Below are 68,695 nucleotides of genomic sequence, written 5' to 3' on the forward strand. Positions count from 1 at the left end.
GATCACCAAGCACCTCTTCCGCGGCCGCCTCGAGGCCGGGCACGCCCTTCTGCGGCGGCAGAAGGAGCTGTTCGTGCCGCTGATCGAGGCTCGCCGGGAGTATAAGAAGCTCGCCAGCCAGGGCCTCCCGCCGGCGAGGGAGACGACGTACGTTCCAGCACTCGTACGTGGACACGCTCCTCGACGTCAAGATCCCCGAGGAGGGCAACCGCTCGCTCACCGACGGCAAGATCGTCACGCTCTGCTCCGAGTTCCCCAACGCCGGCACCGACACCACCTCCACCGGGCTACAATGGATCATGGCCGAGCTGGTCAAGAACCCGGCCGTGCAGGAGAAGCTCTACGCCGAGATCAAAGCCACCTGCGGCGGCGACGGCGAGCTCCTGGAGCGGAGCGTGAGGGACAAGGACAACAAGATGCCGTACCTCAATGCCGTGGTCATGGAAGGCCTGCGCAAGCACCCACCGAGCCACACCCTGCTGCCGCACAAGGCGGCGGAGGACATGGACGTCGGCGGGTTCCTCATCCCCAAGGGCGCCACGGTGAACTTCATGGTGGCCGAGATCGGAAGAGACGAGAGAGAATGGGAGAAGCCAATGGAGTTCATCCCGGAGCGCCTCGCCGGCGGCGACGGCGAGGGGGTCGACGTGACGGGCAGCAGGGAGATCCGGATGATGCCGTTCGGCGCCGGGCGGAGGATCTGCGCCGGGCTCAACGTCGGCGTGATGCACCTCGAGTACTTCGTGGGATCCATGGTGATGGAGTTCGAGTGGAAGGAGGTGGCCGGCGACGAGGTGGAGTTCGCCGAGAAGCTCGAGTTCACCACCGCCATGGCGAAGCCGCTGCGTCCGCGCCTTGTGCCCAGGAGGAGTTAGGCCACTAATCAGAATTTTACTGCCCATTTAATCTGGAGTATCAGTGTCAGGTTTTTTACGTGTCATGAGGTGAATGCTGATATCATCAAATGGCATTTGGTTTGATGAATCGGTAAATCAATAGGGAACATTGAAGTGTGATTTGTTTGTGCAAATTTCTGATATCTCTGTTTTTAATATAGGGTACAGTTGTTTTTCTGAAACTTTGACAAACAGAAATGTATTCACAAGTGTAAAACAAATAATTGTAAAACAAAGAAATGACCGTTTGATTGAACTGCAGGAATCAGATGAAAGAGATAGACTCAAGGAAAGTTTTCCAAGAGATTAAAGTGGATGTTAAATTTTGGCAAAATTAGATATATAGCATCAAAAGTTCACTTTTTGGTTCTATAGCACCGAAAGATACCAGCTCACTTTAATAGCACCCAAAGTTCGTTCCGTTCCCATTTTTAACACTTCCGTTAATTCTCGATCGTTTTCCGTCCGCCTTGATCGCTATTGACCTAACCACACACACGATATGACGTTTCTACCCCTCACAAGTACAAGTATAATGCATGGCAATAAGGGGTAAAAACGTCATATCGTGTGAGTGGCTGAGTCAATAGCGATCAAGGCGGATGGAAAACGATCGAGAATTGACGAAAGTGTTAAAAATGGAAACATGGTGAACTTTAGATGCTATTAAAGTGAACCGGTATCTGTCAGAGCTATAAAAAAAGTGAACTTTCGATGCTATATAACTAATTTTGCCTTAAATTTTCTACGTTTTTCCTCTAGAATCGTAGGAATACGAAAGTTTCCTACGTTTTTCCTTTTTCTCATTCCTACGAATCAAAGGCATAAATAGTGTAGGATTTCAATTCCTTTGTTTTGCCTATATTTTTTCCTCCAATTCAAATGAGGCCTTAACAAGACGCATGGTACATTTATTGTTGATCCATTGCAATTCTCGCTGCATACAAAATGATTAACTTAAACATATGCCATAACTACAAGATTAAATCAAAATTAATAGGTGACAAGAATTTATCAAATCATATCACCACCACCAAATAATAAATTAAATTCATATACATATATCACTTACTTTCAAAATAACCTTGTATAATCTCTAACTACATTACTGTTTGGTGCAGGTCATGTCGAAAATTTATATTACTCTCATATTAATAGGAGACCCAGATTTATGAAAGCATATTGCCTTCCCAAAATTAAAAAAAAAACCAACAAAAACTATATCACATACTTATAAAACTTAGTGTATAATTTCTAAATTACTCTAAAATTAATAGGTAACCTAGATTTATCAAAAACATATGACAGCTGCACGTAGTGAATTGGTGTCCTATAGTAGTTTTGGACAGAAAGAATGGCAAAAACACAATCGAAGAAAAAAAGGGGTCCTTTTTTTATCTCCTATCAGTCATTCAAAATGCTTTCAAAGATGCAAAACAAGGTGCCTATTAGAAAAATGGATAATGGACGAACAACTTATAGTATGTGAAAACATGTTTAACAACTAAAATTAAATAATGGAAGAACATATTCCTGTATGGACCAGTCATTGAAAACTTATTTGTCAACTAGGAGAGTGACAAAGGGCTCTGTGAAGTAAGCGTAACTTAACTGGTTAAGTTTTTTATGGTGAAACCAGTTAATCTGGGTTTAAATTCTAGGCTTGACACAGGTGCTCATATTTACGGCTAATTGTTCTTTTAATGGTACACGACGTATCCCTCAACAACGAGGCACCCGTAGTGACTTCATCGACATCAAGATATGACAGCCTAGTCTTCCAGAGATGAGGATAGGTGTGCATGTGTCCGACGTATCCTTCAACAACGAGACGCCGGTAGTGACTTCGTCAACATCAAAATATGACAGCCTAGTCTTCCGGAGATGCTGATAAGGATAAGGTGTGTGTGTGTATATTTATAGGGTTGAGTGTGCGTGTGTTAGAATTGTTTGAGTTTGTATTGCGTCTATTTTTTTTTTAAAGAAAAAAGCTCGGTAGAAAACCGCAGAATCTGGTGCCACTGTTTTCTTTCTGTTTTGAATGGTAACCAGCAATAATGTAAGCCGTCCTTCTCTGCGTAAACGGCTATCGTCATTTCTAATTAATCTCACTTGATCGGTACAGATTCGGTGGGAATCTTTATGATTACATCCAACTACGTAGTATTTAGGTTTCTTTTCTTTCTTAAGAAGCCACCCCCACATGTTTGAACTTGGATTAAGGGCATCAGGAACTTAGGTGCACATATTTATTTTCCCTTTTGAGGCGAAAAGGTGGGAGCTCTCCCTAAAGATATATGTTAGTAAGAAGGAATGAGACTTTAGTTTTTATAAGTACCTTATTCGGTTTTGATAAGGAACTAGCACGTGACAGATTTTTCAAGCGTGTGTTCCTCTCTGGTGGTGTTTGAATATCCCGAAAATGAAGATGAAGATAAATATTAAGTGCTTCACATAAAACGAGGTGGTAATAACGTGTAATTATTACGATATTTTAGAGCAACTATTTTCGGTCAAAATGTACCGTTTAGCAATTTAAAAAATATGCCATGAGTATACAAAATTTCATCCAACTATTATTACCGGAGAAACGAACGCAGCCAAAGCTAGTTGTGCTAGACTGCTAGTATTCATATTGCACTTTTGTGGGCTAAACGGGCCTGAGATAACACGTTCGACTGGTTAAATGGGCCTAAGATGCAGTTCGTTGCTTTTGGGCTAACATGTTTTTTGCTGTTGGGCTTACTCTCTATTCATTTTGTTTAAATATAAATCAGAGCGATTAAATCTAGACCGTGTTCATCAAAATCTGACAAATTTGGCACCAGTTTTTATTCGAATTCCGTACAGTTTAACAAATAAACCAATCAAATCTCTACTACTGAATTGCAATATGTGTTGGTTGCTTGTGCTTGAATTTTGATAGAGGGTCAGAGATTAAGTTTGTTCATCGCAAATCGTTAATCTGTCACTCTCCTAAGGTCAATCTATTACGTACTGTCCAACTAGTGTAAATCTATTACTCTCCTAGTGATCTGATCTGTTATAGCGGGTATGAGAAAAGGAAGATTCAATCACATTGTGCCACTTTAGTTTTGTAACATGTTTGTAAACAAGTATTTTAGGTGCATCAATTTCTAGGAGGTAAACAAGTTAAAGTTTTTCACAGGCTCAAAGTTGTTCTTCCATTGTTGATAAAAGAAATTCATAGGCACCTATGTTGTTTTGGATATTCGAATTGGTGATATGAATTTGCTGGTAAGAGATAAAAGAAACACCCTTTCCTTCGAATTGCTGATAGTATATAGGAGAGATAAAAGATGAACCTTTCACCCTTCCTTTCTTGTGCGTAAGTCATGTTGTCTCTAGTCCAAACCTCTCTGCTTATTTTGATTGGGATTTGATAGGAGTTCATATATAAAACGAGTAAATTAGCACGATAAAAACGAGTACGCACTGATCAAAATTTGCTAAAACAAAACACACTTTTGGCACTTAATTCAAACCTAATTATATACTTCTAGTCACTATGGACATTTGGATCATAACTTAATCACAAGTAAATATACGCTAACACTAACTAATGAACACAAAACTAAACCAATTCTGGACTCTGTCTCACTGTCTAACTCCTCCTGGGCACGAGGCGTGGGCGCAGCGGCTTGGCCATGACGGTGGTGAACTCCCGCTTCTCGGCGAACTCCACCTCGAGCCCCTCCACCTCCTTCCACTCGAACTCCATCACCATGGATCCCACGAAGTATTCGAGGTGGAGCATGGCGATGTTGAGCCCGGCGCAGATCCTCCGCCCGACGCCGAACGGCATCATCTTGATGCCCTTGGTCCCGTGCATGTCGACGCCGGCGCCATGGCCGCCGTCCAAGAACCTCTCCGGCATGAACTGCATTGGGTTCTCCCATTCTCTCTCGTCCCTCCCGATCTCGGCCACCATGAAGTTCACCGTGGCGCCCTTGGGGATGAGGTACCCGCCGACGTCCATGTCCTCCGCCGCCTTGTGCGGCAGCACGAAGTGGCCCGGCGGGTGCTTGCGCAGGCCTTCCTTGACCACGGCGTTGAGGTACGGCATCTTGTTGTCCTTGTCCCTCACGTTCCGCTCCAGGAGCTCGTCGTCGCCGCCGCAGGTGGCGTTGATCTCGGCGTAGAGCTTCTCCTGCACGGCCGGGTTCTTGACCAGCTCGGCCATGATCCATTGTAGCCCGGTGGAGGTGGTGTCGGTGCCGGCGTTGAGGAACTCGGAGCAGAGCGTGACGATCTCGTCGTCGGTGAGGGCGCGGTTGCCCTCCTCGGGGATCTTGACGTCGAGGAGCGTGTCCACGTACGAGTGCTGGAACGTCGTCTCCCTCGCCGGCGGGAGGCCCTGGCTGGCGAGCCTCTTGTACTCCCGGCGAGCCTCGATCAGCGGCACGAAGAGCTCCTTCTGGCGCCGGCGCAGGGCGTGCGCGGCCTCGAGGCGGCCGCGGAAGAGGTGCTTGGTGATCCACGGGAAGAAGAAGAAGACGCTCATCCTCCTCGAGATGTAGAGCAGCCACGCGCGCTCGGCCACCTCGATGTCGCGCACGGCGGGCTCGTCGAGGCGCTCGCCGAAGCACATGAGCACGAGGAGGCAGAACATGGTGTACTGGAACGCCTCCATGACGTTGGGCGCCGCCTCGCCGGAGCCCCGCAGCTTCTCCATGAGCACGCGGCGCACCCAGACGCGCGCCGGCGCGAACTGGTCGACGCGCGACTGCTGCAGCGTCTGCGACACGAGGTTGCGGCGGAGCAGCCGCCACATGGCGCCGTAGTTGGCGCGGGTGATGATGTTGTCGCTGACGCCGAGGAGCGTGCTGGTGGCGGCCTGCGGCCGGTCGGCCAGCTTCGCGCCGGCGGCGATGAGCGCCGCGTGCGCCAGGTGCCGATCCGCCACGAAGATGGACAGCCGCGACCCGATCCGGAGCGTCACGACGGGGCCGTACTTCTTGAACAGCGTCAGCAGCAGAGGCTCGACGTCGGCCGCCGAGTGCCGCAGCCACAGCAGGTTGCCGAACAGCGGCACCGCCGGCGGGCCGGGCGGGAGGCGGCGCCGCCTGGACGATGCCGCATTGCGGAGCAGGAAGAGGAGCGGTAGGAGGAGGACGCCGGCGAGGATGACCAGGTTATCCATCTGCGTCGTCGGCGGCGGCGGCGGCGGCGGCGGAATTGTCGATTGGTGTCGTGGTTGTACGTCGGGTGAGACAAAACGGCTTTACATTTATAGGGAGTCGCATCAAGTCAACGCTGAATACGATTGAGTTTGGATAATTTTACGAGTTAGAGTCTGAACAAACTACGGGTTGTTCGGATGTAATTTTCTAGAGAGAAATTCTAGAAAATATTCTAGAATTTTTTTTCTTCGTATTTATTCCTGTTCATCATCATCCCTGACGTCAGCGCAGGTGGACCCTTCCGTTCACTTCCTCCGCAAGTCGAATCGAGATCGCGACGGTGGCATCAAGCATAATTAACCGATAAATATAACCGAATTTACTTAAGCACAAGCAGTTAAAAACCTCCTAATAACGTGCTAATTACGACACGTGTTAACCATATAAAATGAGTCCCGCTGAAGTAGCCACACGGTACGCGGTGCTCGCGCTCACTCGAAGATGGACACGTGGCACGTCACCGTCGCTGCAATCCTTGTCCTCATCCCCTTCCTCCGGCTCATCCTCTCCCGCCGCGGCGGCCGCGGCGGCGGGAAGCGCGGCCGCCTCCCGCCGGGTCCTCCGGCCGTGCCGTTGCTCGGGAGCACGGTGTGGCTGACCAATTCGCTGGCCGACGCCGAGCCCCTCCTCCGGCGCCTCATCGCGCGGCACGGCCCCGTCGTCTCCCTCCGCGTCGCGTCCAGGCTGCTCGTCTTCGTCGCCGACCGCCGCCTCGCGCACGCGGCGCTCGTCGAGAAGGGGGCGTCCCTGGCCGATCGCCCCGCCATGGCGTCGACGAGGCTGCTCGGCGAGAGCGACAACCTCATCTCGCGGGCCGGATACGGGCCCGTGTGGCGCCTCCTGCGGCGCAACCTCGTCGCCGAGACGCTGCACCCGTCGCGCGTGCGGCTGTTCGCGCCGGCGCGCGCGTGGGTGCGGCGCGTGCTCGTCGAGAAGCTGCGGGACGAGAACGGCGACGCGGCGGCGCCACGCGCCGTCGTGGAGACGTTCCAGTACGCCATGTTCTGCCTCCTGGTGCTCATGTGCTTCGGCGAGCGGCTCGACGAGGACGCGGTGCGCGCGATCGCCGTCGCGCAGCGGGACGCGCTCCTCTACCTGTCGAGCAAGATGCCCGTCTTCGCCTTCTTCCCAGCGGTCACCAAGCACCTCTTCCGCGGGCGCCTCCAGAAGGCGCACGCACTCCGCCGGCGGCAGATGGAGCTGTTCGTGCCGCTGATCAACGCGCGGCGAGAGTACAAGAAACGGCAGGGCGGCGCCGACGGCGAGCCGAAGAAGGAGACCACGTTCGAGCACTCGTACGTCGACACCCTCCTCGACATCAAGCTCCCCGACGACGGCAACCGCCCGCTCACCGACGACGAGATGGTCAACCTCTGCTCCGAGTTCCTCAACGCCGGCACGGACACGACGTCCACCGCGCTGCAGTGGATCATGGCCGAGCTGGTCAAGAACCCATCCATCCAAGCAAAGCTCCACGACGAGATCAAATCCAAGACCGGCGGCGGCGGCGGCCAGCGCGAGGTCTCCGAGGAGGACATTCACGACATGCCGTACCTGAAGGCGGTGGTGCTCGAGGGCCTCCGGAAGCACCCACCGGGGCACATGGTGCTCCCTCACAGGGCGACGGAGGACATGGAGATCGGCGGGTACCTCATCCCCAAGGGCGCCACGGTGAACTTCATGGTGGCCGAGATGGGAAGGGACGAGAAAGAATGGGAGAAGCCAATGGAGTTCATGCCGGAGAGGTTCCTCGCCGGCGGCGACGGCGAGGGGGTCGACGTCACAGGCAGCAGGGAGATCCGGATGATGCCGTTCGGCGTTGGGCGGAGGATTTGCGCCGGGCTCGGCGTCGCCATGCTACATGTCGAGTACTTCGTGGCGAACATGGTGAGCGAGTTCGAGTGGAAGGAGGTCGCCGGCGACGAGGTGGACTTCGCCGAGAAGATCGAGTTCACAACCGTCATGGCGAAGCCGCTGCGCGCTCGCCTCGTGCCCAGAAGGGCCTAGATCACCATGCATGTATGGCTTAGGGTCACCGTTTCAGTAGCTTAGCTCAATCCAAATGCATGCTTCTTACTAGCCTAGTCGAGTTCTTAATTAAACACTACCTAGTACAATACCATAACCTGTGTTCTGAATGATCAGTGCCGATATAGTGATATGGATGCTTCTTAATTAATTAGTTTCTCTACTCAGTACAGTACCTTTTACTTCCATGCTCTGAAATTCTGAATAGAGATGCATGATTAGTGGCAAAATGTAAAAAAAAAAGGAGGTGTAATTAAGGTGTTCCTATTGACCGAATCTTGCGAAAATTGAGATGAAACAATATATCTAACTCATTCATGTTTGGGCACGTAGTACGTTGTAAGGCGATCGATCGATTGCTTAACCCGGATGATGAGACATATCTTCTTTGTGATGAAAAGAAGCTGTTTGATACGGATGCGCAAGCAGTTCAGAAAGCATGAGCATGATGTCCGCGGGTCGGAGATCACCATCAGACGTCCGCACCGTGAGGAAGACGACGTCGGCTGTTTGGTTTACAGGGACTTATTACAAGTCTCCGTCACATCGGATGTTTAGACACTAATTTAAAGTATTAAATATACACTAATTATAAAACCTATTTTATAACATTGGACTAATTCGCGAGACGAATCTTTTGTGATGCTACAGTAAACTTTTGATAATTATGGATTAATTAGGCTTTAAAAATCCGTGTCGCTGATTAGCTCTCATTTATAAAATTAGTTTTTTTATTAGTCTATGTTTAATACTCTAAATTAGCGTCCAAACATCCGATGTGACATGGGCTAAAAAATTTTAGCCCCATCTAAACACCCCAACGCGTTGCTTTCAGCTAGCCTTTCATGGCATCAATGCTACATGGCTAGTTGTCTAGACTCCAGTGGCAGGCAAGAGAGACGGACCGGAGAAAGCAACAGTAGTTCACACCGTAGTACCGTACCATGCTGTAGGACACGGCGTAATGTGTAAACATAGAAAATGTCGTGGGATCAACAAACTTTACAGTCGTATATGTGAAGAAAATTTAAGCGAAAAAAGTATATACTAGACCCTTCATCTTATCGCTGAGTTACAAGATCGTCCCGGAAAAAAAAATAGAAATATGACATCCTTCAACTCACGAAACCAAGTCACTCTAAATCCTTAAACAGTTTTGTCCGACGTGACAGCTGTGTCACAGTGGTAACCATATGTCAGTCACTACTTTCTCTCCTCTCTCCTCCGGTCCTCTCCTTCTTGGGCACGGGCCACGTGGAGAAGGGCATACACGAGGGCATGGCCGGTGGCCGGTGAGGCAGGAGCATGGCCGACGACCGGCGGGAAGAACCGGAGGCGCGCGGCGACGTCCAGCTCCTGTCAGTACTTTCCCCTTTCTCCTTGTGGTCTTCTTCCTCCTCCCGTCTCACGTTCTCTTGAATCCTTTCGCCCCCTCTCATCATCTCCCCAGTAAAAAGGCAAGTCACCCATATCTTTGTGTCTCCTTCAACATGAGCTCGGATCAACCCCACAGGAAACCCTCCCATTCCTCTTTCCCGGCGGCTCGGCATGAAACATGTTCCACCACTCGCATCATCCTAAGCTCGGGAAAAATTTCTCCCGGCGACCTTCGTGGGCCTTCATCGTCTCGTCATATCACCGTTGCCCCTCACCTCTCAACATCTACTAATAACGCTAGCCACAGCACTGTACCAGCATCGCCTCCCGTCGGAATAGCCGAGCCATGCCCGCCATGTCCTCCCCACATCATCCTCCCTAGACACAACCATTAGTGACACCTACACAGCCATCTCCGTTTGGTTGTGAGGACATGAGGGCAGTGGCGGCACAAATTGATATGTCCCTGGTTCTCCCTACCCTTCGCCAGCTGTGCTTTTCCCCACCGACCATCGGTCGCGCTCGCCGCGTCGGCCCTTCTGCCCATCAACTATCGCCAAGAAAGGGATGACTAGGGGAGAGAGAAGGGGAAGTAGCCACTGACATGTGGGGCCCATGTGGGTCCCACATTGACTCAATTGTCATATCGGACAAAACCGCCTATGAACCTAGAGTGATTTAGTTTTATAAGTTGAGTGATGTCATATATCTGGTTTTTGGGTTCATGGATGATTTTATAAATAAATCGTCCACAAGATAAGGGGTCTTAGGTATACTTTTTCCAATTAAAGCAGCAGGCCGAGACCTCACGCTGGGCCGGATTGTCTCGGCTAAGGCTTGGGCTGCGCAAACTACCCGAGATTCGCGAGAAACGGCCCAATTAATTACGGCTAAGGCGCGCACGGGCCGATCGTATGCGTAGCAAGAGACACGGCGGCGCCGTGCAGATGGCGGTCGGATGAGGCAGCCAAGGCCGCCGATTACAGCTAAACTGCAAACTGTCGCCGGCAATGCCAGAGGAGTTACTTTCCAGTTTCCACCATTCATTATTTTACACACCAACGCTGCAGAGTAGACGATGCCAGGATCAGCAGGTAATCTGACTCAGCGAAAAACTCACAACACAGACACCTAGGATATTCTCTTGGTATCTCTCAAGAATTGTAAAATTTCTCATAGTGAAGGAAGGAAGCTGCCATGTTACGTGCGATGATTTTGGCATTCGTTTGTTCCCTTACATTCGTATATATTCGGCACAATCAAGGAATGGATTATTCGAGTGTACCTTTGAATAATTATCCCAAATTATTCAAATACTCATCCATTTCTACTGGTCTAGGTACTCCGGGGCACAAGGCGCACGCGCAGCGGCTTGGCCATGACGGTGTTGAACTCCCGCTTCTCGGCGAAGTCCACCTCGTCGCCGGCCACCTCCTTCCACTCGAACTCCCTCACCATGTTGGCCACGAAGTACTCCAGGTGAAGCATGGCGATGCCGAGCCCGGGACAAATCCGCCGCCCGACGCCGAACGGCATCATGCGGATCCCCTTGTTGCCGGTAATGTCCACTCGCTCGCCGTCGCCACACGGACGAAGGAACCGCTCCGGCATGAACTCCATTGGCTTCTCCCATTCTTTCTCGTCCCTGCCCATCTCGGCCACCATGAAGTTCACTATGGTGCCCTTGGGGATGAGGTACCCGCCGACGTCCATGTCCTCCGCCGCCTTGTGAGGTAGCAACATGTGCGCCGGTGGGTGCTTCCGGAGGCCTTCGAGCACCACCGCCTTCAGGTACGGCATGTCGTGGACGTCCTCCTCGGAGACCTCGTGCCGGCCGCCGCCGCCGGTCTTGAACTTGATCTCCTCGTAGAGCTTTGATTGGATGGATGGGTTCTTGACCAGCTCGGCCATGATCCATTGCAGCGCGGCGGACGTGCTGTCCGTGCCGGCTACGAGGAACTCGGAGCAGAGCATAACCAGCTCGTCGTCGGTGAGCGCGCGACGGGTGCAGCGTATCGGCGACGAGGTTGCGCCGCAGGAGGCACCACACGGGCCCGTAGCTCGCGCGCGAGATCATGGTGTCGCCCTCGCCGACGAGCCTGGCCGAGGCGGCCTGGCTGGGGCGATCGGCCAGGGAGGCCCCGCTCTCGACGAGCGCCGCGTGCGCGAGGCGGCGGTCGGCGACGAAGACGAGCAGCTGGGAGCCGAAGCGAAGGGAGACGACGGGGCCGTGGCGCGACATCAGGCGCTGGACGACGGGCTCGGCGTCGTACAACGAGTTGGTCAGCCACACCGTGCTCCCGAGCAACGGCACGGCCGGAGGACCCGGCGGGAGGCGGCCGCGTCTCCCGTCGTCGCCGCGGCGGAAGAGGATGAGCCCGGAGCAAGGGGAGGAGGATGACGATCGCGGGGACGAACCGCTGCCAGGCATCCATGGCGCGAGCGATCGAGGTGCTCGACGACGGCCACCTCGTACTGTGCTTCGGGGCGCCTGTTTTATAGGGGCGTTTAACTGTTAGTTTACGCTTGAAAAATCGTCGAATGTATCGTTTTATACTATTTTACTTGATCGTATCATAGTCACGATGATCTCGATTGACTTGGCGAGGAAGCTTGAAAGGATCAATCAAAATACTGATATGATGAAATGAAAATTGGTATAGAATGGTAATACGTGCTTAGCACATCTGGTTTAAAGAGCTCATAAGTATAAAACGTCTGGTAACAGAGTTAAGGAAGGTAAATCTTACTTATACAAGAGTGTAGATCAATAGATCGAGCTTAAAAAAAATGTGCGAACAGATTCAAATAAGTATTTCTGAAGTTGGATACGGATAGTTATAACATATGTGAAAATAATGAAGAAAAAACATAATTGGTTGAAAAGTAGAAGTAGGTGAAGAAACGAACGAAGAATAGTTATAATTGATTGAGATAAAAAGATAGATGAAAAAATAGTTTTATTTTAAAACAGAGGTGAAGCGGTAGGAATAGTTTCACTTCAGGAGGCATGCACTGGTAAGTGGCAACTAAGTATATCTTGCTCCATGCTGATAGTAGCAATTTTTTTTAACATGATCATTTTTTATGCCCAGTCAATACGATATGTTGATAACAAAGCTATCAATGGAGAATACGAACGATATGGCATAGTATCTTTTGGTTCTGTATGTGTCCTATTCATTAGGATATTATCTTTGTTTAATATTTATTTGAGCTAAAATATTGTTCCCACTAGTTGATACATCGTGCTTTGCTAGTGTGGATTTATGCATGTTATACATTATAGAGATGGTATAACATGTATTTATCCACATATCTTGCTACAAAGTGCGGGGGTATCAACTAATTACTAGCTTATTACTTGGTACTTTTTACTGTAATCTTTTCTGAAATTCTGAATAGATATGCATGATTAGTTGTGAAATGTAAAATAACCAGGGTTTGGAATTTCCAAATCATGATTAAGGGTTCATTCGGATTATAGGATAGAAAAAATATAAGATTGGGAAAGTATAGAAACAGGAAAGGAATCTAGGTGTGAAACATAAGAATGAAAAACAAAGGAATACAAAAAAAATGAGGACATTCGGATAACATGAAATTAGTTGCCTGGGATTTGCATGTAGGAATAAAAAAAAAAAGCTTAAGGTGGACGGATTTTTCCTATACTTTTCATGTGAAATCAGCGTCAAAGGAAACTTTTCTTTGGATTTCCTACAACCACAGTTTTCATGATCTGAATGACAAGAAAGGAAAAAAAATTCCTATGCACAGTATTCCTCCAAAAATCACGTGAAGATCCTCTAATCCGAATAAGCCCTAATAGTGGGAACTGAACAGGCCTTCATCGACGGCGACCAGCCTGCCAGCTTGCCAGTTGAGCTTGCCAGTTGGGCTAGATTGCTGGAAAGAATAAGTTCACTTAGGTCCTTTAAGTTGTTGTAGAGTCTAAAATTCTTCCCTATACCGAAACAAAAGGTATAACTCATCCTCAAATTCACCATACCGTGTTAACTTTAGTCCTCGACAATATAGTAGCCCGTTTAACGCGATGAGCGCGACCCATGTGGGCGGTGGGCCCCACATGTCTGTGGCTAAATCTTCTCCCTCTCCCTCCTCTCCCTCTCCCATGCGCGCCGGGAATGGCGTGTCATCAGTGCCCGTTGTTGGGACGTAGCCACGCCTCCGCAATGACTTCGCGCGCCTCCAGGACTAGAGCGGAATCAAGTAGCTGGCAGAAGCAGCGACGAGGTCTCCGGCGCATTGTTGAGCTAGGTCTTCCTCGACGGCTACGACGGCTGCCTGCTACCGCGTTTTCTAAGTGTCTAACGCGGTATTCCCAGCTATTGGGTGTTGTTTTCTCCCAAATCCCACCTACGGCTCCACACTGCCACAACCTTTTCCTCCACAGCTCGTAGACTGCGACGCGCTTGCGCTTGCTCGCCTCCTCGATCTCCGACCGTGTCAGTCCACCGCACGTCGTTGATGTGGCGATGGGGGCAGGCCGGTCGACACCGTCATCGTCGACAGCCGCCGCCGACGGGTGCTCTATGTCGAGACGATCGCATTCCACACATGATACTCGTCAACTTAGTCCCAGAACTAGCTTGTGCACCATCCGGGCGTAGCGCTCGATCACGGACCACCGCTAGGAAATGAGCCGTGCGCGCGACCATCGTGGCGTAGTCCAAGTCGCCGTCATCGCCTTGGACGGCCGCTGCCAAGGTCGTCGTCGCCACCGCCGCCGCCAGCCTCTGCCTTTCTCTTCTCGACGTGGTGAAATTGAGAATCGCTCTCCTCGTCGTACACATACTTCCAAATCGCTGCGCTGCGTACTATCCATCTTTTCTTTTGGGGGCTGCTATATAATGGAATCCCATTTTCGAATGGGATGATCCCAAGTAGGTATCAGGTGTGATACCTATCAGGTATCAGATGATTTTACACACGTTCCAGGTGCTACTTGCAAAGTATCATATGATACTTATCAAGTATCATACGATTTCTACCATGTATCGTGTGATACTCGCGAGGAATCATGTGATACCTATCAGGTATCAGACGATTTCTACCACGTATCGTGTGATACTCGTGAGGTATCATGTGATACATGTAAGGTATCAGACGATTTCTACCACGTATCGCGTGATACTCGCAAGGTATCATGTCAGGTATCGACGATTTCTACTATACATCACGTGATACTTACTAGGTATCGGATGATACCTACCAGGTATCAGGTGATTCCTACTAGATATAACTGGACATCCCGTTGGGGAGAGGAGCATCCCAACGCGCAGCCGGCCACCTGCAGTCGTCCCTTGTAGACGGCGACGACGACAGCGGCGGCGGCGGTGGACGGGTGCGGCGGCGGCGGCGAGGGACGGCGACGGCGGCGGTGGGGGCGGGCGCGGTGGCGACGACGGGGGACGGGCGTGGCGGCGGCGGCGAGGGACGGTGACGACAGCGGTGGGGGCGGGCGCGGCGGCGACGGCGGTGGCGGTGGGGGACGGGCGCGGCGGCGAGGGCGGTGGCGGTGGGGGGACGGGGACGGCGGCGGCGGCAGCGGGGGACGGGCGCGTGTTGATGCCTTCAACCACGTCGCATGGATGAGAATCGCATCTGTGGAGGAGGAGTATCCTGTTGGGGGACGGTATCCCGTCCCCTAGCATTCCCGTTTCTTTTAGATAATGGATCAAACCGGCCTCTACGTACCATCCATCTTGAGATTAGAGTTAGTTATTAGCTGCCATTTGATTTGAAGCGTGCACGTATATAAATAGCTGCATCTTTGTTGATGGAGTTTGTTTAATTAGAGGCGCGGCTGCATCCCGACGACGGGCACACGACGGGCGCCGGTGACATGCCGTTTCCGGCGCGTGTGGGAGAGGGAGAGGGAGAGGAATTAACCGCTCACATGTAGAGCTCACGTGGGTTCCACTCACCATGTAAGTCAAAATCGGTAACTATACTATCGAAGGATCAAAGTTAAATTAACACGATACTATCAAAGTTAAATTTCGGTTCAGAGATGAATTTCAGACTCAACGACAAATTGAAGGACCTAAAATGAACTTATTTCTATTTGTCTTGGCTTTGGTTTGGGTTGGACAAACTACAGAGTCGTGAGAAACAGCCCAATCCTCAAGTCCATAACAAGAGAGAGTGGATTTTAAACTTATTTCTATTTGTCTTGGCTATGGTTTGATGTTTGTTTGCAAACATGAACAAAATTAAAAAATAATAATAATAATTACTAACATGTGATATATCACTCTACAAACATGCAAGTTAAAACTTAACTTCTATAAGTTGCAAAAAAATTAATTAAACTACCATTACTTAATGTATATTCACATTCAAATTTATTTTTTTACAACATGTAGAACTTAAATTTTATATTGTATGTTTGTGAGATGATCTATCCCATATTAATCTATCTTATTAAACTTTTTAAAATCTTTTTATAACTATTTAAGTGACATGTAAATAATGATAGTACATCTCCTCGAGAATTTAGAATTGTTTTCCCATAACGACGATTCAGCCATGCAAACTTTGCACCGTGTGTGTAGCAGCGTAGGGGTGATAATGTGCTTAACTTTTTACCGTAGAAAATTCCAGTGCTGAATCTATAGCAGGTTAAATTTTGATATCTTGTTACCAAAAAATAAGGAAAAAGTACAAATTACATCCCTGAACAATTATGACGGTATGAATTACCCCCCTTAACTATAAAACCAAGCATTTGTCACCTCAAACTATAGAAACCGGACAAATTACCCCCTTGGCTCAATCTGAAGGGGTTTTGCTCCTATGTGACAGACATGTGACGCCAACGTGGCAATATAATCAGAAAAAAATAATAAAAAACTATGGGCCCACTACCCATCTCTCTCTTTTCTCTCTCTGACCCTGGAGACGCGGCGGGCGTGGCTGGGAGGGCGGGCGGCGGCCGGAGGGCACTGCGACGGTGTTGCCGGGAGAGATGGAGCTGCGCCTCCGCCGGCGAACGGCAACGCGGAAGGCCGCCACCGCCGTTTCTCCCTTTCCCCTCTACTTTCCTGCAATGCAGCGACGGTGGTGGTCTGGGCGGGGAAGGCCGTGGCGGGGAGGGCCACCACCTTCGCGCGAAGCACTTTCTGCTACTGGGAGCAGTAGCCGTCGCGGCGGGGAGGAAGAATGGATGAGGAGGCAGCCGCGCGAACGTCTCAGTCGTTGCCTAGTCGGCCGCTCGCTCCCCCTCCTCTTCCGCCATCGGACGCACACTCCGCCTCCGCCTCCGTCATCGGCCGCCCGAGCGAGCTCCGCCTCCGCAACCGGCCGCCTGGGCGCCTCCGCCGCCGCCCGCCAGGTCCACCTTCTCCTCCGCCACCGGCCAACAGGTCTGCCTTCGCCTCCGTCACCAGCCGCCCGGGCGCCTCCGCCGCCGGCCGCCGGTCGCCTGGAGCGCCTCCACGCCTCCCCCACGAGCACTCGTCCACCTCCCTTGTTCTTCGGCCACCGCGAAATCGCTGCCCTGCACGCACTCGTGCCACCGTCGCTGGCCTTCCGAAGCTCGCGGTTCGATCTTGTCGCCGCCTTCGCCTTCGCCGTTGCAGTCGCCAGCAACGCATTCGCCTTCGCCGTCGCAGAGTCGCCGACGGGGGAGCTGCGGCGGCGCCCGTTCGCGCACGCACTCCGCTCCTCGCCCGCCCGCCGCCCGCAGCCATCCCCGCCGCCGACCGCCAGTTGGCGTCTGCTCCTCGACCGCCCGCCGCCCGCAGCCATCCCCGGCGGTGGCCTCCCGTCGGCGCCGGCTCCTCACCCGCCCGCCGCCCGCCGCCCGCCAGCCGCAGCCTCTGTTGGCCGAGAGAGAGAGAAGGGGGGAGAGAGAGGGGGGAGGAGAGAAAAAAAAAATCGCTGACAGGTAGGCCCACCTATTTTTATTTGTATTTTCGCTGACTGTGTCACGAGTGTGCCACGTAGACTGAAAACCACTACGAATCGAGTTAGGGAGGGTAATTTATCCGGTTTTAATTGTTTGGGGTGTCAAATGTTCGGTATTGTAGTTTAGGGGGTAAATCGTACTACCACAATAGTTCGGGAGGTAATTCGTACTTTTTTTAAAAATAAAAATATATGAAGCCTAGATAGTGTTGTGAAAAAATTTTGATATCTTGTTACCTCTACCCGTTTGTGCAGCCAGTGCACGTGTCTTGTCCATCCTCTCTACAATGTGGGAAAATAGTACTAGTTTTTTCTAGGAAAAATTCTTTCGTTCACCTACCCAAATGAGGCCATGTTTAGTGCGTGGAAGGAAAATTTTTGGGTGTCACGTTATACGTTTGACCGGATGTCGGAATGGGTTTTCGGACACTAATGAAAAAAATAATTTCATAACTCGCCTGAAAACCACGAGACGAATTTTTTGAGTCTAATTAAGCCGTCATTAGCACATGTGGTTACTGTAGCACTTATAGCTAATCATGGACCAATTAGGCTCAAAAGATTCGTCTCGCGATTTCCTCCCTAACTGTGCAATTAGTTTTTGTTTTTATCTATATTTAATACCCTATATATGTATCAAAAGATTCGATGTGATGTTTTTAAAAAAAAGATTTTGGAAACTAAACGGAGCCTGAGTATCCCTGTCTTGAAATGGAGAGAGTGCATCGTAGAAATATGTGCATCATTTGGTTTGGCAAGGGAATTTTGAGGAGAATATTTAGCCTCGGTAGTACAGTACGATTTAGAGAAGAAAAATCAGGCTTCCTGACACTCCACAGCATGCGAGATTGTATCAAGCTAGTTTGTTTCTTTTTTATTTCTCCTAACTTTAAATATTTTTTTTCAGACTACTTATCCGATCTACGATACAGTATCATTGTATTGATTGTAATTAAATCTTTATAGCAAGATATCACGTGATTATATTCTGATATAAGAAAAACATGTGTTCCATACCTGATAATGATACGTTTCAAGGTGTGTCTTCTGTATGTTTTACAAAATTCATGTAAACTCTCTCTCCTCTCTCTCCACTCCATTCATGCATGCATTTAACTATCTTTAAAATAATTTTTCTCCTAAACTACTTATCTACGATCCGATCACACCATTATATTCGTTGCAATTAAATATTACAACAAGACATTACATGACTATATTCTGATGAAAAACATATGTTTCAATCCGTTAACACTTGATGCCTCATATGCGATAATGACATGTTTCAGTGTGTATTTTCATTGTGTTTCGCAAAATTTTTAAAATGTTTCAATGCCCTAAAAATACTTATATCTGCAGAGAAATGCTAAACTTTAGAAATTTTTATATTCGTAGACGGAGAGAACATGAAATTTCTATCTTCAAAGGGTCTCTTTGGATTTCCATCAGGCTCCAGGAGCACAGCTACACATCGATACGACCGAGGTAAACTAAATTCCGTCAGTCCGTCTCCCCCCACCAAACGCCAGTCAACCCCACGAACGCAAATCAACGACAAACTGCCGAAGCCAGCCAAGCGCCCAAGACAATCTCGATTGATTCGTCAAAAGAATCACAATGTACCACAACACCTAGGTGTGACACACACCTCCAGGTGGAGCCAAGCAGTTGGCCAGGTAATAATGTTTTATACGAAATACTTACTACTCCCGTACGTAGAACAAAATGGACTGTACTACCGTTCAGGAGTCTGCATCGCATGCATGTCACGTGTTGTAGTACTTGTACATGGCACACTACAGTTGCACCCGTAGAACAAAATGGACTGTTCCCAGATGGAAGCTTCCCGGCCTTGACCATTGTTCCATCGTTCAAAAACCCATGACATCATTACGCCGACGTATGCAAGATCAACCAACCGGGACAAGGATTTTCTACTTTTCCACACCTAGTGTCATAGCATAGCACCATGTGACTCAATAATTATATAAAAAAGAAGTATAGGAACATTAATTATATAAGTCTATACACAAACGTGCAAGACTATATTTTATCTAGAGTAAAGTGTACGGATGGTCCTTAAATTTATAGTGGTGTGTTATCTAGATCCATAAACTCTCAAAATGCATATCCAAGTCTCAGAATTTGTCATAGTGTGTTATCTAGATCCCAAATCACCACAACCCCTTCAGGATCCTACGTGACGTTGATGTGGCATGCCACACCGAATGACGTGGTATCATTTTGACTAACAAATGGGTCTCGTTTAAGATTTTTCCTTTTTCTTTTTTTCTTATCTTTTTTTCCCTTTCTTCTCGTTTCTCTGTGACCCGAGCAAAAGAAAGGAAAAAAAAGAAGAATGAGAAGAAAACGAAGAAGAAAAAAAATGGCACGTCACATCCATGTGGCATGCCACATCATCGCCACGTAGGATACTAGAGATGATGTGTCAATTTGGGATCTAGATGATACATTTTGACAAGTTCTGGGACCTGTATATACATTTTGAGAGTTTAGGGACCTATATGACACAACCCTACAAGTTTAACCGCCAATGCACTTTACTCTTTTATCTATAATATAAAAAATTATAAATCAAATAATAAATAGTACCCGTACAATGCAGATAAAATTTATTATTATTGTTTTTTCATGTGTAGATCGAATTTAGACTTGCATATTTGTATAGCGTCTTATATTATTATATCTATATTATCAAATTTTATGATTTTTTTTATATAACTGTCTAAAGTAGGTGTCATATATGGCAGTATGGCAGGTAAGTGTAGAAAATAATTTCTAACCGTCCGTCCGTTCTCTTCGTCTCCGATCGATCGGCCAGAGCCCAGAGATCTCTATAAATTGACGCCGAGAGTGAGAGCTAGCCATCACACACAAACACACACTCAGTAGATCGTAGTGTTCGTACGTGGTGAGCTACTAGGCCACTAGATAAGCTCCGGTTCGCCATGGACAACTTGTACTTGATCCTCGGAGCAATCCTCGCCGCCGCCGTCGTCGTCCCGTTCATTCTGTTCCGCGGCAATGGCGGCAAGCGCGGCCGCCGCCTCCCGCCCGGCCCGCCGGCGGTGCCGTTGCTCGGCAGCGTCGTGCTGCTGACCAAGGCGCTGACCGACGTCGAGCCGGAGCTGCTCCTCCAGAGGCTGATCGCTCGGTACGGCCCCATCGTGTCGCTGCGCATGGGGACGCGGGTGTCCGTCTTCGTCGCCGACCGCCGCCTCGCGCACGCGGCGCTCGTCGAGGGCGGCGCCGCGCTGGCCGACCGCCCCGGCGTGCCGGCGAGCAGGCTCCTCGGCGAGAACGACAACATCATCACGCGCGCCGGGTACGGGCCCGTGTGGCGCCTCCTCCGCCGCAACCTCGTCTCCGAGACGCTGCACCCGTCGCGCGCCCGCCTGTTCGCGCCGGCGCGCTACTGGGTGCACCGCGTCATCGTCGACAAGCTGGCGGCGTCCGGCCAGGCCCCGCACGACGTCGTGGACACGCTCCAGTACGCCATGTTCTGCCTCCTCGTGAACATGTGCTTCGGCGAGCGCCTCGACGAGGCCACGGTGCGCGCCGTCGAGGACGCCCAGCGCGACCTGCTCATCTACATCACGAGCCAGATGGCCGTCTTCGCCTACTTCCCGGCCATCACCAAGCACCTCTTCCGCGGCCGCCTCGAGAAGATCTACGCCCTCCGCCGCCGGCAGAGGGAGCTCTTCATGCCACTGATCAACGCGCGCCGGGAGTACAAGAAACACGGCGGCGGCGAGAAGACGACGAACAAAGAGACCACGCTCGAGCACTCGTACGTCGACACGCTGCTCGACATCAAGCTCCCCGAGGACGGCAACCGCGCGCTCACCGACGATGAGATCATCAAGCTCTGCTCCGAGTTCCTCAACGCCGGCACGGACACGACGTCCACCGCGCTGCAGTGGATCATGGCCGAGCTGGTCAAGAACCCATCCATCCAATCCAAGCTCCACGACGAGATCACGGCGAAGACCGGCGACGACCAGCCGGAGGTCACCGAGGAGGACGTCCACGGCATGCCGTACCTGAGGGCGGTGGTCCTGGAGGGACTCCGGAAGCACCCGCCGGGGCACTTCGTGCTGCCGCATAGGGCGGCGGAGGACGTGGAGGTCGGCGGCTACCTCATCCCCAAGGGCGCGACGGTGAACTTCATGGTGGCCGAGATCGGGAGGGACGAGCGGGAGTGGGCGAAGCCAATGGAGTTCATCCCGGAGCGGTTCCTCCCCGGCGGCGACGGCGAGGGGGTGGACGTGACGGGCAGCAAGGGGATCCGCATGATGCCGTTCGGCGTCGGGCGGAGGATCTGCGCGGGGCTCAGCTTCGCCATGCACCACCTGGAGTACTTCGTGGCAAACATGGTGAGGGAGTTCGAGTGGAAGGAGGTCGCCGGCGACGAGGTGGAGTTCGCCGAGAAGCGGGAGTTCACCACCGTCATGGCCAAGCCGCTCCGCGCGCGCCTCGTGCCCAGGAGGACGACGTAGAATAATAATGCTACGTATACGCCGTTACGTACGGATGCATGCACGTACGTCGCTGGACACTATCTTAATCGTGTCGAACAGTCGAAGCGCTCATACTTTTTTTTTTTTTTTGCTTCTTAGCCATGCTGATGCTGGCATCGTGAATTCCGCTACGTTCGTATGTACTACTCATGCATAAACCCCTTTGTTTTGGTTATCGAATAAAATCAGACAAGCTGCTGCTGTAGCTTGATCGCAAGTTCGCAACTCCACTGTTCGTTCGTCGCTGGAGTCTGGACGAGGAAAACATTAGGCCAGAAATTTGCGGCCCAAAACATAGTGAAAGCCCCAGACGAGCAAAACGGTCTGCAAATCCGGGCAGGCGGCCCAAACGCGGTCGGCGAGAATTCGTCCCGTTTCGAAGGCCGCGCGCGCCTCCATCCGCCTCGATCCCGCGATCCGGCCCGACAAACTTTCACGATTTCAGCCCAGGCCCGACCAAACGCGTGGTCACAACTCAAAAGCCGTGCACTCCCCTCGATTCGATCGACGGGTGCGCCGCATGTGTGTGGCACGTGAACAATCTCTTGGGCAACGCTAGTATTTCTACTAGTAGTACAGTGCCCCTACGTCGAAAAAGCTGTGCATTGTCACAGTAACGCCAATAGTGCGATCCATGTTGACCGTGACACGTACACTCAACAAAGAGTAGTCGTACGCACGATAGTGCGTATGATACGTACGAGTACTGTACTACTCGTACTGTATACGGTGCTAAGGGCTTGTTTGGATGACTACTCCAACTTACCAAGTCACATGCTATCTCGTGCCACAAGTTTGGCCAACGATTTAAAAGCTATAACTTAAGCTAAGAAATTTGTGGCAAAGTAGTTCATGAGCACCAAATTTCTTGTGGCAGGCTAATGTGTGGTAAACAATCAAGTAGTATATGCTAACTACCTATGGCACGCCGAAATAGTGGTGCAGGTGCAGGGCCATGATGATACTCCACTGTACATGTCTGCATCGATACCCTGCGCCGGGCGTCCAATGATTGCAGCTGGGTGCAGCGATAGATTATTGGAGAGGGGGGCGTCCTTGGCCTGACGACACATGTCCTTGCCTTGCGTCATCTCGCGTATGGCTCAGAAAGCCTGCAGAACATGTCAGAGCTAGGAGTCGCTAGCTGCTGGCGTACTAGTGCTCGTATGGTATGGATCGTTCTTCTAAAAAAATTCTGAAAAGCTACGCCAGTTGCGAGCCTTTTGGTTAGGAAAAACTGTTATAAAACATGTGCCGACGTCTGCGCCGGAGTAAAATAAAACAGTGCAGCGTGTGATCATCAGTACTGAGTACTGGTAGTACATAGAGGTAATGTAGGATTAATAAGGATTTGCATCGCTCATGGGCTCGTTTGCTCCGAGATTAACCTGCTGGTGAAATGGCACCTCGACACACATCAACCCCTCCCCTCTCATCAGTCATCATAAACCAGCAAAGAAAAGCACGCTCAGGAGCATCAAATCAGATCGATCGGAGGAGTACTACAACTGGGTATAAAGCGTACTAGTAGTAGGCTGCTCCAAAGGCAGATCAAAGGTGAGACCAAAGCGAAGCAAACTCGCAAAGGCGCCCAACCTTTTGCGATCCATGGCAGCAGCAACAGCCCCCCTATCTTAGCTAGCTATCCACGGGATGCATGTGCCATGTCTGATGTCTTCGCTAGCCCGCGCCCGGTCTGCGTCGCGCGACGCCGTGGACGAGCGGCTCGCGCCAGCGTGCGTGGCTGCTGGCTTTGCTGGTGTAAACCGTGTAAAGGCGTGCGCGCAAGCGCGGCGAACGATCACATGGCGTGGCATCATTGGCACGCGGGGGAGGGCCCGACGGCCATCGAGACGAACGAACGAAAGAACGACGGCGAGCTAGATACTTCCCCCATCCCAAAATGGACGGAGGTAGTATTCTCTACATTTCAAATTGATCTATATATTTCATAGGTATATCAAGACCAAGAAAAACTAATACGGAGTAACTCTCTCATACTATATTTACTCTAGCAACAAACTCAATGTATGCACCATCCCCACTATTTTGTAGCCAATAGCAAATCAAGATATTGCATATGGGTTATAAATACTTGTGTGCATGGATGCATGCATCAATGTCCATTTACTCCAATACACAAATAACGAATAGACTTAATAAATGAACACAAATATATAGATCATTTAAGAATAACATAAAAAAATTATATGTAGATCAATTTGGAATGTACAGAGTATATATCTAGGGCGTTGGCTATATAGTGATACTAATTTCTTTTCATTTTCTACTCTCTCCATCCAAAAAAACCAACCTAAATTTATCCCCTCCTAATATAACGAATCTGGATAAGAGTTGTCCAGATTCGTCACAAGTTGTTTTTTTGGATGGGGGAGTACGTAATAACCCACGGCGTCGTACGTACTCCTGGTGTTGCCGTATGTTGCTCTGCGTCGTGCTATACGGCCTACTACCGGTACACTTATTCATACCTCCCCCACAATCAATCAATCATCGATCGTGCACTAATGCACTGTGCTTTATGCGTATTGATGTGTATACATACAGGTAGTAGTAGTACTGGTAGTTGTTAGATGCGTACAAAAGACAATTCGTGCTGGGATTTCTTGTACACACTCGCGACGCGTTCTCCCCCATCCCGTGGTATTATCACCAGCGACTCGCGCCACCCACCGGTCGCGTTGCTTGCGTCGTTGGCGGCGGCGGCGGCGAGCAGTCACGTGACGGGCCCGCGTGTACCGGATTCTGTCCGACGTGGCGTGGGGGGTGACGTGGCGGGGGCGCGGGGGATTTGAATTTGGTGCGGGCGGCTGAGATCAGCGATCGGATCGGGGAGGGATGGTGGGATGGGGCGCCAGGCTGGCGGTCCAACCTTGCGGCGTGCTGGGTGGAGGGCCCCACCTGCCATGACGGGTATACTACTACAGTAGCTAGCAAGGACTCCAGGAGCACAATGACACGAAGGACTGGAGGAACTGGAGAAGGACGATTCATACTGCATTTTTGCCAAGATTCGTACTAGTAGTATAGCTTTTGCTCGAATTTCATCCGTTTTTGCGGTTCTGCCGAATCAAGCTTGGCTCACCGACGCATTTGCGAATTGATTGGCGTTTAAGGTACTGTTTCAATTAAGATACAGATTTTACATCGGTCTTTGTTAGCACGTTTTTTAAACTGTCAAACACTATATTTCATGCGAAAAATTTATATACATAGGTTGATTTAAAATATCATATAAATTCATTTTTAAGTTTAAATTAATTAAAACTTAATTAATAACATGCTAAAGTTATTTTTACGTGCGTACACTTCATCTTCACTTAAAGCAATCTCAAATAGGGCCTAAATTATGTACGATTGCAGATGTAATTAAATATGTTAACATTGTATTTTGGTTAAAGAAAAAAGGTTCTACAGCAATATCCCTGCAGATGAAATGATACGGTACAACACTGTACTAGTGGACCTGTGGAGTCAAAGAATATACGTTGTTCAAACATGTTATGACTTGGCACGTCCGGTCTCTGCTCAGAACAGGGTATGGATCTATCCATCCATCCATCCAAGTCGCATTCATGAAACCACTACTGCAGCAGTAGCAAATTAACATGCATGGAGCCAGACTTCTGTGGTTTTATTGTCACGAGGGTGTTCTCCTACATCAGCCATCATCTCACATGGCGCTGCTTGTCGCCGGCCGGCCGGCCGTCGATCGACGGCGACATTTTCACAATAATGCAGGTTGCTAAGGTGGTGTTTAGGAAGGAGAAACCCAAACACCACCTAAAGCTTCGAGTCAATCGAGCTCGAGCTAACTGACGAGTGGCAGACTCGACTAGGGCTTAATTATTCGTTTTCCGTATTTGTATTAAGGGTGTCGAGATAGCAATATTTTTAAAAGTTTAGTTAAATTTGAACAAATATTGTTAAAATTCATGAAACATTTTAAAATAAAAATTTTGGCCAATATAATATCATATAAAGGGATCGATAGGAACGAAATTTTGAACACTGGACTCGAACGAAGTCAAAAACTACAATCAGCTTAGCTAAACAGCTGGTAGAGTAGGACGGCTCTGAACAGTCGTCGAGACAATGGCAGGCAGGAACAATGCTTAATTAGCAGTCGATCGACGTGGTTAATGTACTACCACTGGCAGTATAAGTATAGTGATTGCTGTCGAATGTTCTTGCAAAGTTGCAACGAAATGGGGACCATCCATCCATGCATGCAGCCTACTCCAGCTTTCAGTGGTGATCGACACTCGACAGGACAGACAGGGGTGCAGAGATCATCACATCACACATGTCCAACAACACCATCTCCCGGCCTCTCATCTCTCTCGATCATGGCGGCAATGATGGATTCGCCATGGATAAGGTGAGGTCCAGAGCATGTGAGCTAATGCACAATCTTATCCTCCTCCATGGTAGACCAATGGCAAATGGCACTATCTCTTCGATCTTGTTGTTCTTGGAGAAATTAATTAATATATAGAATGGTTAATCGCTTTGAGTGCATTGCAACTAACAGAGCAGTAGCACGTTAACCCTGCAACTAGGTACCAATTATGCTCTGCGAAATGCAAGGTCTTATTGGCCTCTCGATCAATCAACATGTATCTACTACTACTACTACCACCTACTGCCAGCTTGGCTGCTTGCATTGCTGATAGATCACTCGATTACCGGTTAACAACGATGATTAAACCAAGCCACATACGCAATCTCTGAGAATGACTGTTCCAAAGTAGCACTGTGCATTTGCATGTGGGAGATTGCTAGAGTAATTGGCAATGCTGATAATAACATTCTTGATATAAATATATTTGAAAGTACCGTTTGATGGGTTGACCTATCGATGGAAGTGACCAAGTATGTCGAGGATGTCCCTCATGCTGCTGGATATGACCACAGCATTGCCCCAATGACAAGTGTTTGGCATGTGCCATGCTTCCTCTAATTAAACTCCATTATGGATCAACGCAGAATTGATGTTTCTGCATGTTAGGATGAATAATTATAGGTTGGTTGATGATCACAGCAGCAATGCAGTTGGGTTGTTCATGCAATTCCCCCTTTTAGCTCACCAGCTAGGAACCCTTTATTCTCTCCTGAACTGTTCATTCCATGATGATAAATATATATATACTCCTAATATGGATCATCGGTTGATCAATGTGAATCATTCACTAGGTATGCATGCAGCAGCTGTTAACTAGTCTGTTTTTTCTCTGTTGTTGCAATGGCAGTTAGCATTGTGTCAACCTCATGCTAACATTTAGCATGTGCTTGTGTACTTTGGATGACACAAACTTATATAGTTAAGCTTCCATCTAAAAAATGTTTGTGAATGACGTCTGGTAGTAGGTGGATGTGACATAATTACATATAGTTTTTAGTTAGTAGTTGAATAATTGGATTAACAAATGCCCCTCCTCAAGTGCATGCAAAAGGTATCCTACTTTCTGATTCATTGTTGCATTGCATTGCACCCCGTGAAGAAGTAGCTACTACAATCTGGACTACTTGATGTTTGGTTCTTGCAGCTTTTTCTTGAACAACCTGTACTTAGTTCAGTTGATATATATCAGCATGCAAAGTTTATTATTGTTCAGTGCTACTTGCAAGTACATATCTCTAAGATATACTAACAATTACTTATATGAATCATTCGAATGCTAGCAAGATATGATTCTCTCAAGGTATGCATTGCTGCAGGAGCAGATGAAGAAGAGTTTTTCACTCACTCTTTACATTGCAAAGGACAGGCATCTTTTTCCGGCTCCAATAATCAGATGTAGCAGCAGCTATTAGCAATGAAACCTACAGTTGATCCATCGATCACCTGATCATGTAACTGACGGATGCATCTGCAATGCCAACTTAATCAGTTAATTGGTGGTCTCAGGTCGACATGCATGTGATGTGCTCCTGTTTAGGGTATCAAAATTAAGGCCATAATCGTAAGCAAGGTGTAAAGTTGATCACATTCTCTTCATGCTAAGGAAAGGCGATCATTGCTATCCACATAAACAATCTCACCTTCCTTGGAAAGACATCCTGTTCAAAAATTCTTTATTTGTCTCTGCTTACTAATTGTGCTAAGAAAGAAGTCAATGCGAATTTGTGAGAGAATTTCGTTGAAATGCACGAGGGATTAAACAATTCACACCACTTGCTGGCTTGCTGCAAACGCAAGAATTGTAACATTTCGAACTGGATATAATGCATTTGCATTAACGGGAATCGTCGCACTGGATATGAGCAGAGAGCTCGTGGCTTTGAATTATTGAGAGAGATGAAGCGAGGATTTCTTGGCGAGCTAAGCTAATAAGGGGAGCGCGCATGATCCAACCAAACATTCCAGCCAAGCAGCTCAAGTCTTTTCTTTTCTTTTCTGATTCCAAACAAGAGAAGAGAATGCCTTTTAAATTAGCATCCACTTGAGTTGTCGCGCTCCATGCTCTATCTTAGTACTACTACTCTTCCATCTAACTCTACCTAGCTAGCTACTTAGCTCTTATCTGCTACTGTCTCAACTGCTACACAAATAATTCTTCAGTAACCAACCTTTTTTTTTATCGCTGCCATTTTGCCGCCATCCTTTCTTCAGGATCGCAGCATTTTGCTGTCATTCTTTCTTCAGGATTGAAGTTTTATCTACATGAAAGATGAGTTGTAAATAGTGTTATGATCAATTATCAGTTGCACAGCTCATCTGGTTGGATTTTTTTGTTGATTGTTCAGAGTTTCAGCATTTGAGACATGGTCCATGATCTGCCGACATCACGTGAAACGAGTGATTTTTTTTACCACCTGCAACTGAGGTAACATTTGGGAGATGTAAAGGGCCAGATAGATTTTGACCGACCAATCTCGTCTTAACATATAGTACTACATTTTTTTACTGCGATTAGATCTGAAATTATTTTACTGCACCTAGTAACCACGCACAGTAAAAGCTTCATTTTGACTCAGAACAGTCTGCCATCCCAAATCTACAGCCGTTGACAGTTAACTGAACTTTCACTAGTTCAATCACTCAACTTATAAAACTGCCGTCAGATATTTTTTTCCAGTCTCACACTTAATTAACTGAGTAACTAATCTGTCCTAACCCATGGATGTACACTGGATCAAGCAGAGGGGAATTAATGGTCTAAACAAAGGATGAGGCTATGAGCACCCACCAACCATACAAATCCTATCCCTGCACAACCCCCTCTCATTTTCCCCCTCTCCTCCTGAGCCAAACAATTCCCTATCCCCTCATCTCACTGCAGCTTTCCACTATACTACCACCACCACTGAGCTGCCACTACTCATCCAGCTAACTAGGAGAAGGAAAAAAGAAGAACACAGATACTTTGGTAACAAGCAAGAAATTGGCACAGAAATGGCTCTGAGGCTGTGGGCTAGCTCAGCTGCCAATGCCCTCAAGATCTCATGCAGTGGAGCCACCAGGGCTGCACCTGCCTACTCAATCTCCAGATACTTCTCCACTGGTATAGCTAGCTTGAGTAGTAGAATTCATGTCAAATAAATTTTCTGTTGCCTTTTGCAACAAAGCATGTGGTTGTTACAATGTTCTGGTTCCTGTACAGTCTTGCATTGTGCCATGCTATCCTTGCACCCAGTTATAAATTGCTGTGGCTTCCTTTTTTCTTTTCTTTCTTTTTTACATTCTATATTGTTACATTGACTGGTCCATGCTGTAGTTATACACCGGAGACATACTAAATGATTGAAAAGGGAAGGGAATAAAATTTAGAAATTCCAGTTGTTGAAAAGAGTTTAGTATACTTGTTGTAACTATGGTCCCTGTTGATTTAAGCCATGGTGATGATTTCATGCTGGTATTGCAGTTCTTGATGGGTTGAAGTACAGCTCCTCTCATGAGTGGGTCAAGAATGATGGCTCTGTGGCCACAATTGGAATTACAGACCATGCTCAGGTGAGCCAACCAAAGGAGAAAATATTCCATGCCTTTCATGTGCAACACGATTAGTTAAAGCTTAATGCATTTCTAAACAGGGCCTAAGTGTCAATTTGCTGTTGTATTCTAAACTACGTGGCATGCTACAAAATCAAATATTCTGCCCTCTGCTGCAACAACTAACAACCCTTTTCCTGATATGTCACAGAACATTTTCCTTTACTACTTTTAAGAAAGATGATGAAGTACCTTTGCTGTAACTTTTTTTTCAAACTAAATAGAACATGTCTTTTGTTACTTTAATAAGAAACAAGATAAAGGAACTAACTTCCACTGCAGAATGCTAGCCAGTTACTTTTTAGTGCTACACAGTAATGATGGCAATTATTTGAAAACAAAAGTAACAGTAAGATGGGGGGTAAAAAATAATTTGATTGGACCTGACTAGATATGTATTTTTTTTAGATAATAAATTTTTATTAATCCGGTCTCTATATTTACGAGGGATATACATAGCCATGACTAATATGTAGGTATACTCGCAGGGCCATCTGGGAGAGGTGGTGTTCGTGGAGCTGCCGGAGGCGGGGGCGAAGGTGAGCCAGGGAGGTGCATTCGGCAACGTGGAGAGTGTGAAGGCCACCAGCGACATCAACTCCCCCATCTCCGGTGAGGTCGTCGAGGTTAACGACAAGCTCTCTGAGACACCCGGCCTGGTATGTACTCCCACCGTCTCAAAGAGAGTATAACCTCCGTTAAAAAAAAATCAACTTTTGAAAATAAATCTAAACATATATTTGTGCATATTCATTCTTAGAAGTTACTTTTTTTAACATAGGGCATATTAACAATAACACTGTAAAATTACATGTGTCTCTTTTTTTTTTCAAGACTGGTAGCATGTCCCTGTTTAAAGGTGTTAGTTTAATTAACCGGAATGTCTCTTTGTTAATTTAATTCATTAGTACTCTCCACAAACTAGAATTACAAATTCTTTTTTGCGAGACAATTTTCAAACCCTAATGCTACTGCCAATGGTGGTGACAGATTAACTCAAGCCCGTACGAGGACGGGTGGATGATCAAGGTGAAGCCGAGCAGCCCGTCGGAGCTGGACGCCCTGCTGGACCCGGCCAAGTACACCAAGCACTGCGAGGAGGAAGACGCTCACTAGGCTCTTCCTCTCTGTTTTTTTCTCTCCCATTTTGTTACTCCGACCTAATTTCTCCCTGTTGCAACAACTGCTCTGTATCCGTATACGATTAATAACTGAATCTTCAGGCTTTGCCATGTGTTCAGTTGGTTCTCTGAACTTCTGGTGGGTCTATCTATTTATCTATGCTTAATTAGTCACTTCAAGCCAGTGGTCTGTGGAAAAAAAAACAATGAAAAAAAATTGGCCATCTATCTGCTCAGGAGCAAATTATAACGGCTTATCTATGTATTAGAAAAGGAAACAGCAAGTTCTTGACATGTACAAATCGGTACGTGTTAATTTCTAGTTTTAGAAATATTAAATAAAAAACTAAATTAAGGATGCATGACAAGTTAACTTGGTACTTGTTGATTTTAAAATACTTAAAAAAATTTAATTTTAAGTACTGTAACTTAGTAATACTTAGTACTTACTATTAATTCTTAATTTAAAAACATTTAATTATGAAACATAGAAAGTAACCGAAGATTGAACATATTGTTAGTAGAGTGACATTCACAGTTGACTTCCAATAACACATCAAAATTTAGGATGCATATAGGAGTACTAAACTAAACGTACAGCCAATGCAAACGCACCGAGAAAATTCAGATTTCATCACACCATGACACCACACCGGCGTTTCTAACAAGTTTGTAAATAAAAAAAAACTAAAATAATAATAATAATAAAATTAGTACGTGTAAGATTCAAATCGGAATTAACCGGGGGAGGGGTGCGTGTGCGTCGCGGGCGAAAGAGATGGGAGGCCGGTTTTCCGAGGGAGGTTGTTGGGCGTGCCGTCGCCGACGGGGACGCGCCACCGGTGCCGGTGCGCGCGCGGGCGCCGTCGCGTCGCGTCCCCCGTGACCGCCTCCGGGCGGCACCGGCAGCGGCGGCGTCACGGGAGCGGCGCGCGGGCGCGTCAACGTCGTCCGCGACGTGGGTGTGTTTTGCTTTGCTCGGCTCGGCGTGAGGAGAGCAGAGGCATCGGCGCGTGGTTGGTTTGGGGGCAAGGCAGAGCGCGGGCGCGTCCACATCGGGTTCAGGTCAAATCCCCTAATCATTTCGCTAATTTGGCCGGAATTATTATCAGCAAACACCTCTATACACCGTGGTGTGACTGGTTCTCGTTTTTATTTCAAACTAATTACTCCCTCCGTCCATAGTATAAGTTGTTTTAATTTTCTTTCTAATCAAACTTCTTTACATTTAACCAAACTTATAGAAAAAAGAGAGAAATATTTATGATGCCAAATTAGTTTCACTATATGTAACCTTGATTGATAGTATATTTGTTTTGTGTTGGAAATGTTATTGTGTTTCTTTATAAATTTAATCAAACCTGACTAAAGCCGTGTTTAGTTCCAAAATAATTCTTCAAACTTTCAACTTTTCCATCACATCAAAACTTTTCTACACACATAAATTTCCAACTTTTCCGTCACATCGTTTTAATTTCAACCAAACTTTCAATTTTGGTGTGAACTAAACACAACCTAAGAAAAAAAATAAAATAACTTATATTATGAAATGGAGGGAGTATGTACCAGTGTGTTGCAACGGGAACAAGAGATAAAAAAAACTTGTAATTTAGTTTCTTTTATATCGGATTTGGAAATAAAAATGAAATTCGGTTTTGTTTATGCTGGTTTTTCACGGGCTTTTCTGGAGCTGTTTTTCTAGGGAAATAGTAGAACGACTGTGCTTTTAAAGTAGTTAAGAAATGAAGTCAGGCTGTTTGAACCAATAAGCGGTAGAAACACGGAAAAATTAGCATAAAATTATTTATAGGTAAATATTGTATATTTATATTGTTCTCAGTTTAAAAGTCACTGCTGGGAAATAAATTTCAATGAGAAGTCCCCAAATTCAACTGTAAAATTGCGTTTTAGATTTTTTATTTATTTATTTTTATAGTCGCACATTTTTTTTAGTTTGCTAATACATGGAAATCATCAAATGAATTGGGCAAGTCTGATGGAATGCAGGGGAAATATAATCAGATTAGAGTAGGTAGCAGATTATCAAATGTTTGCAAGTTCTTTCGATTTTGGCCCGAAGGTAACCAGTACGTACTAGAGGAGTACAAATGTAGAATACGGTTGTTTGACTTGGAGATACTTCAGCATTATGGAGTAGAATACTGGTCCTACTATAGCTGGTCAGAGGGCAGCGAAGACTGAGTTGTCAGTGAGAAAAGGGAAGCGAATATATGCGTTCAGTTCAGACTTTCAGAGACGCTCTTTGAAATCCTGGGCGCCATGATCCAATCAATTATTAGCACTCTTCGGTACAGCGGAATAAAGTTGTGTTTTAAGTTCATAATGCTGTATTTATTCTTGATCATGGACTATACTTACCAGATTTATTGTTTAGTACATCTAAACTCTTATTACTGAACCCTGCTGTCAATAGTAGTAGCAGTACAGAATCAAGTTGAACATAGAATATATACATAGTCTCTTGGAATTCAAACTCTGGTCGAAATCTAAATCAATCATCAACAATATGAACAGAAACAGGAGGCACTCGGTGAACTTTACACGAACAAACGAAAGAATAAAAACCAAAATCTCTTTGGAATCGTAAAATGGACGATCCATTTTCATAATCACCTCACCCTCCCAAATCGCTGCCATTTTTTTTTTTTTGCACCACAATGTGATCGAAATTCCCCCATTAGCACACACAAACCCCACCTTTTATGCTCCAAATCTTTTCCAAATCATACCACTACTCCTTTTTTTTCTCCTTTTTTTGATTCTTTTTTTTTTTGAGGTGCTCGCCCACTACCTCGCTTTGTTCTAAGCTCCACCCAGTAGGAGGGGTCCACGTGTGCAGGTGACGCCAGATGACGTCATCGTCGTCATCGCAAGTTACAGCTCACCAAAAGCCCCCCAGATCTAAGCGCCTAGGATTCGACACGCCTCGTGTGAATCACAGCTTCCCGTGGCCGTCGGATCTCCTCGCGACGGCCGAGATGGAGCCGTGCGCGCCCTGCTCCAGCGCGCGCACCACGTCGGCCATCGATGGCCGGAGGCTCGGGTTCTCGCCGACGCACGACGCCGCCAGCGACGCCACGGCGGAGGCCTCGCCGGCGTCGTAGGCGCTGCCCAGCCTCTCGTCGACCAGCATGCGGGCGTCGCAGGCGGCGCCGGAGGCGGGCCTGAGGCGCGGCGCGAGGACGGCGGTGAGGAGGCGGCCCTCGGCGGCGCAGAAGGCCTCCATGCCGGTGAGGAGCTCGAGGAGGAGGACGCCGAAGCTGTACACGTCGCTCTTCTTGGTCACCATGCCGGAGCGGATGTAGTGCGGGTCGACGTACCCCGGCGAGCCGAGCATGGTGTGCGCGGAGGACCGGGGGCGGACGGCAGCGGAGAACCCCATCCGCGCCGACCCGAAGTCGCAGAGCTTGGCGGACATGGCCGCGTCGAGGAGCACGTTCGACGCCTTGACGTCGCCGTGCACCACCGCGGGCTCGCACCGGTCGTGCAGGTACTCCAGCGCCCGCGCCACCTGCAGCGCCACCGACGCGCGCCGCGCCCACGGCATCGTCCCCGCGGCCTTCCCGCCGCCGTGCAGCCGCTCGTGCAGGTTCCCGTTCGCCGCGAACTCCAGCACCAGCACGCCTTCCTCTGCAAGGACAAAAAAAAACCAAAGAATTCTTCAGCACGACGCGGTGGCACACAACCTGCTCGAGCAAACGCCCGCGGCGAGGCTCGCGCGAGAACGGGAGCACCCAACCCACCTTGCTGCTCGCAGAAGGCGAGGAGGCGGACGATGTGAGGATGGCGGACGCGGAGGAGCGCGTCGAGCTCCTGGCGGAACACGCGGTGGAGCCGCTCGCTGCTGCGGTGGACCTTGACGGCGGCGAGCGCGCCGGCGACGCGGGCGAGGTACACCGTGCTGAACCCGCCCTCGCCGACCACCGCCGACGTGAACCCGCCCGTCATCGCCTCCACCTGCGCCCACGACAGCCTCCTCGCCGCCCCAGCCACACCACCCTTTCCCCCCTCCTCCTCCTCCCCAAATCCCCCGCCGCCGCTGCCGCCGCCGCAGTCCGCGTCATCGTCGCACCCCCTGTCACCGGCGGCCGAGGCCGCCATGTTCCCGCCGCAGCCGCAGCACAAGAACCTGTATCTCTGCCACATCCTCGCGCTCGATCTCAGCTCGCGTTGCTCCTTCTCTGCTTCTTGCACCCACGAGAAGAAGAAGAAGAAGAAGAAGAGGAGGAGGAGAGGAAAGGCGAGAGGAGGAAGAAGAAGAAGAAAGGAGGAGACTTTTTGTGTGGCGTTTGGGGCTCTGTATTGTAGCCTTATATATTGCTGCGTGTGGGGATTTCAGATTTGGTGGGGGTGTAAACTGCAAAAAAAAATGCAAAGACAAATTAGGATGAGATGTTGAGATGAACTGGTGACTGATTAAAAAATTGATTATTATGCAGGAGCAGAAAGCAGAGCCTGGGGGTGAGTTACTGGCATGTGGGGCCCACCTTACTCACTCACTCATTCACTCACTCGCCAGTGTTAGGTTACAACAAATACACTTGTTAAACATGTACAGGAAATCCGTTTTGAGCTCACCTTCTTATTCCATTATTCCAACATCCCTGGAATCCAATAGATTACACTGAAATTGAAACAATTATGGCCCTTTTTGGATGGGCTAATTATTGGATTTTAGATAAATCGATCACTCATAATGTGAGCTATAGGTACATGTATACGTGGTAGCTTAGGTAGCTCCATTGGATTAGATTACAGCTGAAACGCCATTATATGTGACACAGGACAGTTATATTTCCTTCAAGATCCAGGATGTCTCACAACCACCATTGATCGTCTAGGTGAGGTACGAAATGATGCATGCAATGCAAAAGCTTTTTCATCCCATTTATTAATTTGCCGCTGCTACACTGATCACTGATCAGCTAGCTCAAAACCAGAGAGATCTAGCTGATTAACCACCCAGCCATGCATTAGCTGGTAATTAAACTGTGCAATTACCAGCAGTACACTTACACTGACGACACAAATCCTCTCTCTTTCTATAAAGTTACAACCACAAGCTCAACATGCGTGAAGCTAAGATGAGCCATTCGATCTCTCTCATGCTTAATCTCAACCGTTCATGTTCTATGCAATTATATTCCCTATTAATTACTCGGCAACATATCCTATGCACACGGGCCCTCACGTGTACACACGTGCACACCAACTAAAAAATGTCACCAAAAAATCTAGAAAAAATCATACACATACTTTCAATTGTATTACACCTAGGGTTAAAATCTTAACGTCAAATTCATTATATTTTAGCCGTAACAAAAAAAAACAAAAAATCTGACAGTTTTAAGGTTGCAATTTTGTCAGAATTTTATCTTTTTTGTTATTCTCTATGTAGAATGAATTTGAAGATGCGACTTTGCACGTAGATGTAATACTATTGAAAGTATATGTATGAATTTTCCTAGAATTTTTTGTGATAATTTTTAGTTGGTGTACACGGTGTGTACATGTGAGGGCCTGTGTGCATAGGATACGCTCCCTAATTACTCAACTTATTTAGTACCTACTTTATTGCTAATTGTTCTTGCTTATTTATTTAATAAAATTTCCATCCTCCTTAAAAAATGGAGATTTGGAGGGTAGAGACGCCTCTCCATTTTTTTTAAAGAAAAAAATGTAAGCGTGTTGGGGATTGAACAGAGATCTCTGGGTTGAAATCACACGTCCCTTATCACTAAACTATTAAGTGCATCTAAATTTTTTTTTATCCTTCTATAAGTGTCCGCAGCAATGGATGGGGTTTCACCGAGAGACAGTAATGACAACCACCATGTGATGGAGCTTGGGGGTCCGAGGAGGCGACAGAGATATGACCGGGATGGATTTGGTTGGTGGCGTCGGCTTGGTCGATCCGGCCGGTCGCCGTGCATGGCCCGGCCGGCCGGTGGCGGTGGCGGTGGTCAAGGGGGAGGTGTGGAGCTAGGAGACGACGACGGCTGGTGTGGTGGCCATCACGGTGGGCGCAGCGATCGATCGATCGATCTGAGCGGAGTCGCCGCGATTAATGTGGGTTTTTGGTTGCTTCTGATGATCTGTCAGCGACGGATTTTGTGGCCGCGTTAGCGAGCTTATTAGCAGAATGCTTTGATTTGTCCTTGAATGCATGCATATGCATCTAAGATATCATGGGGTGTGATACTGAGATGAGTCTGTGATGCTAATTAGGCTGCTTGCTGCTGGAAGCTTGCAGATTGCAATGCTCGAGTGGTGTTGGTGAAGTGAAGCTGGCAGGCTCGAATTAAGCTCGCATACGAGTGTGCTAGATGCTGGAATGAAAACTGTCCAAAACGATATCATGTCTATGGAAAATGGTTCTCGGTCGACCGAGAATTTCATATACTCAATTTGATGGCGATATCAGTACAATGTTGATTCCAGAAATCATAAAAATCAAAGTTATATATATATAGGGATAGAATAAAAACAATTGGAAATGGTACTACTTTTACAAAAATTGTGATACTCGGTCGATCAGGAATTTCCGCTACCATGTTCCCCTTTAGTAGTATCTAGGACTCCTGCTGATGCAGACGAAAATGCAGTCCTTGGTGGTAAAAGAAATATCTCTGTTCTCTGAAGTCACAAGGTTACATCAGCAAAAGCAACATTTTGCTTGTAAACCCTGACTAAAATGTCAGTATATAGTTATGCATCAGTACTTGCTTGCCTTCTGCTGTTACTACTACCCGTCTAACCTTTCGGTGTTTCAGATTTGCGAGTTAATAAAGCTGAGCATAGATGAACAGCTTTTCAAAAGGAGAGAGAGAGGGGCATGCATTGCACACATCGGATTCCTGAAGCTCACAGGAAAGAGAGCTAGTATCTCTCTTCACGATCGATCGCGTTCACTGAACTCAACACATCTGCATGGGCTGCGTACGGGGAGCGGTTTTAAAAGGTGAAATTTATTGCTTCCAAGCTACTGTTCTTGCTACGAGCAGCTAGCCATCCTGTTCTTGCTGCCCTCTCTTTAATCTTTATGGATCGAACCGTCTTAATTCTTCTTCTTCTTCTGATCTTCCCCTCTTTTGCAATGCAAGGGCATCTCGCCGTTTGGATGATCCAACAAGACAAGACACTGAAAATGTGACAAGTGTAGGAGTCACTGGGGTCAAGCAGGAGTAAGTGTGCTTCTACGTACAGCTGCACCTGAAAAAGTGAGCAATTGATCTGTCGTAATGAACACTTCTGGTTTACTGAAGCTCAATTCAGAGAAAAGTTCAGAAAACATATATCTGAATAAAAACAGTGGGAGGAGAGGACTGGTGATCACTTGACTCGGTTTGGGACCGTCGGATGATGGCTCGTCGCATGATCTGGACCGTCCACCTTGCGCCGATATCACGAAACCATCAAGGTTCAACAGTGCATTGGCTTGTCAGCATTAGAGAGAAAAAAACATCCGGTGGCACGCAGCAATCAGCAGCGTTTGGTTCTTGGGAGGGTGCTGCTATGCTACGGATGCTGCAGCAAGAAAAGAAACCTGTACTGGGAACAAAAAGTCGCTGAGGCTAAGTCATCAGGAACAGTAGCAGCATCAGCAGCAGCTTGGGGCTTACTACTAATTGAGTAGGCCAATGAGCAATCATTTGGTGCTGATTCGGATGGCTCACTGACCACAAAACAAAGCACTAATCTGCACTGTGTTGCAAAATGGAGTACGTCCAAATGCTCTTTAAGGACAAAGTGATGGTCACAGTGAAGCATCTTGATGAGTGAATTTTGGGATGCCATAGACTTTTTCACTCTGAAACAGCTACTAGGCAAGTGCTACCAGTAGAAGTGTAGAACACAGAACAGTGTTCCTGGTGATGGATGATGACAGAATTGCATGCCTACAAAGAAAATAGTTTCAGTCAGTGTCCTGAATCACTGAAAAAATGGCTTTCTTTGATTCCCAGATTGTCTGTGAATCCTTTTCAGAGATTTAGTCATCACTATGTTCAACTCTCGTGAGAAAGATGCAAACAAAAGAATTTGCATCCGAGATTAGGTCCAAGTATTAATTTAAGCAGTTACACCCAGCGTCCCGGACAAGAAATTCAGAGCTTTCTTCAGCAGGTTACTGTCATTTTTCACGGCTACCTGATTTGGTCACTGATTGCTGTCCTGCAACAGTGATCTGCAAGGTGACGAAAGAAACTAGTTCCGAAAGCAACGGCAGAAGCGAGTTTACATGTCACATTTTGGTGACTTTCCACGGCGAATTGCACCGTGTGGATCACATGTGCTAAACTAAACTGTCTTGTGCTCTACTGCTAGTCCCTGAATCGTATTAGAGTTCAGACTCACGCGTCAGTTCGTTTGCCTTTGATTTTGTGGCTTGTAGATAAACAATATACTAATGTAGAGATTCTGATATGAGTGATGGAGAGAGTATGTCAACAACCTGAATGCGTGAAAGCTGCTAGATAATTGTTGACAATGTACCGTAAAGCGCTCGAGTTCTTGCTTCCACAACTAGGCAACAGTTTTTTTTAATAAAACTTGTAAGAGAAACAAAACAAAGAGCCTTTCATTCCATGTGTAATGTGTTCATTTAGGTCACAAATCTTCTCTCTTGTGATTCACAGCTCACTGACACCAAGAACTTAACCCCTCACCTCTCAGTTTTGTACCATCTTTATTTATCATCTGAATATTAATTAATTGGTGCCTTCAGGATCTTGCAGTTCTTGGGAATTAATCATAGCTATCTAGGAATAGGACAGCTGTTTGTTTATGAAAAAAGGCTTGATCTTGATGCTGTTTCATCGTCTGATCATACATCGCAGCGCCTTTCGGATGTGTACTTGTGTAGTACACTATAAAATCGTATCGTCGCGGCGATCACATCACGATATATTGGATTGAAGATTTGGAGTCCGTCCATGGAGAGAGCAGCACAGGGATACACATCCTGGGGTCCAATGTAGAAGACGACGTCCTAACATAGTGTGCACTTAGTTTCAGTCCAATTGACACGAAGAACACACAATTAACACCAACAGTGCAGTCTCCTGCTGGGCCATGCGTGGCTGAATGCGCTGATGGCTTCCAAATTCCATCACATTCCCAAAATCGCACCGTCACCACCAATCAATCATGAACACGACAGATTAATTAGAGTTTAAATACTTAAAACTATAGGCATCTTTGAGCGATGTGATGTGACTCAAATTTATTTGCTCAAGACGAGAGCGTGAAGCAAGCACGAAGCTTCACGAGTCATTCAGGGGAAGAAAAAAATCGAACTTTTTAAGGCAGAAAAAGATGTGTGCAACAGGAGCTACTAGCTAGAGGAGGAGGAGTAGTACTAGAGAATCAATCAGACAAGAACAATCTTCCTAACCCATGCGTGTGGCTACTAAATATATAATTTAGAGACAATAAATATGCCATGTCTTTTGCTTGCCGTACCACCAATTCAATCGTTTGGTGCAATGGATATATGGATATTCAGAGGGGAAAAATAATAATTTTGGGGGAGTTTTGCAGTGTGCTTGGAAGCTACGTGCGAGGAGCGAATGAGCAAAATGGACATCAGAACTGACAAGACTGTGTTCATCTAACTTCCAAGCTCAACAGCTTCGCAACGAGCCATAAAATAGTACTACTCATGGGGGTCCTATGCTCCTATTCAAATGCACTGATTGGAACAGCAGCTTTGAAACTATGCGTGATTCTAAACTTTTCATCAGTTGAAATAGTCTTTAAAAAAAGGTTTTAGTAGGATCACAATTTTGCATCTGGTTGCGTCATTGACTGGAAGAGATTACAAATTTTTGCAACTCCCCTGGAGTTGCATGGGCGCACGAATTACAGATCGTTCGTGTGGAGGATTCAGCGATAGAAATCCTGTTCGTCGAACCACCGGACAACGTCGCCGGCGCGAGCAAATTTGTCGGCTGAATCGTCGTCGGTCGCTGCAATCCATAAGCTATTCCTTCTACGATCCTGTACTTGAATTTGTTTATCGCACCGGTACTGAAAACGTGTCCTTGTTCTCTGAATATTATTATTTGCACGCTGCTGCGATTAGCTGATTAGCTCCAGTTTATGTGTCTGAAACTCTGAATAATATTAATCGTAGAAGAGATGTACTATTTTCTGTTCTTGTTGCTTGAACCTACTAACTGGGACAAGCGTCTTGGTTTGGCATCCAAATAGACAAGTACAGAAACGAAGCTACGTGCAGGCAGCTCAGAGTGTGGTGCAACCGGATTGAGATCAAATGCAGTTGCTATTGTAACTGCACAATAACAACTGCACACAATCTTGGCCATTCGTTTTCTGATCCGACGGCTTTGAATGGCTGCTACAGTAACAACAGAATAGTACATGCCTGCTACAGTGTTTTTGGCACAGTACTGCTTATCCGGACCTTTCATTCAGGATCGTGTGATGCACATATAACTGCTTAAGTTGCAGTTATAATAACAACTGCACAGGATCCTAATCCGGTGCAACCCTTTGTCTAATGGCTCTGAAACTTCTGATGGGGACTTGTGCTTGGTTGGAGTGCAACACATTTACAGATTAAACCTATCCTAATTATAATACATTTTTGTGCTAGCTATACACAGTTCTCTAGCACTTACCTGATCAAATATATTAGTAGTATACAATATATAGTAGTAGAAAACTAGAACGATTTGTACGTTGACCCAGACAGAGAGAGATGCCGGGCAGTGTGTGCAGGAATCAGGAGGCAGGAGGGATGTTCCTTGTAAGGCAGCAACCAGCATAGTTTAGCTTTGGTCATCTGTCCTAAATGGGATTTGTCGGCTAAATCACAGGCGTTTATCCCCTTCCGTCGTCTATGCACAACACTACACGCTCGTGCAAAAGCAGGATAGCTTGACTTGAAGCTGTGGCACTTCCTCTGGCATTGCTTCAGATGTTCTTCTCTGCTTTTCTTTTCTGGAACTAGCTGGGTATCGTAGCTTGTGTTCAGAGACAAGTACAGGACGTGTATACGTATACATCATCTATGGCCAGTGATGGCAACATTGTAACTCCCTTTTTCTTCGAGACAACCACGTACTTGTGTAATGACTATGTTATATTCTAACATTTGTTGACAACTTTGTAAAATCTAAATATAGTATAATTGTAGCATAATTACATTGTAGTTTACATGTAACTATAATATAATACAAGTTATACTTTATTTAAACGTAAGTTACAATATAATTATACTATATTTATTCTTGACAATTTTTTTTGTTCGATGATGGATGTAATAGCAAAATCGAGGTTAAATCCTTGAACAGCGGGGCAGGCCGAAAGAAGCCCAGCAATACCATGCACCTTGTTCGATGGGCCCAAACTCCAGCCTGCATCACCATGTAACGGCCCATTTATGTAAGGCCCAAAAACTAGTAGAAGTGTTCAAAGGCCCATAAAGCTAGCCCGGAAACAGCCCATGAACAGAGCGAATTATTATTACAGTATTAGTTTTCAATTAAAAAAAAAAGGAATACTGTTCGTCCTCGTCTTCTTCCACCTCAGCGACCTAATCCCATCGCCGTCCCGTCGCGGAGCTCTACTGCCCCTCCCATTCCTCCACAGTTCCGTACCTTCCCGGCCTTCTCCTTCCTCCCTTTCGGCTCGGGATCGGGAAGCTTCCCGCGGCAATGCAACGAGTGCTCCGCGCGGCGGCGGCGGGGATTGGCCACGCGTCGGGCCACCGCGCGCCGAGGTGGGGCGCGGCGGCGGCGGCGGCGGCGGCGACGAGGTGGCTGAGCGGGGGCAGGGAGGCGATGAGCTACGACGTAGTGGTCGTGGGGGCTGGGCCCGCGGGGCTCGCCGCGGCCATCCGGCTGAAGCAGCTCTGCCGCGACGCCGACACCGACCTCTCCGTCTGCGTCCTCGAGAAGGGCTCCGAAGTCGGTGCGTGTCTTCCTCCGGAATCGGTTCCCCCTTCGGTCCGGTTGCTTACGTCTTAGCACGCCAGTGCGCGATGGCGTTACTCTACTCCTGCTCGTGTAATTTGGCGTTTGTTTGATTTTGCTTGCTCTCGCTGCAGGTGCGCATGTATTGTCGGGGAACGTGTTCGAGCCACGAGCGTTGGATGAACTCATCCCGAAGTGGAGGCAAGAGGATGTATGCCCTTCTCTGCTCTAAACTGGATATGCTATGTTTTAGTTGGCCATTCTGCTGTCTAGACTCTAGACCAAGTGCAAATTAACTATGGTTGATCCCTTCATCAGAAGCCTGAGGTTCATTTGATCATGGGAAATCATGGATATTTTGGTGTATGAGGATGTTTCAGCTCCCTAATTTTGCTTTGCGTAGGGCAAATGCACAGAAATAAACGATATATAATAATTATTATTATTTATTTATTTATTTATTTTTTTTTTGGGGGGGGGGGGGGGGCGAAATTTAATTAGTTGATGCTCAGTAACAGTTGCAAACTAACAATTGCATCATGAGGTGTCCCAAATTCCCAATGAATAAGACCTGGTCCTTTTGATATGGCAGTTCCTTGAATAATGACAGCAAAATACACTTCAGTAACAAAGTAAATTTAGTTCTAAGTACATAAGGCATTGATATTTATGTGCCTACTGTGTGTTTGATAGACCCCAATAAGAGTCCCCGTCTCATCTGACAAGTTCTGGCTGTTGACAAAGAATAAGGCATGGACACTTCCATCTCCTTTCGATAACAAGGGAAACTATGTGATAAGGTGCTGAGATTTTCTTCTAATTATTAGCTTCATCTATGCAAAGTTCTAGTATATTTCACTTATTCGACAGTATCTGATTTTAGAAACAATGCTTAATATTGTCCAGCTTGAGCCAAATGGTGCGATGGATGGCCTCCAAAGCTGAAGAATTGGGTGTTGAAGTATATCCAGGTTTTGCTGCGAGTGAGGTACCACCATTTTTCAGTTGTGGAACTCTTCTGTCAAAGGGCTAATATTAATCTGTCTGAATTCTTCTCTAACAGATCCTTTATGATGAAAATCAAATAGTTACAGGCGTTGCAACCAATGATGTTGGTATTGCTAAAGATGGTTCCAAAAGGGAAACTTTTCAACCTGGTGTTGAACTAAGAGGCGAGTAACCATCCTTATTGAGTGCATAATGTTGAGATAATCAATTGCTCCTTTTTTTTTCCGTTGTTTGTATAGGCAGATAATAGTGATTTTGTTTTCCCTATTGTTTGTCTTTAAAACTTTTTCAGTCTGTTGACGTTGTTCTTTCTGTAAAATTGGTACCCATTTGTTCCAAGCTGGTGGTTCCACTCACGTGTCTATTCTCATGGTCAGCTACTTAGAAAATGCAGGGCGAATGACACTGTTGGCCGAGGGTTGCCGAGGTTCATTATCAGAGGTCAGCATAAATCTAGTTTTATGAAATTCATATGTTCTTTTTTATATATATATTTCATTTGGTGCTAACACTTATCATGTTATTCTTCCCTCTTTCTCTTTCCAGAAAATAATAAGGAACCACAAGCTCAGAGAGAGTGGGCAAGGCCAGCATCAGACATATGCTCTTGGAATTAAGGAGGTACCTTGATATTCAGTAATACCACTTTCAGTTTCCAAATGCCTTGTTCTCAAATCTTATCAAACCAACTCATATATCTCGTGAGGAAAACAAGATCCTTTGTGTGTGTGTGAAAATCGTCTGACTTAAATCAGTCCCATACCACATTATACATGCAATATATGCAAACTATAGGTAACACTCTTTTATGTTAACATTTTCAAAATCACCCATGCACAAACACTTCAAAAATATTTTCTAATAAAGAACTTATGGTTATTTTTGAGGAATTCCATTAGATGCTTTCGTTTGTTCCTTATAGAACTATGATTTACTAGCTTTATCTTCAAAACATCTCCATTCTTTTCCTTAAAATGACTTACAGACGAGTTAGCAGTGCCACTTGAAACTAATTGGAAGCTTTCTTAGGTTTGGGAGATCGAGGAAGGAAAGCACAAGCCAGGTTCTGTGATTCATACTGTAGGGTGGCCTTTGGACTCGAAAACATATGGAGGATCATTTATGTACCACCTTGATGATAGACAGGTAGTTCTTCTGTTATTTGCTACAATATCCCTTTATGAGTTCTCTTTTCTTTTGCAAATATATGTTCAGTGAAGTCTGTCATCTGTGTAAAGATGTAAAAATGTATTTATCTTACATGATAGATGCATCCTTCTCCACAACCTAAGTTGACAGCTTACAGATTATAATTTGGGTTTAAAGGAGGAACCATTAATTCATCCCTTATCATAAGGCCTTTTGTTTGCAGAGTGGATAAATGTATAACTTGCTCAGTTTTTTTCCCCAGAAATTTTGATTACTTTATCGCTTAGTGGTGTTTACTTTATCTCTGCTCTGATATTTCAGTTAGCGATAGGTCTGGTTGTTGCCTTGAACTATCAAAATCCTTTCATGAGCCCATACGATGAATTCCAGGTTAGTCAAATTTCTATGGGTATGTTCTTTTATGATGGTAGTGTACTAGTATAGTCCTGAACTCCTGATGGTCGATTTTTTTTCTTCTAAGCATTATGCAATCATATTTTATATTTCAGAAATTCAAGCAACACCCTGCTGTCAGGACAATTTTGGATGGTGGAACAGTTCTTCAGTATGGTGCTCGTACGTTGAATGAAGGTGGTTTTCAAGTAAGTGGCATGTCAAAGAAATGAAAATTTTGTTGTAAATAGATTCATATGTAAGCTCTGCGCATAACTATATTGGGCATCTGCCAGTTTATGACATTACAAGCATTTTACATCAAAATCAATTCACCTGGTGTTTCCGGTTAACTGGTACATGAACTTTGAGACACAGCATTGTTATAGTGTTCTTGTTGTGCTATATGTTTCAACACTGTAGCTTTTACCTCCGTCATTCAGTCAGGTCTCCTGTATTTTGTTTTCTTTAGTTGTTAGCAATAGTTACTGATAGGGTGCTGATAATGTTCATGTAAAATTTCAGTCAATACCAAATCCAGTTTTCCCTGGAGGTGCAATTATTGGATGCTCTGCAGGGTTCCTTAATGTTCCCAAAATAAAAGGAACTCATACAGCCATGAAGTCAGGTATCTCTTTACGTGATGCTTTGAGCTTTATGTTGTAGTGCTGCCTGTTCACTTTTATGTCAATTACTTTACATTTCTTTCAGAGTACACATTTTGATCTCCTTAAAGTGGCACATTATTCTCAACCAAAAATGGTAGATCATGTGTGCTAACTGTAGAGTATGCTGAGAAGCCATGTACTAAAGGGTTGGATGTGTACAACAGGTATGCTGGCTGCAGAAGCAACTTTCAAAACTCTTGTTGAAGGATCTTCGATGGAACTCTATTGGGAGAATCTCAAGAAGTCATGGATATGGGAAGAGCTTTATATAGCTCGGAATTACAGACCAGTATGTGATTATGTTTGTTACAGACTTCCTGAACATTTATTTTGTCTAATTAAGTATTCCGTCATACAAGCTTTTGAAGTGAGGATATGCAGTTTCTGTTTTTTCCTTTCTGAAGCTATTGAGCAGACAGATTTATTTATATTCTGTTACAGGCATTTGAATATGGATTTATTCCAGGCATTGCCTTGTCTGCACTGGAACGGTGAGGCCCAACTAATTTGTTAATATTACTTAATATTCTATACTTCTTTTGGGATGAAGTCAATACTCTACTTGGTTCGCTGACGTTTGTTGTTATTGATCAATTTTTAGATACGTATTCAAAGGAAAGTCCCCCTTTACCTTAAAGCACGGGATACCTGACCATGAAGCAACAGATGTGAGTTTCAAGTACTGCTGGTGCTCATCTAATAGACATTCTTTGTTAGCATAAATGAAAAGCACATTGTTTCATTTTTTCACTACCGACATTAACCAAACACATTCTTGTGAACAGATGGCCAGTTTGCACTCGCCTATTCAATATCCGAAACCAGATGGTCAAATATCCTTTGACGTACCAACTTCTTTATACAGGTAAGATATGCAGCAAGAATGATGACGTCCATCACTCTTTAGACATCACTCTTTAGAATTCTTTATTTCAAAGTTTCAAGTAATGTTCACAATTTTTAGAAGTAATAGTGCTTTCCTGTGAATTGGTTTAGAGCTTTTTCTTAATAGTCACATGTAGTATAGTGGCGGCAGATTCATCAAATTTAGTGGGTGAATGGCTATCGTTCTCCATTTTTTTTCATGAACTGAAATGTAATGTGGAGTGATTTACATGCACATTCTGTACACTGATCATGTATGATCTCATTTATACAGGAGCAGCACAAACCATGAGCATGATCAACCTCCTCATCTCCGTTTGAGGGATCCTACAGTACCGGAGAGAGTAAATCTTCCTCTGTATGCTGGACCAGAGTCACGTTATTGTCCAGCTCGAGTTTACGAGTAAGGAAATTGGCCTTTCTTACTTGAATGAAAGATAACCTACAATTAAGTACTGAATGCCCAAAGAAGGATTGCTAATCACTTCTGCCATACATGTTCTCGTGCAGGTATGTCACCGACGAGAAAGGTGACCAGAAGCTTCACATAAATGCTCAAAATTGTCTTCATTGCAAGGTATTTGCCTCCATGTTGATTCAGTTGTCCATGGACATTTGCATCTTTTGTTTCCTGTAACTGAATGAAATGTTGACGGTATCTGCAGGCTTGTGACATCAAAGATCCAAAGCAAAACATCGAATGGACCGTTCCAGAAGGTGGAGGCGGCCCAGGGTACACAGTAATGTAGACGATAGCAAAATACTGCCTGATACCATGAAAACATTAACCGAAAGGCAATAAATTATCATCATGTATAGAGGACATCATGAAATAATGTATGGTATATTTCTTCTGGTCAATGTGAATTCAACCTATACTTGTCAATTGGTCGTTCCAAAGTATACCAAAGGAAAAAAGGAAATACATGACAAAATCACAGACAGACTACATCAGGACTAGATAATTTCAGTGACTTTTGTTCAGTGTAGTTTCAAAATATTCTTGTTTTGAAGAAATTTAAATGCCGTCAAAGTTGCAACATATTTTCCTGTTACAAACCATAAAATGCAGTGGTGCGATGCGATGGCCCACAAGGCCCACTTCGCTGGCCACGTCCAACTCTGTCGGTCCGGACTGGATTGCGAATTACTTTTGGCCCATTTGTTGGGATGCAACACGTGCGGCCTATATAGTAATTGGGCCGAAAAGGGAGTGCGGGCTACGTGCGGCCCGTACTTGTTACTCCGGAAATGGAATTGCGAGTTTTTGCTCCATCGATCAGCGCGGCGACTCGATTGGAAGCCGGTGGGCGGCGGCGACATCCACCGGCCGCGGAGAAGACGATTGGCCTCCGCCGCCGCTATCTTTCATTTGCTCCTCAGTCTTCAGCTGCAACACGCTCTTCCTCTGCTGTCCGGATGCCTCAACTCCACTCTTCAAGGTTTCAAGGTTTGAGGTACTTTATCGATGAACATAATGTGTTTTAGCCTCAAAGATGCAACCAGCTCACAATGATCAATTCCTCTATTAAAGTTTACACGTGGTATTTCTGAATGGAAATTTACACACGTTGTTTGGAACCACATTTCAGGAATTCAAGCAACTCATCAGATTCCAACCGTTCTCAGGCAGGAACCAATGTACTGATCCATTCTGGCTGTGCTTTCTGTGATCCATACGGCATTTTGCAACGAATTCAGTATTCAGCTTACAGCCAAGACATGTGCACATGCATTACAGTGGGCTCAAAACAGCAAACCCAACGTTTCAGTACACAGTTGCTGACTACTGACACCAATTGCTGCTGGTTCCAAGCTTCAGAGTTCAGAGAGACCAGATACTTTGCTTTCAGATCACAAGTTCACAACATGTTGAGAAAGGCATTGATCAATGGGATAAATTGTTCAGCAATCCATCCAGCATGATGCTTTGCTTGCATCCTTGGACTGAATACTTAAGAGACAGACATGAGGAGAGAAACACTGAACCGTGAGACCATTTGGAGTGGGTACGGAAACTCTGAAAGTACAGTGACATACTGAGAGTGACCAGCAGCTTTCTGGTGTTGTTTGGGAAGGAGAGACTAAACTTTAGTCCCTCTCATAAAAGTAGAAGTCCCTTCTAAACTTTAGTCCCTCTCATAAAAGTAGAAATCCCTTCCCTCTAGGGACTTAGGGGACTAAACTTTAGCCCCTCTCTCAAAAGCATAAGGGGGTGTTTGGAAACTAGAGACTAAATTTAGTCCCTCTCTCAAAAACATAAGAGAGACTAAAGTTTGGCTACACTTTAGTCCCTCCAACCCAACACCACCTAAAGTCCCTAGGGGAGGGACTTATATTTTTAAGAGAGGAGCTAAAGAGACTTATGTTTTTGAGAGAGGGGCTAAAGTTTAGGTGGTGTTTGGATCCAGGGATTTAACTTTAGTCTCTATATTTAGACACTAATTTAGAGTATTAAATATAGACTACTTACAAAACTAATTACATAAATAAAAGCTAATTTGCAAGATAAATTTTTTAAGCCTAATTAATCCATAATTAGATAATGGTTACTGTAGCATCACATAGGCTAATCACGGATTAATTAGGCTCAATAGATTCGTCTCGCGAATTAGTTCAAGATTATGGATGGGTTTTATTAATAGTCTACGTTTAATATTTATAATTAGTGTCCAAACATCCGATGTGATAGGGAATTATTTAGTCCCTCCCACCCAAACACCACCTAAGTCCCTACCATAGAGACTTTATACCTTTATGAGAGGGACTAAAGTTTAGTCACTCCTTCCCAAAAACCACCTCAATCAGCTTTGGATTCTCTTATCAAGAGAGAAAATTCAGGCGACCAGAATACAGTGATCACAAGAACACTGCAGTGATCACTGAGATCTAATAGTAGTACTGTATTGTGTACACTACACGTGATTAGGAGTACAATGTACGGATGACAGGACACATTTTAAGCTGGTCTTGTCCAATCTCCAAAGAACATGCATCTGTGATCTGTCACTGAGCTTTAATTTAATTAGTAGTAACAGATATAGAAAACGAAGGTATCTCTTCAGATTATCTGTATCGGCTGTACGGAACATTCTGAGGTTCAGATCACCAAATGAAAATCCAATCTCCTGAATCGGTTGAATGCAGACATCAACATATGAACATAATGCTACCTGCAAACTGATGAAATGGGCACAAAATCTTCACTGCAAAAGGAAAATGATCACATTTCATTCCCTCACGGACACTCGAGACCCAACCTGATTTCTCAATTCCAGCATCAGAGAAGGCTAGCCAGTATGATCAGTATTCAGAAACAGCAAAAACAGGTACATGGTCAATTGATCAAAGGCCAAAAGAATTACAATTCCTGAACATTGAGGACTCATAGATAGATTGATTTGCAGCTACACAAAAGCGTACTACTACCAATACTAGAGCTATCCACTCATAGCCTACCACACAACCCCAACCCAATAAACCAACATATTAGCAACAGCATGCTACTACTACATAGTATACGTGAGTGAATTTCTGCATAAATAACAGATTTGAACCAATTCGATGCAAAATTGCAAACGCAATGCGGGCACAATGAATTCGGATTCGATTCAATTCCCCTCCTCGTCTTTCTCCTTCTCGCCGTTGGCCATGACGATCTGCTGCTGCTTCTGCTTCTCCTTGTCGGCCTTGAGCTCGTCGGCCTCCTTGATCCAGAGCTCGGCGAAGTCGCAGTTCCTGTACCTCTCGAACCACGGCCCGCCGGAGGTGTAGTGGATGGCCTTGGGCTGCGTGGACGGGTCGGCGGGGTCGACCTTGTTGTGGCCGACGAGGAAGTTCCAGGCGAAGGGGATCTCGCCGATCTCGTCGTCATCGAGCCAGGCGAATCGGTGGAGGAAGGCGCCGGTCTGGGTGCTGACGGCGTCCGGGGTGAGCGCGGCGACGTTCTTGGGGTGGCCGCAGTTGTAGAGCACCATGGACGACCAGTTCTTGCGCGGGTACACGGTCTGGATGGCGCCGTCCATCTTGGTCGCCTCGGCGGGGGCGTACTCGTGCTTGACGCAGGCGACGGCGAGGCGGTGGTCGGGGTCGGAGGAGGGGAGGCAGGCGAGGAGGCCGGCGATGTCGGCGAGGTAGAGGAAGTCGCAGTCGACGAAGAGCGCCCAGCCGCGGTAGCCGGCGAGGTAGGGTGTGAGGAAGCGGGTGAAGGAGAACTCGGTGCTCTCGGTGGGCCCCCGCTCCCGCCAGTAGAGCCCCGCCGCGCGGAGATCCGGCTGCCGGATGGGGCGGACGTCGACGGGGATGGAGGCGTGGCGGAGCAGGCTGCGGCGGCACACCTCGTACGCCTCGTCCTCCCGCGGGTCGTAGCCGACGAACACCCGGAACGGCTCCTCCGCCGACGGCGACGGCGACGAGACCGTCATGGATCTGGCGGAATGGGGGCTCTCGGGCCTTAATGGGCGGCGAGATTGGATTGGGAAGGCGAGGTGGTACTAAAGATGGCAAATGAAGAGGAGGAAGAAGGTGGTGATGGCCTTGGATTTCTCATGGGTTTCCTGTGCGCTAAATATAAGGCACCGCCTGCGCTATGCACATGCCACACATCGTAGGGTCACTGCCTCGTGGGCCATGTGGTGCGGGTCGGCGACGTGGACCCACCTGACAGCGAGTGTGGCGGTGAAGGATAATGGGTTGACGCGACGACAGCTGTGGGGAGGAGCCCGGGATCGCGGTAACAGCGGCGGTGAAGTCTGTGGACTTTGGACCGTGGGTTGCGTCGGTGACGGGAGCGGGCGATGCGGCCGCGGAGATGTCGGTTGGATTGCATCGGATTGGATGCCATGGCAGCATGGGCCGCACGCCCGCACGGGACGGAGTGCGGCCACCGCGTGGAATCCATGGCGCGGCCGGCACGGAGTGGGCCGCGTGCGGCGTGCCCCGTGATGCGCCCGAGCTGGACGGCCATGTGCGTCGGTGAAGGCTGTCGCGTCGTGTGACTCGCGTCGTCGTCGTGTCAACCTCTGACTTGCCGAATGGAAAATGTCTATTGTAACTCCCTTAAGTATAGGCCGTATTTCTCGATCGTAAAGCTGCTGGATACAACAACTCTACTAACCGTTAAAACCGGAAAAGAAAAAACTTATAAGACACTACTCCATCTGTCTCTATAAAGGATATTGGTTAAAAATAACACATCCTAATATAACGAATCATTATAGCAGGATATATCATATCCCACTAAAATCTCTTATATTTAGATACGGAGGGAGTATTTAGAATGGCATTAGCTAACGTGACAAATTAACCCCGGTCAAAAACACCAAGCCAACAAGGATATTAGGATATCAAGTGGAACTCACATGTCATTCTCGCTTACCCTCCTTCCTTTCTCCTTCCTCCCTCCTCCCCATATCTCTCTCCTCTTCCCGCAATACTATCTTAGAAATCTTTTTCAACTCTCTTAATAGTTAGAGGGGTTATTATATCTGATTTTATGGTTAAAAGACGAATTAGATCCAACCTAAGGAAAATTAGACATTTTCCGCAGCGAATTGATGCCCGCTAGTCGCATGGATAGATCTAGCCCGCTTATCCTAATGGATGCGGCCCATGGCCTCCCGTAGTTGGTTCCCGTGACATTTCGGCCTTTTTCCCCCACGCCGAAGATCCATCTACACGGGCTCCTTCACCACGGAGGCCCATCAACGGTAACCGGACGGGCCCATCTACACGGGCTGCTTCTCCAGCTGAGCTTCTTGCTGTTGGGCCCGTGACGAAGCACACGGCCCGCTGAAGCCTCTGCTCGTGGGGACGGACGGAGCGAGGCGAGCGCCTTCGCCGTGCCGCGTCGCGCGGAGCGGCGGCCGGCCGAACAGGCCGGCCGGCGGGGCGCGGCGTGCGTGCACCCACTCTCGGCACGGCGGTGAGCTCCTCCTCCTAACTCGGCTACTCCCTTCAACCGCCGCGTCGGCTCCGCTCCGGCCGCCGACCCCTTCTGCACCGTTGGGTTCGGGGGGTTGCCGGGTTGGGGGAAGGCGGCTCCTCCTCGCCGGCGCTGCTCGGTTCGATTCGGAGGGGGAGGAGACCAGCCGCGAGCACTGTAGTGGCGATGTGACGCCCCTTCCCTTACCAGTAACCAGTACTCACTTTGTGCCTATGTTTATCTATTATTCAGTTTCACTAGATGTTAATTTGAGAGGTAGGGCGCTAGGCCTGTAAAATTTTACCCAATAAGGTCAGTTGATATTTTTTTTATTCACTTCATGTAGTGATTAACCCTAACACGATCCTAGTTGATGGCTGGGCATGGGCAGAACTGCACAAGTAGTGCTTGGAGTTGGCAAGGGAATTTTATAGAGGGATTCTGCGAAATCGAGTGAAAGGAATAGTTATGTTTGCATCGTACTTTGATTGGTACAATCGGCTCTCTCTTCAAAGTTTTTATCGATTATTACCCCCTTACTGCAGTGCCTCACTTGGTCATAGCTATCTTTTGTTCATTTATTAGATAAGTGATGTCCCAGCACTGTCGTTTCAGACATTCTGTAAGTATTCCACTGTCTACCTCTCCAATACACAATCACTTGATTTTGAGTTCTCTATGGTTCCCGGCAGTTGACTTCACAGATCTAGTAGTGCTATGCTTTACACTTACAGCTGCTGTGCAATAGATTTTTGTTTTGGCTCCTACTATTGTGAACTCAACGAAATAGTTTCCATCAAATAGAAAGTGAAATACAGGGGTCAAATAATTTCAAGGGAAATAAAAGATATTGGAGTTCAGTACTTTTTGCAGTAACAATAACCTGTCAGGGTTGCATGACAGAAGTCATATTCCCTGAAGGGCTGAATGGGGAGATGAATCTTCCCTGATTTTCATATACTCTTAGGCTTTATAATAATGATAGCCTCTGAATAAACCCTTCAAAATGTTGTCAAGTTTGACTAGGATAGTGATTGACAGCATCGATGTAAGTGAATGATTATTTTGTTTTTGAACAATCTTTCATGCATCACATCCAGCTTGCACTGTCATCATGTAAACGTTATTTAGGTCAGTAGTCAAGTTGTTAAGGGCATGTAAGTTTGTTTCATTATTGTTTAAAGTAGGCTTTAGCATATACTGCAAGTTATGTCGGGTGAAGCAATAATAATTTATTTGATGTGACGTGTGTAAAATATGATAAGGAGGATTACCGTGTGAAACTCAAGCTAACATAGTTTTTTCAGTTTGTTTTATACTTTATATGTGGGACCCAAACTAGTAATATTGAACTTATTTCTACATGCTTCAATACATAACAACTCTATACAACAATGACTTCCATATATTTATTATTCATTTGTAAGCCAGTTAGTCCTAAAAGAAACAAGGAAATATGTGGAGCTATTTTGATCACTGATTCCTCTGATTCTGTTCTTTTTCCTTTTTTTCTTTACCCCCTGTGGGTAATTATATATATAAGAATTGATGATATGTGATTCGATGACTTATTTGGAATAATCCTTTGAGTTTCATCTGTTCTATTGATATCTATACTACATCAGTTTCTGTCCAAATGTTTATTTCAGGTGAAGAATCTTACACTGGCATTTGCTGTTCGAGTAGCTGCGTGACTCTTATCAGAACTCCGGCATATCAATTGATGAGGCCCAACTTGGTGAGAATCTTCCTATTTTGGGCTATGCGGTGATAATCTAAAGATTTCCTTTAATGGTTAATATGTAAGCGGCAGACTCCTTATCTAACTTCTAGTTTACAATATCTCTATCAAAGTTGTGGCAATTGTAAGTATGGTCTGTGAAAATGACCCCTCAAAGGCCAACCCACTTGTATGGCTGGAAAGTTACAGGAATTTTTATGCTCATATGTTCCTATCAGTCAACAGTAACGTTTCAATATATTGGGATTCTTTATTGCAGTTCCTACTGTAGCGTGCAATTCCTTATGGGCTCTAAAGCCTCCCCTGTGATTATCTAATTAACCACCTGGCCCGCTAGCCCGAATACTTTTGTCATATCTTAGTAGATGATATTATGACACACCTCCAAGATTGGGCTGACAACGAAAGATAGTGTAGATGGACATGAAAGTAAAATGATAAAACATGTCCTTTTCGAAAGAACTGGGACTCCACCAATTTCGAATATTTATCTTCTACAGTAGCTGTGACTAACTGAGCTGAAGTACTGTATATGGTACAGATGCTCATTATAAAGATCCCCTTAATCTCACAATTAAGCGTTAGGCATTTTTAGCATCTGTATATTAAATTGCATGAATTTCTTTATCCTTAGCTTGGTTCCTGTTTATAACAAGACTATTTAGTCCATGCAATAATTCATAAAAGTTTGCAATCAGATTCACCTCATGAATTGATTTTATAGTGGTAGAGATATTGCTATACAATGCTTAGAACAGAGCACTGTTCCAATGCAGAAGTCTAGGGTACAGAGGAGTTGGGAAAAGGAAGGTGGTGATAATTGTTCTGTATAGGAATGGGGTCCCATGGCAATGTTAACTATAGGAGAGGAGGGGAGGAAGGGTTGGTTATGAGGCCATGTGCAACGGGAGGGCACAAGTGGGGAACAGGGGTTGCACGGGATAACATGGGAGCCATGTCTCTCCATGTTGCCTAGTGAGTATTTGTGTATAGCTTTCGTTCTTGGCTGGACTCCTCTGGCATGGGAATAACTATCAACAACTCACAATTCCCCCACTTCTACTTTACATTACTTACCCTTTTCCTACCAATATTAGAAACCAAAAGAAATGGAAGCTTTACTATTTTTTCCTTTTCCGTTTTACTTTTATAGATCCGATTTCAATTGGCGGTCATCCCTGTAGGGGACATGGAAGAGAATTGATTCCCTCATATGTGATATTTTTTAGCTGGTATTTTGACAAAGTGAATTAAATCTGATTCCTTGATTTCTACCAAGTAATCAGCTTTAAAGTTTAAGTATTTTTCCCATTGTACCATTCTGTTATTTCTTACTGGAACCAGATGGATTGCTGGGGTGCCATGTGTGCTATGGTCATGGAAGAAGGATTTTGCACGCTGTAAATAAAGTTTTTTCACCACCTAACACTAACGGATATCAGAAAGAGTTTCCTAGTGCACTACAGCATCGGTGCGCTCGCCTAATCATGAGACAAGACAACCAGAGCAACGGTGGCAATTCTACATGTAATTGAGCACATTAAGGTGAAATGGACTTCTGACTGATAAATTCTTTTGTGGTTTGGTCACTTTGTACTGCCCTGTAATGACAGTAACACTCAAGTGTGTGCTTTAGGTGATGGTACCTTTTGTGAAACTGTAGGGAATCTTTGCTGGAACCATGATGTACAAGCGAAATGTTGGCACTTTAACCTAATGAGAAGGAAACTAGTAGTTCTGATTATCACATGGGTCAGGCTCTTATTTGAGTATGGATGAGATGCCCAAGATAAAAATACCTTGGGACACTGGAAGCCGATATGCAAGTTGGAATATATGATTTTAGTCCTGCCCAGATATGCTTGTGACTTTTATCTGCTTTTACTTAAATCCTGGCCCAGATTCCAGCACTTCATTTTCCTCGCCAATCAAGTGGTATCAATCTGATATCAGTATTTGAAATCTCTGACGTATTATTACACTTTTTTTTTTACAAGATTGCTATCTTCAGTTACACTCACGGTCTTTTCCTGTTTACAGGTGATGCGTATTTGAGTACATGCATCTATAATCTGACGGCATCAAGGAACCTGTATTATGGCGTACAAGTGCTCACAGGGACAACCAAATTGGCCGGCTATCTTTCATTGTGGTCGTTGAAGTATTGTTGTCAACAGTTGGTCCTAGCTTCACTTGTTGGGTAGGTGCTGCTAAAAGGTTAATGGAAGTGCACCATTTAGCTAGCTTTGTACAGATGCACACCACACAAGGGATTATGGAAAGGGGAAAACAGTTGGCAGGATTAACATCTCGAGCCATTGACAGCTCCATCCTGGACACAACAATCTTGGATTGTTGCTGTAACAGAAATGGTCCTACCCCTTGCACAGGCTAAAGCCAGTTCAAGCTTTTCTCTGAAGAAAGAAGGTTCCTTTTCATCGAATAAGGTCAGTGCTAATCTGTCATTAACTCTCACGGAGTCTGTTAACATACTGGGTTTTAATTCGTCTTTGTTAAAAGACAGGGAAGGAATCCAAGCATGCATCCAGCCTCTGATCTGCCGATTAGATCGAAGCTGTTTCTTCAGGGGCAAGTACTAATGATTCAACGAGCTTCAGGCTCACGCCTCGGCATGTGACCCGATCGGATGGATTTACGCAAGGTTTTGTGGCTAACCAAACCTGATGACTTGGTGGTCCAGATGGACAACACAAGCTAACTAGATATACATGTGGTTTATCTCTCAAGGATCGATGGATCTGCTTAATTAGTTATCTCTCCTATGCATCCAAGCTTGAAGAGGACAAGGGAAAAAGATGTCTAATTTCAGATCGTCTCTCCAGCAACACGTACGGGACCATGATAATGTACGGGTTTCCGTTTGGACCATCATCGATCGCCGCGGCTCACCGGCGTGCACAGTGGGAGCCGCCGGCTGGACCATGGTTCACATATATAGCAAGGGGCCATTTGGACGCATCTCCCTGTTTAACTGGTTTGATTAGTCATGCCAGACAAGGTTTGCCTTATTAAACCCTTTCATTGGTTGACAGAGCTCACATTATTTAATTTTCTTAAAGAAATGGTCACACCCCTGGCTACAAAGAATTGTTCAGGTAATCCATCAGGTGCTTTGTTTTCCTAATTAATTCGCAAATTTATATACAACATGTTGTAATATAATCTACTCTAGAATTTTTTTTATCACAATAGCTAGGTATATGTTCCAGTTGAACTATTGCAATCAGCTTTAACTTTGATATTTTTTTTACATAATAAAGTAGTTAATTAGAGTTTTTTTTAAAACATTTGGGATATTAAAAAGTCCCAGGTATCCCTGCGGCAGGGCCTTTAAAGGGTAATTTGAAATACACGTTGGTGAGGCTTCTTTTGGTAAATTCTTGGTGCACGCAGCAGCCATGCATGCATATATAACTAAGTTAGCATTGCAGCTTTGTGCGACACTGACACCACAGAACACGACACACAGAGCTCATCCCGACGTTGGAGGGAACCCTTTTTTTTAATTATTTTCCTACCTTTTTATTTGTTTCAGCCGTGCTGCACTGGAAAAGGTCCCTGGAATCGCCGCAACTTTACATGTTTTTTTTTCCCTCTCTTCTGTGCGGTTACACTAATATAATAAAATGAAAAGAGATAGAGAGATAAAAAAACAATAATATACGCAACAGATCAAAAGAAACTAGCACATCATGATGTCGCTATCAGGCGGCATATTAAGCTATTAATAATTTAGTTTTGCATACTTGTGCCGCTTCCAAACGCTTCTCTTTGTTCTTATCATTTGAGCTGCGACCCAATCATTTTAACATCACCTTTTCTTGCACTAGGAAGGATGCCCTTTTTCTCTTTACCGGTTTGTCACCCTAGGATGGATGATACCTCCTCATCTGCACGCCTTTGTTTGTTTGTTTTTTTTTTGTTTGCACCGACATGCAAGCATGTACATGTATGTTCTACCTATCTAGTTGTCAAATTTGGTTTTGTATAAAATCCATCAAATTTTAATGAAGACAAAAAGGATTAATATACCGCCACACCTACTATATCAAATGCTGTTTTGGTGATTACTTTAACACATCTTAATTAGTCGATGACATGCCCCTATATAACCTAACAAGAAAATGTGGTTGGTTGATTAATCATATCCTGTGCAAACATGATAGAGTTTTGTATACATTTAACCACTATTCACGGCAATTAAGCGGATGGTACGTACTCACGGGACATGGCTGTTTATATCTTATTTTAGTCCACAGTGCTACTAACAACACAATCAATGGGTGTCATTTTCAGACATTGTGTGGCATTAATAAAAATAGTTCAATCGATTGGGTGTGAAGTCCGGCCTTTTCGTTAAAAACGGATTACTGAGTGTGTAACTAGAAACATGCAAAGGGTACGTAACTACACCAATGAGGCGATGACTCTATTTGAAAGGTCGTCCCTGGTTAATTGAATGGCATCATCTAACGTGAAGACCACCGGCCGAATGCTAAATTTCCTATATGTGTGCATTCCTATTTGGACTTGGAAATAAACTTGTTTATTTGCTTGATTGGCATATGAGTGTGTCAACGAAGGCACAAAGCATCTATAACTAATTAGCCAACCAACAGAATGAAATGAGTATTGCGTGATCTCAAATCATTCACTTTGGGTTCCTTCCGAAGATTTTTTTTTTTGCAGGCGGTATATTTTCTTGATAAAACATTTGTACTACCTGCCACAAAATTGGAAGCATTTTCAATTTTCCCTTCTCTTTTGCTTTCTGATGTCCCTCTTCACACATGTACCTAACCAGCACACCGATAAAAGCTACCATGTAAAGTCAAAAACAAACCAGGATAGCAAACCCGACATATAGCACTGAAGATAGAGTGTTCCATGTACTACTATATAAAATGTGGTGCATGTTCTATGTATATAGGAGTAAGATAATAAATATTGAAAAAGACTATGCATTTCTTTGATGATTCATCATGTTCATTTAGTTATCTGTTTAATACTGTGATCCAGACAAGCTAGCAGCCTGATCAAGGCATATGCATGCCATTTCATTGTCCTGGAGATCATGAGTTTGTGTCATCTAATAAGATTTTCTACAAAAATGCAACATTGTTGTTCTCTTTTTTTTCTCCTATGTGGTTGACTTTGTTTGCAGTATATTTTGGATATATTCTTTTTCTATCATAGTGATGATAATTAGTCACCAAATATTGTTGACAAAATGATACATAGACGCTTGAAAATTTTCAATATAAATATAGTCTTCAGGTGAACTGTGTTGAAAGAATTTTTGTAAATTTACAAGTGTACAGTGATCATCATATTCATTAGAGACTAGCGGCCCCATTGTTTCGCTTATACTTCGTGTTTATCCGTATTGCTTATCAGCCATTGAAAAATAATGTGGATAAAATTTTTATACATACTGTCCTTAGAGATTTAAAAGCATGTGCTGTAAAATAAACTATGATGAAAAACCAACAAAATCAACTTTAAAATTAAGTTTTAAATTTTAAAGTTTGGCTTATATAAGCATAAGTGAAAGGATGATGCTTTAGAGATTAATTGATCAACTATTTTTTGCACAATCTAATATGAGCAATTTTACGGTCCTTGAGGAGGTACCATGAGGTACCACTTTTTCTGTTGAAAATTTGGTACCTCTTGGTACCTAGGTATTATGAGGTACCAAATTTTACACTAAATTTTTGGTAGCTCATGGTACCTCCTCAAGGATCGTAGAATTGCTCATCTAATATTGTCTTCTCTTTTTTTTTTTGGGGGGGGGGGTGTCTTTGCAGTGCAATAATTTCAATAAACCAGAGGTACTCGTACTCCTATAATATATCTTATATACCCAAATGTTCTTCGCTGGCAAGAGGCTATGTCAGTGGCGGAGCTGGCTCCTGAGATAGTTGGACAGCTGTTCGAGCTCTGTCGTCGGTATTTTTATTGTTCTGTTATCGGCAACCCATGTACTAAAAGTTACCGATTGCTAGTAAACATTCTTCATTGTTCGGGCTTGACAACACCGCTCGCTCTGCCCCTGGACTATGTTGAAACTACACCTTCACATAAAACCAAACCTAGTGAAAAGCCTGTGTAACGCTGGGTGTTGACTTAGCGAAAGTTTCTCCAGTTTTTTTTTTTTCGCCCCTCAGTATACCGCCCAGTGTCCAGCCCTCAAGTAACACCGCCTCGTGAACCGTGGAGTCACCGCACATGCTGCCGGGGCCAGTGAATTCTCAATGTGCCTAAGCCAGTACTATTTTCTTCTTTTTTTTTCTCTCTTTTTCACCTTATTACCCTGTGCACTTTGCCATCTTTTACCTGAATAAAACGTACTACTGGTAGTACGTTGAAGTAGCATTGGTTCACTCTTCTCTCTCACCAAAAGAATCTTCTGCAGCCACCTCTCTGCATGAGGGCCTGCCTTTTCCATGCACAAACTCTCAGTGTATGGCCCTGTTGCAGATTACCTACTATCCAGGTAAGAAAAGGAAATTTTTCTTGGACTTGGAATATTGTTTCAGTTTTTGAGGTTTGTGTGCAAAATGCCTTTAGAATTTGGTTTCTCTAGCATTTTCTAACTGTTTGTTACACTTGTTACTGGTCTAGATAGTTACACATATGCGGATGCTATTGCCACATGATTGTACACTGAATTTACACACGCAGATCTCAACAGGTTGGCAGATGATGAATTGGCCCTCCTACGCATTGGACATATGACTTAATAGTTACTACCACCATGACAAGATAAAAAGCCAGTGGTAAAAAAATAAAGGAATAAAAGCTAAGGGAGCACAAGTAGGAAGCAAGGTGGCATTGTGTGGGCTCCTCCTGGACATGTCTGTTCCTAATTTCCTATCTCTCCCTCTTTTTTAACTTTCTCACCATCCCATGTGCAACATTCAGCCTGCAGCCAGAAGAAAGTAGAGTGTAGAGCCAAGCTCTCCCTTCTCATGCCAATTGCCCAAGCAGCTATGAAGAGTGTGAGAAAAGATGCATGAATAGTGTGTACTAGGGAATTAGAGTGTAGATGTAGCTCATGTAAATCTATTGTCATAAGATAGCAAACATTATCAAACACGATAAACTTATATAATAAATTTATCACTCTTCTTTTAAGATAATGGATAGATTTATCACTAAATTATTGCAACGTGTATGCATAGTGCACTATCTTGACAGTGTATTATACGGCCCTCCTAGTGTTTCCCTTCACAAAAGAAAATAGTGGAAATGTTGCATTCAAATCCACAAATATAATGTACTCCTAGGTACATGGCACGTACGCGAGCCATCATCTTAGAATTAGCTCCATCCCTCTCCGAATCCCTCTTAGAATACGAAAATTTTTACCTCTCTCACAAAAATTCTTTAAAATCCTGAGATCGAACTCCTGTATTTAGAATATGAAACTATTCCATTTCATATCAAAATCCTAAAATTATTATTCCCACCTTAGAACTAATGATGCTGCTACTACTACATACTCCCTCCGTCCAAAAAAAACTTAACATAGTATGAGATGTGACCCTTTCTGGTACAACGAATTTGGACAACCCTCAGTCTAGATGTGATTCTTTTTGGTACAATGAATTTGGATAACCCTCTATCTAAATTCGTTGTATTAGGAGGAAAAGTTATATTTTCTTTTAAGTTATTTTTTGTTTTGGGACCGAGGGAGTAGAGCTAGAGCTACGAAGGGCAGCAAGGTGAACGAGCGCGCGCCCTGCAACCTCCACGTTCTCCCATAATTTAAACAGGAGGCATCAATCCCACAGCTCCATTCTTTTTAACCTTTTATGGCAGACACAACACCCCACACTTCAACCGTTTTTATACGGATCCCCAGCCACAGCCAAGCCAGCCTGACCCCAAAACTAATTTTGTATGCTTGCCAAAGGATCAGCCACACTCACTATAGCTAGGCAACCCCCCCCCCCCCCCCCCCCCCCTGCTGGCTCTAACTCCGAGGCATCCAAGCCTAAAACTACAGTGGTAGGGTATCTCACGTACTAGGAGCACAATTTTAATTACAGGACTAGTGCTACTGGGAGTAGTATACAGTAGCATAGTGTGTATAAAAGTGTGGTTTAAGTAGCAAGAATTTGTGCAAGTGATAATTAATCAAGTGTCACTTTGTAGCACATGCTCTCTTAGCTAGCACTCGAGGTTGTCATGATAGGGCGATCTACACAAGATCCTTCTACTAGTTGATTTTGTGCTGGCAATTTAAGTTGATCAAGATCATACCGAATTTTATCTTTTGATCTACCTAAATTTTTGCAGGCATTTTTTTGATTTACATGCATGCATGCATATGACAACATACCGTGACATCTAGCTTGGATGCTACCTACTTATTTTAATGAGTTTACCTCGGTTATAATTTGATAATTACTTGCTTTAAATTTTATACCCTATATATCAAGCCTTCCTTGTGCTATACTAATCTTTGGCATGTGAGGGCTATCTCCCCATGCTTATACTAATCGTGGCATAGCAATTTATATTAATATTTGAAAGATCGAGATCGATCCTTATGGGATCTAAAACTAAAAAGTTTACAATAAATTAAGCATTGGATCCTAGAGTATAACCAGAGCTGCACATGTAATTTAAATCGTTGCATCTGCCTCTAATCCTTCTTTTCTCTAAAAATAAATAAAGTAGACAAAGAGCATCACACTTATTTAGAAAGAATGCTGGTATAAGAATAGCAAGAATTTAACATATAATATGTCGCGAGTATACACTGTAAAACTTCGGTAACAACAGTTTGGGAAAGGAAGAAAAAAAAACTCAGGTAATACATAATGGACAGTTTAGGTAATTAGAAAAAACAAAACAAAACATATAAAAGAAGGAGAGAAAAGAGAAAAAAAAAGAGAAATGGGAAAAATTCCGGCATACACCAGCACCAGCTCTCTTGCTTTTTCACTGCCACTTTACTTGATGAGCACATCTTTAATTTTTCACCTTCGATTTTTTTTTTCACCGCGCCCTTGCAACATGCCACAGTAGATCGAGCAGTAGTACACATAGCCAAACAAATTTTTACCGAGGTGTAATAATTTGTAACAACCACAACCACCGCAACATTTTGCATATATACCCTTGTCTTCCTTTTTTTTTTTAACCGCGAGAGCGAGGTGTTATTACCGCTCCTCCGTGCCGTTTTTCACTGCACCAAGTTTTAAACCCTCTCCGTGAACCCTCACGAATGGAGGGTCCTTATTAAATTTACCACAACAAATCAATAAATTACCACGCCACCAATTCCTTTTTTTTTTTTGCTTTTAACACTAGCTAAGAGGAGACGCGAGATGGGAGAGACCACTGTAATTAACACAAGAACGAATCAAGAAATGGATCGATGCTACTAGCTTTTTCTTGCTAGGAACATCCAGCGACGAACGATCGATGGGCATGCATGCAGCTTGAAATGGGCGAATTTTTCTTTCTTGGCATGGAGATGTATAGCTGCTAGCTTGCATGAGGAATCAATGGAGAAATATGCCGGAGGAGGAAGAGAATTCTTGAGGTTTTAGGTTTTTGAGCTTTTTGATGGTGTTGAGATATGGACGAGCCATGGAGGAGGCGACAGGTAGGTAGATACAAATGGTACAAGAGATGGAGGAGGAAGAAGAAGAAGAAGCCATTGACGCGCATGGAGGTATGCATGTGTAGGAATGAGAGAGAGTCACCGGATGTATGGATGGATCACTGGACCATTGCCAAGAAAGATCCGGTGGTCGTCGTTGCGGCCGCCGCCGTGGCGGGGGCGGCGGTGCCGGGCGGGTTGCCGCCGGCGGCCGCGGAGGCGGCGGCGTTCGGTCTGACGACGCTCTGCTGGTGGCGGTGCTGCGGCGGCTGCTGGTGGTGGTGCTGATGCTGGAACTGGATCTCGTACTGCATCTTGTTGCCGTCGACGTCGTCGTCGTCGTCGTCGTCGTCGTAGTCATCCTCGTCGTCCTCGTCCATGTTGTCGCTGTCCACGCCGCCGCCGCCACCGCCGCCGTCCGTTCGGTTGAAGGCGTTGTTCGCCGCCGCCGGTTGCTGCGGCCTCTGCTCCATCATCTCCTTCATAATGTCCTCTGGCTTTAAATGCGCAGCGTTACGCAATCAGCATTGGATCACCAAAAACGAACAGCAGCGTACCACATGTGTACGCGCCAATTCGCTACGGCCACACGGGAAAATGCACACGGATGGATGCACGTAGCTTAGCTTACCTTCTTCGCCGCCGCGCCGGTGAAGAACTTGTTGCCGGCGACGACGCTGCCGTTGCTCGCCTGCATTTGCATGCCCCCGGAGCCGCCTCCTCCTCCTTCGCCGTTTGTACTGCTGGTGCCGTTGCCGTTCTTGGTCGTCGTCACGGGCTGTGGCGGCGGCGGCGGTGTCTGCGAGATCGGCGCGGCGACTGTCACCGCCGGCTCCGCGTGCTCCGGCGGCGGGAGGGCCGGTGCGGCGGCGGCGGCGGAGGAGGAGGAGGAGTTGAGAGCCGCCTTGTTGCGGTAGAGGGCGTCGAGCTGGTGGAAGTAGGGGCAGGTCTTGGAGTCCTCGGGGCGCTTCTTGTTGCTCTCCTTGACCTTCTTGAAGTACTTGTTGATGTTCTCCCACTTCTCCTTGCACCTCTTGGAGCTCCGGCTGTAGCCCAGCCGCCGCATGCCGGCGGAGATCTCCTCCCACAGCGGGCCCTTCGGCCCGGCCTCCTGGTACCGGTTGTCCAGGTTGCTCCGCAGCTGGATCAGCGCGTGCACCTCCGCCTTGGGCCACCGCGACGACGACGGCTGCCCCCCGCCGCCGCCGGACCCGTCGTACCCCGCGTCGTGCGCCTCGGCGGCCGTCATGACAATGTCCATGCTGCTTTGCGTCTGCGGCGTCGCCGGCAATGGCGACTTGGTGGCCTGCGGCGATGGCTGGGATGCTGCTGCTGCTGCTGCTGGTGGCGGCAGCGGCGGAGCTGGCGCGACGGAGGTGATGGGGGTGGGGTGAGACGGCGGTGGCGGCGGCTGAGGCGGCTGGGATGGCGCCGGTGGGGGCATGACGGTGATGGCGGGGGCGGCGATGATGGGCGGCATTGGGATGGTCTGCCCGGTGATCTTCTGTATGAAGGACACGACGGCGGCGTCGCGCGACGCCGCCATGGCGCGCTCCTGCGCGAGGATCTCCTGCTCGCGGGCGAGGCGCGCCATCTCCTGCCGCCGCCACGCCTCCTCGCGGATCATCCGGTCCTGCTCCCGCTTCTCGATGGCCTCCAGAAACCGCTGCTGCATCGCCTCCTGCCGCTCCATCACCTGCTTCATCAACCCCTCGAAGAACCTCATCATCTTCCCGCTCCCTCCTCCTCCTCCGCCGCCGCCACCGCCGCCCGCGGCGGCGCCACCCTCCGACAACCTCTTCCTCTTCCCCCTCTCATCACCGCCGCCGCCGCCCATGTCCTCGGTCCCCTCGTCGTCGGAGTCCTCCTCGTCGGAATACTCCTCCGTGTTCGACGTCGAGAAGCTCATCACGTTCCCCATCACCACCGCGGGCGGCGGCTCGGCGGGGGCGCGCACCCCGCCGGACACGCCCACAGCCGTCGCCGGCGGCGGGGCCAGCGACGTCACCGGCGATGGCGCCGCCACGCCGCCGGCGGCGGTGCCGTGCAGCGCCTCGAGCTGCGTGAAGAAGCGGTACGTCTTGCCGTCGTTGCGCCCCGCGCGGCTCTCCTTGGTGCGCTTGTAATACTTGTGCACGTTCTCGAACTTCTCCTTGCACTTCTTCGCGCTCCTCCGGTAACCCTCCTCCGCCAGCTTCCTGCACCCAACCCACCACCACGCCGCCATTAACAACAACACGAAGAAGAAGAAGCTTAAGCTCGAGCTCGTCAATGGCGAGCCAAAATTTGAAGGAAATTAAGCTGTAACCCTCACAGGAAAGTTGCATGCATGGAGTAGAATTTTACTCGATTTGGGCACCCATCGGAAAAGATAAAGAAAGGAAGGTGTGTGCATACATGCAGCAATAGCTAGCTAAACTAGGATGAATCAAATCCCAAGAAGAGACTAGAGAGAATGCTGCAGGGGGGGAGTAAAAATTCCATCTTTTTTTCTTCTCCTGTGCTTGTGCAAAAGAATGCATTTTTATGGCCAATTCTGCTTGCAAAATTGGAATTGATGCCTTTCGGATCTGAAGCGTATGGGCGTGTGTTGTATTGTACCACCATCTTGATAAGAGATGGCCATGAAAAAAAATTTCTTTGGAAAGGTGAGGAAGGAGAGTGATACCCGTATTATTTTAAAATGGAAAAAAAAAGTCACTGTGCTCGTGAACGATGGTTAAGGGAAAAAAAAGTGAAAAGGAGGTGTTTATTTTAGCCGGTAATTAATTAACTGAGCCTAACCAAAAATCACACCAGGCTACTGCTTCTGGAGGCCGCCGAGATTTCATGCAGCATTTCGCCGACGAGAATTCAGCCATGGCGGCGAGATCGACGGCGGAGCAATTCTTGAGGGGGGCTCATGGCGTTGAATTTTTTACCTGGAGACCTCCTCCCAGAGCGGGCCCTTGAGGGTGGCGTCCCGGAACGCGGCGTCCATGTCCGACCGGATCTTGAGCAGCGCCAGCGTCTCCTGCCGCGGCCACCGGTTCCCCCCCGCGCCGCCGCTGGCTCCCTCCTCGCCGACCGCCGCCGCCGCCAGCGCCTCGGCGTCAAACCCACCTCCGCCTCCGCCTCCGCCGCCTACGCCGAGCTCATCGAACTGCTGCTGCGCCGGCGGCGGCCGGCTGCTGATGGGCGACGCGGCCTCCGCCATGGAGATCCGCCCCCCGCCGCCTCCTCCCGCCGGCGAGAATGGCGACATCTCCGGCGCCACCGCGCCGAACTGCTGCACCCCTCCCCCTCCTCCCCCTGGCTGCTGCTGCTGCATGCTACTACCTCCTCCTCCTCCTCCCCCACGAGTGTTACCACTGGGGAATGGAGGTGATGGAATGATCAGTACATCAGGAGAGCTAGTAGAGGTGAAAAGGATGGCAGGAGAGAGAAAACCCAAAAAAAAAAGAAGATGAGGAAGAAGAAGAAGCACAAGAAAGGGAGGAAACAAGGAAACACCAGTACAGGAAGAAGCCTGGCAAAAATAAAAATTATACTCCTGCAACAGCAAGGGAGAGAGAGAGGAGGAAGAAGAAGAGGAGGCAGAGAGGAAAAAAGAATTAAGATACCATCACTTAGCCTTGAATAAATAATAGGGTGGATGGATGAGAGAGAAACAGCCAGCAGCAGCAGCAGCAGCAGCAAGCAGGAGGAGAATATGATAGCTGTGAAGAGAGAGAAAGGAAGAAGAAGAAGAAGTGAAAGTTGAGAAATGTTGAGTAGAGTACAACAAAGAGAGGAGGAGGAGAGAGAAAGATGAAGAAAGAGAGTTTGTGTTGTTGTGGGTGCTTGCAAGAAGAGGAGATGATGATGATGAGGGAGATGATGTGGGAGATAAAACAAACAAGATGCTGCGCTGTCAGGGGAGGGAGCTTTGAGCTTTACCTCCCCTCCTAACCCCCTGCCTAATGCTAGTTAAAACCGAAAGGACAGAGAGAGAGAGAGAGAGAGAGAGGAGTGTAGGGATGGTGTAGAGAGAGAGAGAGAGAAACAAACTGGTGAAGAAGAAAGGAGGGGTAGGAAACTGTGGGATGAGAGAGAAAGGTGGAGGCTTGTAATAAAAGGGAGAGGAGCACAAATACCTCTACAAAAACTCCTCTACCTCAATCCCCATGGGGGAATATATTGGATTCTGTGATTCATGATCTACTGTACTAAGCTGGAGGAGTATTTTTC

The 68,695-nt window shown here is 46.3% G+C and overlaps 9 protein-coding genes, 1 long non-coding RNA gene and 1 pseudogene across 18 annotated transcripts; 6 read left to right on the top strand and 5 right to left on the bottom strand.

Annotated features, from left to right (window-relative positions):
• Positions 1-963, top strand: part of LOC127753225 (cytochrome P450 89A2-like) — a 1,646-nt pseudogene extending 683 nt beyond the window's left edge.
• A 3,401-nt stretch (positions 964-4,364) lies between these two features.
• LOC127753449 (cytochrome P450 89A2-like) lies at positions 4,365-6,166 on the bottom strand. The gene has a single exon (XM_052278929.1). It carries the CDS (start codon positions 6,058-6,060, stop codon positions 4,522-4,524), a length of 1,539 nt encoding a protein of 512 aa, XP_052134889.1. The 5' UTR covers positions 6,061-6,166; the 3' UTR covers positions 4,365-4,521.
• A 336-nt stretch (positions 6,167-6,502) lies between these two features.
• LOC127753448 (cytochrome P450 89A2-like) lies at positions 6,503-8,238 on the top strand. Its single transcript, XM_052278928.1, has one exon. The coding sequence runs from the start codon at positions 6,542-6,544 to the stop codon at positions 8,105-8,107; it is 1,566 nt and encodes a 521-aa protein (XP_052134888.1). The 5' UTR covers positions 6,503-6,541; the 3' UTR covers positions 8,108-8,238.
• A 2,602-nt stretch (positions 8,239-10,840) lies between these two features.
• LOC127753451 (cytochrome P450 89A2-like) lies at positions 10,841-11,940 on the bottom strand. Its single transcript, XM_052278930.1, is given in 3 exon segments — positions 10,841-11,500; positions 11,502-11,882; positions 11,884-11,940. Coding segments are annotated over 3 exon segments (1,098 nt in total).
• Positions 11,941-20,351: 8,411 nt separating this feature from the next.
• LOC127752917 (cytochrome P450 89A2-like) lies at positions 20,352-22,175 on the top strand. Its single transcript, XM_052278363.1, has one exon. The coding sequence runs from the start codon at positions 20,407-20,409 to the stop codon at positions 21,955-21,957; it is 1,551 nt and encodes a 516-aa protein (XP_052134323.1). The 5' UTR covers positions 20,352-20,406; the 3' UTR covers positions 21,958-22,175.
• Positions 22,176-29,236: 7,061 nt separating this feature from the next.
• LOC127785708 (glycine cleavage system H protein, mitochondrial) lies at positions 29,237-31,296 on the top strand. Of its 2 annotated transcripts, none has more exons than XM_052313106.1 (4): positions 29,237-29,507; positions 29,868-29,956; positions 30,472-30,654; positions 30,986-31,296. In XM_052313106.1, exons 1-4 carry the CDS (start codon positions 29,399-29,401, stop codon positions 31,109-31,111), a joined length of 507 nt encoding a protein of 168 aa, XP_052169066.1. In that variant the 5' UTR covers positions 29,237-29,398; the 3' UTR covers positions 31,112-31,296. The 2 variants fall into 2 exon arrangements, with proteins under 2 accessions (XP_052169066.1, XP_052169067.1); XM_052313107.1 differs by having other exon boundaries at positions 29,241-29,507; positions 30,484-30,654.
• A 2,275-nt stretch (positions 31,297-33,571) lies between these two features.
• LOC127785669 (salt tolerance receptor-like cytoplasmic kinase 1) lies at positions 33,572-35,418 on the bottom strand. The gene is made up of 2 exons (XM_052313064.1): positions 34,881-35,418; positions 33,572-34,767 (listed from the first exon to the last, which is right to left on the bottom strand). The coding sequence occupies exons 1-2, from the start codon at positions 35,281-35,283 to the stop codon at positions 34,073-34,075; spliced, it is 1,098 nt and encodes a 365-aa protein (XP_052169024.1). The 5' UTR covers positions 35,284-35,418; the 3' UTR covers positions 33,572-34,072.
• Positions 35,419-42,687: 7,269 nt separating this feature from the next.
• On the top strand, positions 42,688-48,214 carry LOC127753526 (electron transfer flavoprotein-ubiquinone oxidoreductase, mitochondrial). The gene is made up of 18 exons (XM_052279014.1): positions 42,688-43,074; positions 43,211-43,287; positions 43,770-43,876; positions 43,983-44,064; positions 44,140-44,248; positions 44,479-44,525; positions 44,631-44,705; positions 45,114-45,230; positions 45,555-45,623; positions 45,743-45,835; positions 46,152-46,254; positions 46,459-46,583; positions 46,736-46,785; positions 46,896-46,962; positions 47,080-47,159; positions 47,454-47,582; positions 47,690-47,756; positions 47,845-48,214. The coding sequence occupies exons 1-18, from the start codon at positions 42,819-42,821 to the stop codon at positions 47,926-47,928; spliced, it is 1,737 nt and encodes a 578-aa protein (XP_052134974.1). The 5' UTR covers positions 42,688-42,818; the 3' UTR covers positions 47,929-48,214.
• A 2,280-nt stretch (positions 48,215-50,494) lies between these two features.
• On the bottom strand, positions 50,495-51,729 carry LOC127785992 (protein CDI). The gene has a single exon (XM_052313312.1). It carries the CDS (start codon positions 51,601-51,603, stop codon positions 50,791-50,793), a length of 813 nt encoding a protein of 270 aa, XP_052169272.1. The 5' UTR covers positions 51,604-51,729; the 3' UTR covers positions 50,495-50,790.
• Positions 51,730-53,109: 1,380 nt separating this feature from the next.
• LOC127786043 (uncharacterized) lies at positions 53,110-58,190 on the top strand. 6 transcript variants are annotated; one of them, XR_008019895.1, is made up of 8 exons: positions 53,110-53,318; positions 53,449-53,593; positions 53,688-53,724; positions 54,752-54,904; positions 56,188-56,388; positions 56,507-56,778; positions 56,884-57,290; positions 57,364-58,190. It is a non-coding gene; the product is annotated as an uncharacterized LOC127786043 (long non-coding RNA). The 6 variants fall into 6 exon arrangements; XR_008019897.1 differs by having other exon boundaries at positions 54,752-54,840; XR_008019892.1 differs by having other exon boundaries at positions 53,449-54,904.
• A 5,381-nt stretch (positions 58,191-63,571) lies between these two features.
• Positions 63,572-68,565, bottom strand: LOC127786363 (trihelix transcription factor GTL1-like). 3 transcript variants are annotated; one of them, XM_052313747.1, is made up of 4 exons: positions 68,089-68,559; positions 67,408-67,836; positions 65,118-66,684; positions 63,572-64,983 (listed from the first exon to the last, which is right to left on the bottom strand). In XM_052313747.1, exons 2-4 carry the CDS (start codon positions 67,794-67,796, stop codon positions 64,606-64,608), a joined length of 2,334 nt encoding a protein of 777 aa, XP_052169707.1. In that variant the 5' UTR covers positions 67,797-67,836; positions 68,089-68,559; the 3' UTR covers positions 63,572-64,605. The 3 variants fall into 3 exon arrangements, with proteins under 3 accessions (XP_052169707.1, XP_052169709.1, XP_052169708.1); XM_052313748.1 differs by having other exon boundaries at positions 64,824-64,979; positions 68,089-68,565; XM_052313749.1 differs by lacking the exons at positions 67,408-67,836; positions 68,089-68,559 and adding an exon at positions 66,801-67,398.
• Between the last annotated feature and the right edge of the window lie 130 nt (positions 68,566-68,695).

The sequence above is a fragment of the Oryza glaberrima genome, chromosome 10, assembly GCF_000147395.1.
Source record: "Oryza glaberrima chromosome 10, OglaRS2, whole genome shotgun sequence".
Taxonomy (NCBI): Eukaryota; Viridiplantae; Streptophyta; class Magnoliopsida; order Poales; family Poaceae; genus Oryza; species Oryza glaberrima.

Bases quoted from the DNA above. Each gene is read 5' to 3' on its own strand.
- LOC127753449 (XM_052278929.1), bottom strand. From the start codon at position 6,060: ATGGATAACCTGGTCATCCTCGCCGGCGTCCTCCTCCTACCGCTCCTC.
- LOC127753448 (XM_052278928.1), top strand. From the start codon at position 6,542: ATGGACACGTGGCACGTCACCGTCGCTGCAATCCTTGTCCTCATCCCC.
- LOC127752917 (XM_052278363.1), top strand. From the start codon at position 20,407: ATGGACAACTTGTACTTGATCCTCGGAGCAATCCTCGCCGCCGCCGTC.
- LOC127785708 (XM_052313106.1), top strand. From the start codon at position 29,399: ATGGCTCTGAGGCTGTGGGCTAGCTCAGCTGCCAATGCCCTCAAGATC. The intron at 29,508-29,867 runs GTATAGCTAGCT...CTGGTATTGCAG, and splicing joins CTCCAGATACTTCTCCACTG to TTCTTGATGGGTTGAAGTAC. The intron at 29,957-30,471 runs GTGAGCCAACCA...ACTAATATGTAG, and splicing joins GAATTACAGACCATGCTCAG to GTATACTCGCAGGGCCATCT.
- LOC127785669 (XM_052313064.1), bottom strand. From the start codon at position 35,283: ATGTGGCAGAGATACAGGTTCTTGTGCTGCGGCTGCGGCGGGAACATG. The intron at 34,768-34,880 runs GTGGGTTGGGTG...TTGTCCTTGCAG, and splicing joins CGCCTTCTGCGAGCAGCAAG to AGGAAGGCGTGCTGGTGCTG.
- LOC127753526 (XM_052279014.1), top strand. From the start codon at position 42,819: ATGCAACGAGTGCTCCGCGCGGCGGCGGCGGGGATTGGCCACGCGTCG. The intron at 45,624-45,742 runs GTTAGTCAAATT...TTTATATTTCAG, and splicing joins GCCCATACGATGAATTCCAG to AAATTCAAGCAACACCCTGC. The intron at 45,836-46,151 runs GTAAGTGGCATG...GTAAAATTTCAG, and splicing joins TGAATGAAGGTGGTTTTCAA to TCAATACCAAATCCAGTTTT.
- LOC127785992 (XM_052313312.1), bottom strand. From the start codon at position 51,603: ATGACGGTCTCGTCGCCGTCGCCGTCGGCGGAGGAGCCGTTCCGGGTG.
- LOC127786363 (XM_052313747.1), bottom strand. From the start codon at position 67,796: ATGCAGCAGCAGCAGCCAGGGGGAGGAGGGGGAGGGGTGCAGCAGTTC. The intron at 66,685-67,407 runs GTAAAAAATTCA...GGTTGGGTGCAG, and splicing joins CTCTGGGAGGAGGTCTCCAG to GAAGCTGGCGGAGGAGGGTT. The intron at 64,984-65,117 runs GTAAGCTAAGCT...GCGCATTTAAAG, and splicing joins CCGGCGCGGCGGCGAAGAAG to CCAGAGGACATTATGAAGGA.